General features: G+C 29.9%; 2 protein-coding genes and 1 non-coding gene across 3 annotated transcripts; 1 reads left to right on the forward strand and 2 right to left on the reverse strand.

The window, feature by feature from the left end:
- Positions 1–13647: 13647 nt before the first annotated feature.
- On the reverse strand, positions 13648–13720 carry TRNAR-CCU. The gene has a single exon. It is a non-coding gene; the product is annotated as a tRNA-Arg (tRNA).
- Positions 13721–17659: 3939 nt separating this feature from the next.
- On the reverse strand, positions 17660–19696 carry LOC117921308. The gene has a single exon (XM_034839167.1). The coding sequence runs from the start codon at positions 18945–18947 to the stop codon at positions 18003–18005; it is 945 nt and encodes a 314-aa protein (XP_034695058.1). The 5' UTR covers positions 18948–19696; the 3' UTR covers positions 17660–18002.
- A 3733-nt stretch (positions 19697–23429) lies between these two features.
- LOC117921170 (KH domain-containing protein At2g38610) lies at positions 23430–31177 on the forward strand. The gene is made up of 7 exons (XM_034838980.1): positions 23430–23849; positions 24009–24097; positions 25225–25376; positions 29063–29179; positions 29332–29448; positions 29740–29883; positions 30629–31177. Exons 1-7 carry the CDS (start codon positions 23770–23772, stop codon positions 30773–30775), a joined length of 846 nt encoding a protein of 281 aa, XP_034694871.1. The 5' UTR covers positions 23430–23769; the 3' UTR covers positions 30776–31177.
- Positions 31178–72089: the final 40912 nt, after the last annotated feature.

Below are 72089 nucleotides of genomic sequence, written 5' to 3' on the forward strand. Positions count from 1 at the left end.
CTAAGTTTGTTTCACTGGTGGGGATGCCTTTGACAGCGCCAAAGCGGTTAACAATCTTTATAGTTGAGGGGGAAAGATGGTCAAGGGCATATGCTGTAGCTAGTACTTCATTGGTTCCTGCTCTTATTGCATTTTTGTGGAATTTCTAAGACGATGTGGGTTCTCAAGGCATTAATGTCGTATATCTTGTTGGTGTTACAGTTGGTTGTAGACTTAGCATTCTTGCATATCATTAAACTGAATCTGATCAGCCATCTTAGAGGTTCTTAATTCTGTGGGTTTTCTGAGAGGATTTATAATGAGTATCATCTGGTTCTACACAATTGCAAGTGTGCTTGTAGCTCTGTTGGTGCAATTTGGTGTTATTTTTGGGGTTAATCCATCTCTCCTTGGATTAACTATATTGGCACGGGGCAACTCAATGGGTGATTTGGTGTTAAATGTTGACTGGCATCTTTGTGACTACCACTGAGAACAAAGGCATCATCATGGTTCACCACATGAAGCAGATGAAGAACCATGCAATTGTTTGTAACCTTGGCCACTGTTGACGACGCTGGGACAAATTGGGTTCCGTAATGATTGGTCTCGGCATTGTGGATGCTCTTACCCATGATGAATCCGACCCAAAACTCTCCAAACCAGAAAGCAGAATGGTTCTTTTTTGAACTCACAGATCCATAGTAGAATCTCGTCGGAAAGTTTGCTGCTTCTTATGGTGAGTTTTAAGCACACGTAACCGGGATTAGAAGTTTCGGTCACCGGAGGAGGTTTGGGTTGGAAATATGAAGATTTTGCGACTTATAAGGAAGATGAGGATGCAGTGGCTGTAGCCAATGTTCTCAAGAAATCTGCTTCGGCATTGGAAGTCTTAGAGATGGCTGGGAATGATATAACAGCTGAAGCAGCTCCTGCTTTAGTTGCTTGTATAGCAGTAAGGCAGCTTATTCCAAAGCTGAACTTGACTGAGAATGAACTGAGCCACTCTTGGTGCTGGTTCTTGCACGCTCTGGATGCTGATGATGGTCCCGACAGGTTTGGCATTGGCAGCAGCAGCAGCGGCGGCGGCAGCGGTGGCATCTACAGAAATCAGAACTCCCATGATCTCAGTTATGTCCAACGATGATGCACAGCCACATGCAGATCCCGATACGATTAAGAAGATGATTGGAAACTTTGGGGGTCATCGTTTTATGCTGCTAATGCAAATGGACATGGCTTCGGCCTTGAGTCTCTTTCCTGGCTCCCCTTCAGCCGTTTCTGCCATGTCACCTTCACCATTTACGCCACCAATGCCCCCTGCAAGGGTTGCTACTTCACGCTCATCAATGGCTTGGCCGCAACGAAGCATCCCTACTTTGCATCTCCCAGGCAGCAAATCTCCAAACAAGTCGCCTTAGATCATCTTTGAGTGCAAGAGACATGCTGTTTGAGGAGTTCAATGTGCTGCAGGTTTTTGATGTGCAGCAGCAGCAGCTCCTAAACGATTCGTCTCATTTCACACAACCAAATCTCAGTTCTGCATCTGGAAATCTCTCTGTTCGATCAAAGGCCCTAACCCTTTCTAATCTTGATGAGCTTTTCTCCGCTGAGATGTCATCTCCCCGGTATGCTGATCACGTTGCTGCTTCAACCATGTTCTCCCCATCGCATAAATCAGTGGTTCTAAATCAATCCCAGCACCAACAGGGCATGTTGCCTCCTATAAAGTCAAATGTATCCTCTCCAAAGAATGTTGATCATCCTCTCCTGCAAGCCTCCTTGATGTTTCTTCTCCTGGAAGGATGTCACCTTAAGGCATTGAGCCTCTCTCCCCATTGAGCTCTCGTTTTTCCTCCTTGGCTCATAGTAAGAGCAACAGCCACAACAACTATTGCAGCAGCCAAGCAAACTGGAAGATTACCCGGAACGTTTGCTGATGGTGATGAAAGAATAGGGGAAACCTTTCTTGAAGCCGTTTCCAACAACGTGGTTGCAGCTGAAGCTCCTGTTGACTCGGCCATTAATGGTGATACAAGTAATTATATGATCACAGAAAATGATATGATTCAGGGACTAAGGGCAGTGGGCAAAAGTGTTAAGTACTTGGTCGAAACCCCAGCAGCTGAAGCTGAGACCCTTAGTGCTGCATTGGCAGGCGCAAAGAACTCCACTTTGATCATGCCGGGATCAGCTATGTTGAGCAGCATTCTGCATGAAGTCTGGTTGCATCATAGAGCTGTTGTGGTAGCTGCAGAAGCTGGCAGCATTTCGGATTGTATGGTTAGACAGCTTTCAAGTGATCAGTGAGGGCGTAGTGCTTGATACATCCTTGGGGGACCCACTATTGCATGGACTGCATGGCCACCCTTGGGCCACGCGTTTTTCTTTATTTTTACTTCAGCATCTTGGATTTTAAAAGAATTTCCCGACTTCCAGTTTTAAAATATTTTTTCCGTTCCTAGATTTCCAAATAATTTCAAACTTTATATCTCTCATCCTTAGTATTTTTCTTAGTTTCTAAAAATCATTTTTTTTCAATAAAAATTTTGCTGCCATATTTCTTTCAGGCAAGCACTTTTCAATAACTTTCATGATTTTAAAAATGCTTTGAAATAAACATGAATTTATTCCTGTAATTCCAATTAATGGAAATTCATGGGATTAATTCATACAAAAATAAATTGGGCTTTGGTGGGGGGCCCAACATCAAATGAATTTTCTTTAAAATAAAAGTGAATTTTGAGTGAAGTGTCATGCGTGCCTTTGATGATTTTGCACTCGATTTAGTGACATGTGAGCTATGTTATGCTATTTATTGTGCGCTAACCTTTTTTCCTTGATAGCGCATGATGATTCGTTGCCCAGGTACGCGCTCACTCTCACTCTGATTAATTCATAATGCATTTTTCGACTCTCATACGTGCATGATAGATTCGAGTATTCATTGATTATTTTATCATTGTCATGTTAGCTTCATTTTATTAGTAGAGACCCGACTTTAGGGGCTTAGAGGGGTGCTACGGTCTTTACCGTACCTTCCTGATAAGTAACCTGACCCCCGAACCCGATCCGGTTTTTCACAGACCACCTTTTCCAAAATAAGGAGTCACACTTAGGGTTTTTCTTTCTTATTTTGTTTACCCTTTAAAAATAAAACAAAAATAAGTGGCGACTCCAAGTCATTTTCTTAATCAATAAAAAATCAATTTTCAAATAAAATAAAAATCGAGCTCGCCATTGAGTGGGAAACGCATGAGCATGAAATGCGGGGTCCACACTTGTATTAAATGATTTTCAAACTTGTGTTAAAAGGTTTTAAGTTGAAAAAGGTTGAGTGTTGAGCCAAAAAAATGGCTCAACCGGTTCAGGGAGGCAAAAAAGTTTCTCTCTCTCCCAGTGACCTTCTCTTCCCGATCAAGGTTGAACCTCAACCGGTTGAGGTCCGGTCGAGGTACAGTTGAGGTCCAGTTGAGGCCCGATTGAGACCCAACGGTCACTTTTCCTAACGGCTAGTCAACCGGTCGACCCCTAACTCGACCGGTCGAACCCCCAACGGCTAGTTTGGCTTTTTTCTTCTATAAAAAGGCTTCAATCTTCATTGTTTCATGAGTTTAACCTTCCCAAATCATTTTTGAATATATTTGAGCCTTGAAAGAGTGTTTTTGAGTGCATCATTGTTTCATAACTTGCATATCTTTAGTGCACCATTCAATCCTAATTTTTTTTGTATCTTTGAGCCTAAAGTTCTATTACTATGATTTTTGTGAGATCAATCTTTGTATATCTTTGAGAGGAGTTTTCTTAAGTGAGGGGTATAACTTGAGAGGTTGTTCAAGAGTGGGATAACTCTTGAAAAGTGTAAAGGGTGTTTGGAGCCAAAAGTCCAAGAGGGTGAATTGGAACCATAATCCAAATTGTAAAGAGATTGGAAGCTTGGTTAAAGCTTCAAGATAGTGGAACCCTCACTCGATTAGGAGGTTGAGGAGAGTGGACATAGGCAAGGAAGTGCCGAACCATTATAAACTTTCGTGTTTGCACTCTCTCTTCCCTAACTCTTTTAAATTATATACAATTGTGTTTATTTTGTTTATTATATATTTGCATATAATTGTCTCTTATTTTTACATAGTTTAAATTTGTGAAAAAGATATCATCACCCTATTTACACCCTCCCCCTTTTACGGTGATTACCATAGTTTGGATTAGCCTCAAATTCCTAACATATTCAATAATCATATCTTATATAATAATTAGATCGAATTACGTTTTATTTGAATCAATGATTAACCTTTTTAGCATGACTTGTTTATGATTCAATTAATATATTTATTTTAAATGAATTGAAATGTTATGGAAATTGACCTTAATAACTTTTTTCTTAAATAGGTAATACAAATTAACATGAATTTAACTTAAACATAATTATACCCGATCCAAAATAAGAAAAAAACATGTGGGATTTGAGTCACAAAAGGTGAATCATATCAATTATTGGCAACGGGTAAGTGATTGAGTTATTTTCATCCCTTATACTTTTTGACCAAAAAAAAAAAGGACAAGTAAAAATCCGAGAAGAATAATATTATTTAATTATATTTATTTTGGTATAATTAAAGAATTAGAAAATAATTTTTTTTTAAATTAAACAGCCCGACGTGTATATTAGTGGGATTGGAACGTTGACATGCCTACCCATGAGTAATTAAGCAATATTATTCTATTGTAGTAAGCTAAAAGCTCTTTTTTATTATTAAATAAATAAATAACCTCAAATAGTGCTTCTTTATCCATTTAGATAATTTTATTAGAATAGATTTTAATAAAAAAAAATTAATATATTGAACACTTTGAAAGAGAAATTTTAAATATTAAAAAATATTGTTTTTTTTTCTTTTCTAAAAACTGCTTCTTATTATTAGAAAGTTATTTAGTGCTTATGAAAATTTTATAATACTAATATTATCACTTCAGAATTTTTGCATTTGCTTCAACTTAATCGTAATTAGAAGAAGGAATTAGAATTGAAATTAGAATTTATTTTTTATTCTTACTCTTTATTTCAACATTTCAAACAAGGTCAATTACAACAAAACAAAATTATGTTAGGAGAGTTAAATAAATAATTTAATTCATAAAATTAAATTAAATTTTTGTAATTATAAGATATCTTTAGTTGTTAAACAATAATTTCATTAGTTAATATGATGATTTTCTTTTCTTTTCTTTTTTTGTTAAAAATATTATAATAAAGGAATGTAAAGGTAGAAATGTTGAAATTTTTATGTGTGGACTTACATAATCAATGTGATAATGTCATAAATCAATGTTGCTTTAATTTTTACATTGTGGTCCATAATGGGGTTGGACACATTATTACTTGATTTTTTATAGACTCACCCTAATTCACTTGACTGACTTATTAAGTCAAGTGGTCCAAATTGTGTATGCGTGATATATGATATATATATATATATATATATATATATATATATATATATATATATATATATATATATATATATATATATGAATTATTATTCTTATTATTATTATTATTATTATATAAGGGAAAGAGGCAGGCTCTTGTTTTATTTTGTCCTGTGTTTTCTCTTGGGGTTGAGAAGAGCACGTACTGCACAAACGAACTCTTTAGAGCACACATACAGATTGTTTTAGGTGTTGAAAGGAAAGAGCCAATTGAACCCAGGTTTTCACTCCATCACGAACTAATCGTAGTCTTGGACATCAGTGCAACACAAAATGGCTTTCCATAAGATTAATTAAGGTCAGTTTTTCATCAATTCCCAATTTTACTGCATGCTTTAATGTCTACATGAGATCCTGTGTGGTTTAATTTTTCAATAATTGGTATCAGAGCCACCATGGATGACATTTAAGCTGTGTTTTTTTTATTATTATTATTTAGGGTTTCCGTTTTTTTATTTGGAAGCCAATTTTGGGGTTTTTTTTCAATTGGTGTTAATCCTTTGTTTTGAAGCCAAATTGATGTTGGAGACTTGTAGAAAACACTGTTTGGAGCAAAACCCATCATTTTTTTTTTTTTTTTTTTTTTTGGAGCTCATTTGATGGGATTTCGAAAATTAGGGTTTCTTATGGTTCTACATTTTATGCGTTTTTGTGTTTTTTTTTTGGGGCTTAGATTGAAAGATTAATGTTTAAGAATGGAAAATTGATTGTTTTTCGTCAGAAAACACAATTTTTGGTCGAAATTTTTTTTTTCTTCTCCAAGAAGAACCGGGATTGTTTAGCCCAAATCAGGTATGTTCATCACATGGAGAAGACGATGACATCATCATGACATCATTAAATTTCATTTTATTTTTTTGTCTTGGTATTATTGGAATGATAATGCATATGTTGGAATTATTATACATTTGTTAAGTTTGGTTTTGTTGGGACAATTATTATTATTGTTCTTTTGGGTATATTTTTTTTTATATATATACCAATAGTGTTGTCCTAGGCTATTTTGTTAAATATTTCAATTTATTGTGACATTAAAGAACACTTGTGTGATTGCCTATCGCAATTCCAAGTGTGTCAAGTTGTACAAATTGAGATATTTTGAATTTATCATGACAATAGTGAACATATATGTGGTTGTCTATCATGATCCTATATGTGTCAAATTGTCTTTGTTGAAATATTTTATCTCCCACTTTTGGTTATTTTATTATTGTGATTACTAAGGTCCATATGGGTATTGTAATTGTCCTATCGATAATTATAATACTTGGTAGGATGTTTAGATTGGTGAAGAAAATTAATTATATATTATGAATCGTACTAATTTTCTTTGCCCTTTCGGTAATAAAATTAGTGCATCTTGGTCGTGATATTTAATTAGTTGTCCTTATCGCTGTGGAATTTTCAAAATTCCAAGCTATTGGTAAATTTGGAAACTAGCAAATGACATGATTTTGTGGTAACATGCATTTTGTTTAATTTTTCTATTTTCCAACTACTAGCAATCCTGAAATTACTCTACAATTGTTTTCCATCAAGCTTCTCATTGAAAATAATTTTGAGGAATGGTACGAGTCATTTAATGTGCATATGACTCTGCACAATTTGGACTTGGCTTTGAGAGTTGATGAGCCAAGTAAGCCCACTGATATGAGCTCTGCAGATGAAAGATCCTTTTATGAGAAATTGGAGCACTCCAATAAGAGTTGTTTGATGGTGATGAAATACACTATGGATAAATCTATCAAAGAATGTGTGCCAAAGACGGAAAGGGCCAAAGACTTTTTGGAATATGTGAAGGTCAATTATACCAAGATTGATAAGGTAGAAATGACAACTTACTTGAAGCTTCTCACAACCAACATGTATGATGGAGTAGGTGGGGTTAGAGATCACATCATCAAGCTAAAGCACTACTTCAACAAGGCAAATGAGATGAAAGTGGAGTTGAGTGAGAAATTCCTAAAATGGTTGATACTTGAGTCTCTTCCTATTTCCTTTGATGTAGTGAAGTTGACTTATAATGCCTTGAAGGAAGAATGGACTTTGGAAGAGTTGATGTCCATTGTGGTGCAACATGAAGTCTCACTGAAGAAAAATGAGACTCATTATCTTGTTCTTGTTACTGACCAAGGGAGCAATATGAAGAAAAAACATCCACACAAGAATTCTGGAGGCTTTAAGCAATTCAAGAGGAAAGGGAATTCGAGTCAAGGAGCCTCTAGTGCATCTGCTTCATCTATGCTACAAATAATGAGAAATTCAATGGGAAGTGTAACTTTTGCCACAAGATTGGGCACAAGCAGGTTGATTGCTTCAAGTTTAAAAATTGGCTATAGAAGAAGAAGAAAGGAGATGACAAACAAAAGGAGGTCGTCAAAGCATGAAGAATTTGTGTATATGGGTGATGGAAGCAAAGTGAAAGTAGATTTTTTTTGCATGATAAAGCTAAGATTGGCCTAGAGAGATTGGTTAGAGATGGTGTGCTTTCTAATCTTGATTTCTCAGACTTCGAGACTTGTGTTGTTTGCTTAAAAGGGAAGATGAAAGCTAAGACTAGAAATGAGAAGATTGATAGGTGTGGAAGTACTTTAAACTTGATCCACACAGATATATGTGATCCTTTGACACCAACTGCTTTAGGGGGTTATAAATATTTCATCACTTTTATTGATGATTTCTCTAGATATGGTCATGTTGAACTAATCCATGAGAAATCTGACTTCTTAAATGTGTTTAAGGCCTTTAAGGCTAAGGTGGAGTTGCAATTGGGAAAACCCATTAAAGATGTGAAGTCTGATAGAGGTGGTGAGTATTATGGGAGATATGATAAGACTGGACGGAATGCGGCATTGATGCTAGATATACAATGCCAGACACTCCTCAACATAATGGGGTTGCAGAAAGGAGGAATCGCACATTGCTGGATATGGTGAGGTGCATGTTGTCTAATTCCTCCTTACCAAAATTTATGTGGGGTGAAGCCTTAAGGACTGCGGCATATATGTTGAATCAAGTGTCCAGTAAGTCTGTGCCTAAGACACCTTATGAGCTATGGTCAGGGAAGAAACCAAGTCTTCATCATTTCCATGTTTGGGGATGTAAGGTTGAGGTTAGGACATATAAACCATAATCAAAGAAACTTGATCTTAAAACCATCAGTGGTTTCTTCATTGGTTATTGCATTGGATCAAGGGGTTCGAGATTTTATTGTCCATCTCATACCACCAAGATCATTGAGTTAGACAAGGCTGTATACTTTGAAGATTAAGTTAATGTTGATTCCATTTTTGTGCCTCATGAGATACCTTTTGGAAAAGAGCATGTTGTAATTCCTTTTCCTACATCTCATGTTCCAAATGTGGATGTTCCTATTGTCCAACAGTCAGTCACTGATCAAGGAGAGCATGGTGATCAAGTGGAACCTGGCATTCCTGTTGATGATATGGTTGTTGATGGGATTCCTTTGAGAAGATCACAGTGGGTTCATAGGTCGGCTATTTCAGATGACTACATGATTTATTTGCAGGAGTATGAGTATGATGGTTATGATGTGAGAAAACAAAGGTTATGCTTAGTTAAGAAAAACACCCAAAATATGGGGTGGGAGGGTGGGGTGAATTGGGTTTTTAAAAACTTTTCAATCACAACAAATTCAAACACAATGTAAGCAAAGTAAAGAGATAGAGTTTAGAGAATTCAAACTCGGGTTTATAGTGGTTTGACACTTCCTTGCCTACGTCCACTCTTCTCAACCTCCTAACCGAGTGAAGGTTCCACTAACTTGAAGCTTCAACCAAGCTTCCAATCTTCTTACACTTGGATTTCGGCTTTAATGAGTCTTACACAACCTTTTCAAGATTTAAACTTCTTGAAGGCTTTAACACTCAGATTTTTACAAGATATAATCCCTCAACCTATCTTAAGGATAGCTCAAATACAAGACAAAGTTAGGATGACACACAAGAGTGCACTAAAGGATATGCAAGTGGTGATTTAATGCACTATGAAAGAAATAAAAGCTTTTTGATCAAGAACAGGTAGGTAGGCTATTGAATGCAAGTGTTCTCTTGTCAATAAATGAAGTGGAGCTCTCAATTTATAGGTTTCTAAGCTCGGGAGTCAAAAACAGCAAAAGGTAACCTTGTCCGGTCAAGCTAGGGGTCGACCGGTTCACTAACCTTTGGAACATTTAATGCATGACAGGTTACTGTTACCTCAACCGGACCTCGACCAGTCCTCGACCAGGAATAGAATCACCTCGACCAGGAAGAGAAGGCTACTGGGAGAGAGAGAAAGTTTTTGTGCATCCTCGACCGGTCCTCGACCGGACGAGCACAACCGGTCGACCGGTTCCTCAACCGGTTGAGCCAGTTGGCCATAGCTTCTACCAGTTAAGCCTTTTTTACCACAAAAACCTTTTTTTTTTTATTCCTTTCTTTTCTAACACTTAGGCAAGGTCTTTAGGTAAATTATTAAGCCAATTATAAAACATTTTACCTAAGGTACATTAGTTAAAAACTTGAGTTTTAATGAAATCGAAGTTTTAAAGAATAAACCGAGTTTTCTAAGATGCATGAAACGTGTGAAAATCCTAAGTGCACTCATGCATTCATCTTACACTATGATCACAAGTCTTCCAAGCGTCTCAATCTTGTATCCATTTGGTCATTTGATGAATTTTCGAGTTTATACTTGAAATTCTTAATCATTAAACCAATTAGTCACTTAACCATGATTTGTTATCATCAAAACCCGATTAGGAGAACCCTTAGGCTAACATGATGTTTCTGATCCAGTCACTTATCAAGAAGCAATTCATTGTCCTCAATTCACTTCTTGGAAAGAAGCTATGGATGATGAAATGAATTCTATGTATATAAATAGTATTTGGGATTTGGTCGAATTGCCACATGGTTGTAAACTAGTTGGGTGCAAGTGGGTCTTTAAGACCAAACGTGATTCTAGCGGGCGAATAGAGAGATATAAAGCTAGACTTGTGGTTAAAGGTTATAGTAAAAAAAAAAAAAATTGATTTTATAGAAACCTTCTCACCTATGTTGACCAATGACTCTTTTAAAGTGATTATGGTCATAGTAGCTCATTTTGATTTGGAGCTACATCAGATGGATGTCAAGACAACTTTCTTGAATGGTGATCTGGATGAGGACGTGTATATGGAGCAGCCTACTGGTTTTACAAAAGTTGGAAAGGAAGACTTAGTTTGCAAGTTCAATAAGTCAATTTATGGTATTAAACAAACTTCGAGGCAATGGTATCTGAAGTTTGATAGGATTATCACCCAAAATGGTTTTAAAGAGAATACAGTTGACAAATGCATATATTTGAGGGTCAGTGGGAGTAGTTACATATTTCTTGTTTTATATGTTGATGATATACTACTCGCATCAAATGGCTGACTTGTTGATTGAGACAAAACACATGTTGTCAACCCATTTTGACATGAAGGATCTTGGTGAGGCTTCTTATGTTTTGGGCATAAAGATTCTTCGTGATAGGGCTAATGGGGTGCTTAAATTGTCTCAAAGAACCTATATTGAGAAGATAATGAAGAGGTTCAATATGCATAACTGTAGTTCTACTAGAGTACCAATTGTGAATGGTGATAAGTTTTCAAAGGCTTAGTGTCCTCAAAATGATGATGAGAGAGAGGAAATGAGAACCATTCCTTATTCATCTTTGGTTGGCAGCCTTATGTATGCTTAAGTATGTGCACGCCCTAATATTGCTTTTGTTGTGGGCATGTTGGGAAGGTACTTGAGCAATCCTTGGAGTCAACATTAGAAAGCTGCTAAAAAGGTCCTTAGGTATTTGCAAGGAACTAAGGACTTAATGTTGACATATCGGCGCACCAACATACTTGATGTAGTTGGGTTTTGTGATGCTGATTTTGCTGGCTGCATAGATGATAAGAAATCCACTACGGGCTATATTTTTATGATGGCAGGAGGAGCTGTATCTTGGAAAAGTGTCAAGCAGACATTTACAACATCCTCAACTATGGAGGCAGAGTATGTGGCATGTTATGAGGCTTGTTGTCATGCTATATGGATGCAGAATTTTATTTCAACTTTGGGAGTTGTTGACTCCATTTCTAGACCATTGAAATTATTTTGTGATAATTCCGCAGCTGTTACTTTCTCTAAGAACACTAGGAGTATTTCTCGCTCCAAACATATTGATGTAAAGTTCTATTTTGTTAAGAAGAAAGTGACAGAGTATCTTATTGATATTGAGCACATGTCCACAAATGGTATGTTGGTGGATCCACTAACAAAAGGCTTACCCATAGTTGTGTTTCAGGAACATGTATCTCAAATGGGGTTGTTGGAAGCCTAGGTTGCATTAAGTTAGTGTGAGCCACTTTTGGTATTGTAATATTATGCTACTGTTGGAAGGATTGCTATTATTGTATATTTCCTTGTGAAGCAAGCAATGAAGCATGTATGATTGCTTTTTTTATTATTTGTTTTTGATGAGATTCTATGAGACATTGATTTATAATTATGTATATGTTGTGATGTTTGATTATGTAGTCCAAGTGTGAGAATTGTTGGAATTTTTATGTGTGGACTTACGTAATCAATGTGATAATACCATAAATCAATGTTGCTTTAATTTTTGCATTGTGGTCCATAATAGGGCTGGACACATTATTGCTTGATTTTTTATGGGCTCACCCTAATTCACTTGATTGACTCATTAAGTCAAGTGGTCCAAATTGTGTATGTGTGATATGTGGTATATATATGAATTATTATATATATAAGGGAAAAAGGCAGACTATTGTTCTATTATGTTCTGTTTTCTCTTGAGGCTGAGAAGAGCACGTACTGCACGAACGAACTCTTTAGAACACACATACAGATTGTTTTGGGTGTTGAAAGGGAAGAACCAATTGAACCCGGGTTTTCACTCCATCACAAATTGATTGTAGTCTTGGACATCAGTGTAGCATAAAATGGCTTTCCATGGGATTAATCAATGTCAGTTTTGTTAGTTTTTTTTCCTATAATGTGTGGCCATATATAATTATATTTATATGAATATTATTTAAGGGTATCAATTGGTAGGTAGGTGAATCAATTGATTGGGCATCCAAGAGTCTTATGTATGGAAGACTCAAATTACAAATGGAGAGTTAGAAACTTTAACTCATATGAATGTGGTGTTACAATTTTTGTAACCCCATCTTTATGAAATTTATTTGTACATTATATTTATGAGTAATGGAGGAAAATGGAAATGTATAATATGCAATTATATGGATGCATTCAAGTTCATAAGCCACCATTACCCATTAATTTGTACATAATGGGTGTAAATAATGAGTATAATTCCCATATAGTCTTTGATGGGAAGACTAAGAGATGTACAACTTATTATAAATTGAGGTCCCAAACCACACTCTCATTCTTATGTCTTTTTCTTTCTTGTTGTTTATTTTTTAACAACATACACCACACAAGTGATCCATCCACTATATGAGAGTAGTGAGTTGAAGACCTTGACAATACAATTCACAAGATGACTCAATCTCACTTCATGGATCAAGGTAAGAATATGATCATTATTTTAGTACTTTCATTTATTTGTTTTATGTATCCAAAATTGTTTTCAAAAATAATTATTTCCGCATAAAGTTTATAAAAGTTTGGTTAACAAGTTTTTCATCAATTCTCAATTTTACTGCATGCTTTAATGTCTACATGAGATCTTGTATGGTTTAATTTTTCAACAAGAAATAGAAGAAAACTAACATAAAGGAATTGTAATAGTCATTGTGCAATTTGAAATAGAATGATGAATATAGAAAAAAAAAATTGAGAGGAAAAAATTATTTAGGATTGAGTTAATTTTTCTAACACGTTAAATAAGAGTTTATTTTACAGTGATTTTATAAAATATTTTTAGTATAAAGATTGTTTTTTTAAAAAATAAATAAATAAGTATTTGATAAAATTTAGGAAATATTTTTAAAAATCTTAAAAATCATTTGTAACTTAATAAAATAACTTATTTAATATTTTGGGTATAACATATATACACATTGTTTCAAAAAAAAATGGTTAGGGACTAAATAGTGAAATAGGAAAAAAATGTTTAGGGGCTAAATAGTGAAGTAGGTAAATTTTTTAGGGAAAAAAACCCTTCTTTCGCGCCAGGTAGGGGTCGAACCTACGACTTTCTGCTTAGGAAACAGACGCTCTATCCACTGAGCTACAGGCGCTTCGATGTCGTAATAATTTTTTTTTGTAGATAATATTAATTTTAACCTTTTATTTTAGACTCTTAAATTTTTTTGCAATAAAATTTAATTACACCATTGGAAAATAATAAATAAATCTCATTTTTTTTTCTCATACAAAGATTAAATAATTTAAATTATATTTAATATTATTTTATATTTTCACCAAAATTCAAATTAGAAAATCAATTCTTTTAATTTTTTATTTTTCTTAATATTTTTTTAAATCAATCATAACTTAAGCATGTCATAAAAATGAAAATAACAATGAATAATAAAATCACATTAAAAATGGGTTTCGTTAGAATGAAAATGAATTTTTTTAACTCTCCTTTTTACTTCTAAAAATAGCAGAAATATAAAAATCGACAATAAATGAAATGAATTTCTTATTTTTATTTTTTATTCTAAAATTCCAAATCTTGTTCAAAAAAGTCCACAATCACTCCAAACTTATAAATATAAAGTTATTTTTAAAAACAAAAAACAGAATGTTATTTTTAATTAGCTTTGCAACATGTGTCGTAGTTTTAACTTTATTTTCTAGAAGTAAAAAAATAATGTCTTACAAATTAATACATGAGAAATTGACCATATAAATTCATAATTATAAAATCTAATTAAATAGAAAAAATTATGTAATTTAAAAAAAAAAATTTATTTCTGATGTGTTATGTTTTAATTAAAATTATATTTCTTCTATATGGTTTTTTTTTTGTAATTTATTTATTTTCAATATATTTGATTGCTATCTCCAAAAACTTGAAAAAGAAACCATTTTTCAAACATAAATTTAATTATAATATGTAGTAAAGGATAATAAAATTAAAGCGTAGTTTTTTTAAAAATATTTAATAAATAGGTCTGAATTTTTATTCAATTTAAATTATGATAAATTATTAATGACAATTTTTTTTTTAATAAATTGAGTTTTCATATAAGAAAACTGTAAATTACAATCCTAGCTTGGAAATACAAATCAATTCAAAGAAACTCCTAATCAACAAGTTAACAACTTAATAAAAATAATAGAGAAAATCAAATACGAAAATAAGTAATATGAAACATGTAAAAAAAAAAATACGAAAGAAAATTAAATAGAATTAAAATTAATTAAAAATTAATATAATTTAAATTTATTTAATTTTAATATAAAAATAAATAAATAAAATAAGTCTAAAAAAATATAAAAATAATTTATTATTTTTAATTCTTTTTTTTTCTTTACTTTTCATCTCTATTTTCTTTGAAAACCAAAGACCATTGAACGTAGGTTGAATTAACCAATATGTAATTTCATAATAAAGGTATTGGTTCCGTGTAGTGTGAGAAAAGTATCTAAAAAAAGAAAATTTAGAATGTGTTTGACAATGATTTTGATAAATGTTTCTAATTTTTATGATCAAAGAATAAATATTTTCAAATGTTAGAAAAACTAAAAATATTTCTAAGAATTATTGCCAAACGCACTCTTAAATTTGTTTGAAATCTATTTTTTGAAAATAAGAGATTGTTTGGTCATGTGATTTAAAAAATGGTTTTCTGTTTTTGAAAACAAAAAACTGTTTTTAAAAAATTCTAATATTGTTTGACCATTGTCCTCTATTTACAATTTTTTAAATAGAAAACAATTTTTAGAGAATTAATGAATGTTATTTTCATCAATTTTTTAAAACAAAAAGAAAATATGAGTTTATTTGATTATATTTTCTTAAACTATTAAGTTGAAGAATAAAAACAACTTTTTAAAATATTTCCAAAAACATGCCCATATGAACCCTAATTTTTTAAAAACATACTCTACAAACCTATCTTTTAAGAATTTATTCTAAAACGTACTATTTTTCAAAAACGAAAATTTAGGTGTTTTTGGTTATTATTTTTGTAAAATATTTTATGTAATAATTAAATATATGAAAAATATTTTGAAAACTTTTACCTTCTACATAATAAACATGTAACCGTCGTACACTTATAAAAAATAAGTCGAGAAATTTGTTTTTATATCTGAATTTGAAGCAGAAATTTGTTATGGGTGGCAATCATTCACATGAAAACTTGAGGACTTATTAGCCAAAGGATATGCATGAGCTTAATAATAGAGTCAAAACTATTTAGAAGGCAAGCAACCACCCACCTCTATTGTCTTTATCTCTTATGTGGCCTGCTTCCATTAATTAATTAATTAATTATATTCTTCTTTAATTTTAAAATTAATTAAAATAATTATTTGATGTGACATTACTCAACCCAACTATAAAAGATTAAGAGATCAGGTCAATAATATGGTTGTTGCCACCTTTTATTTTTATTTTTTTTTCAAAAGGCTAGGGGCGGTGGGTGCTTTCTTACAAATTGATAATAATAATAATAATAAATAAATAAATAAATAAATAAAAATTGGAGCATTTGAGTAAAATGTAAAATATTTTGTCATAATAATATTTCGCAAATATTTTTAATTTTGAAAAATACAATAATTAATTATTACTACTACTGCATTTATCTAAAAGCAATCCCTTCTATTCCCATATTTATAAATAAAAAAATTTGAAATTTTTGATAAAAAAAAATAAAAAATAAAAAAGGAATGTTGACACCTACTACACCCACATGCATAAAGTTGATTATTGGAATCGAAAAGGAAAGGAAAGAAGAGAGGCCAAAAATTGGGTGTGAGGCTCCATCACGAAAATGACCCAAAACCCTAACTTTTTTGTAATTTTTTTTTTTTTTTAAGAATCCATACTATTTATTAATATCCTAATACTAATTTAATAGGAAATTATGGAATAATTTCTAAAAAAAAGGCTACTTGGCTTGGATCCACATACTTTGATTTTTCAGGGCTGTGGTACAAGGACACCACTTCAACATCACAACAAAAGGAAAATGATGTTTGTTTGTCTTTTAGACCATCCTCTTCACAGGATTCCTTCTACCAAACTGGGGACATTAATAAAGTGGAAACCCTAGATCAAGGTCGTGAATTAACAGAAAGCTATGAAGATTTTGAAAGATAAATTGTAATCAAATCTCTTTAAAAAGATATTTTGTCTCATAGTAGCCAACTCGAGTTTCCTAACGGAACTTTTGTTACTAGGTTAGTCGTACAATTCACATGTTTCTAGCAATTCACGTAGCATCATCAAGCGATACAAGTCTCGAATAAGAATCTACAACATGCTAAATTGCCCTTGTTGATGATCCTTGACTATGATAGCCTCTAGGGTTTTCTAAAACGGTAAAACTTCCGTTACTAAGTTAGTTGTACAATTCACTCACATGGGCGATTCGTATAGTATCATCAAATGATACAAGTCTCGAATAAGAACCTACAATAGCACGCTAAATTGCCCTTGTTGATGATCCTTTCACTCTAATAGCATCAAGGGTTTCTAAAATTGCAAACCCTTGTCAATAAGCGGAAACCCTAGATTGATCTATCTCATGAGTTAACAAAAGTTATGGAGATTTTGGAAGGCAACTGTAATTTGCAATATCCAAAGAATAAAACCATCTTCATAAGCTATGGCTGAATCAAAGACCTACATGTTTTGGACATTATTGGTACGATTGTATAGGGTCTGCAGCTGATCCTGGACGGTTGTGTGTATTTGGAAGTGAATACCAAAAAGCTGCTTCCAAGCGAAGACAACAGGTACAATGAGCAGCCCCTTTTTCAGGAACAGTGGCTCAAGCTCAAAGCCTCAAACACATTGTCAGGTATCAAAGCTAGATGTGAACAAAATGACACGTATTTGTGTGTTAGGTGTATGTGAACCTGGACAAATGGGCCTGCAGGCAAGTGGATCCAAGCAAAGCATAAAGGCGTTCACACATTGAATATCTCAACCAAGCTGCAATTATCTTAGGGTTTAAGCTAGCAAGCAAGTAAAGATGGATGAGAGCAGCAATCCAGAATGGAGAACTTGAGTAGAACTTTTTATTCATTGTCAATGGGACAGCTAAAGAACTCAATCACATATGGAATCACTTCAAGACTACATGCAAACCAGAATGAATCATGAAACTATGGACGGGATTTGTGAGTGACAACAGATTATTATTTACACAATAATCCTATATTACCCACACTAGAACCACTAGCTAAAACCCTAACAAGAACAAACAGAACAAGGGCAGGCAGCAGAGAGCACGACAAAAAAAGGTGTGAGATAGGAAAAATTATCTGAATTGCATGAATTGAACCTGAAAATGAATGGTGGTGGGACTTGTACAAATGGGTGGAGGGAGGAGGAGGTCATGGCATGTATTCATTCTCAATGATGGGTTGCGTTCGGGTCACCATTGCAGCTGGCGCTTTGGTGTTCCCAACAGAGGTCATCCGCAAGGCTTCCCCCACCTCTGCCGCCTTCTCCATCTGCTGCATTTTCTTCCTACGCTTGTACTTCCGCAGCCACAATACCAAGAACGCCAACAAAACCAACAATGCCAATCCACCAACCACAGAACCAACAATTATCCAGACCTTTGAAGTTCCCCCCTTTTCTCCACCACTCGGTCTAGGAACAACACTTGGTGACGGGGAAGGTGCTGGTGCATTGGACTCAACCACAATACCAAAATGACCCTGCTGTGCCGTCGAACATATGTTTCCCGACACTGCATTGCTAAAATTAGGGAAACCATCCAAATCAAACCAAACACACTTTGCAACTGAACCAGCAGGCACTGATGACACACCCTGGAACTTGATTGATATCGGTTTGTCAGATGCATTGATATGCAATTCTGACAAATTCGTGGCTGATAAATTCGAAGCATCATACGGAAGAAGACCTAATACAGGAGCCAAATAGGCATAGCCAGGTAACGGATAATACACCGAAGACAAGTTGCCTAAGTTTTGGTACACAAAAATTAGCCTCTCCACATAGGGGGTAACAACAACTCCTTTGGGAATCTCAAACTCTTTGTACATCGTAACACCTCTACTTCTCAAACTACCACTCCTCAACCTCAATGCAGAAATGCCAATTCCGGTTAAATTCAGGGGAACAGCACCATCGTATGGGATCCCGGTTTTAGGCTTGTTAAGAGCCTTAAAAGCCTGGTATGCGTAGTCTTGGAGGAGGGCATCCAAGGCCCGTGCAGAGCCAGTAGACTGAGCTCCGACATCTGACAACCATGGCAACCAGAAGAAAGCCACAAGCATCAAGAGACTTGGAGAAATCCCCAGCCCCATCGATGCTTTTCTTAAAACTGAGATTCAGCACAATGTCACTCAATCAAACCACGGAATTATGCAGCAAAATTCAGATCCAACACACAAACAATAGGTAAAAAAAGACCCGGAAAATTAAGCAGTAGAGTCAGTGTGAAGCTTCACTGCGCATTGAAAAAGATACTTATCTCACAGTTTAAAGCAGCTTTGAAGCTGGTAACCGTTGTACACACCTTTGGAATCCTTCAAAAAGAATAAAGACCCGCGAATAGGAATCTTTCCAGCATTCTCAGTCCTTCATCAAACAAATCATAAACCTAATCCCAAAACCCTAAACCCACAAAAACCCAGGTCCTAGATTCTGATTCTGCTCTTCTGGGATGTGGGTTTACGATGCAGAGTAATAATGCTACCTGATCCAGACAACAAACCTCAGATTCCAACTCAAACACCTGAGAACCCTCCCAATCTGAGAAATCCCATGTGACAAAACCCTCAAAATCCTGCTACATATTATCAATGGAAGAAGCTCAAAGCCCTAGAAGATTGAAGCTCAAGAGGCCTGCATTTTCCGGGAAAATGAAAGAATCCGAATGGAAAAGTGGGAGAGGGTGCATATGGGGTTAGATTTGGGGTGGAGATTGGTGGATTGTAGAGATAAGACTCTGAAAATGGGCACCAAAGAGGAAGGTGGGGAGACAATGAGAGAGAGAGAGTGAGAGAGGAGCAAATCCTCACACTTGATATGTGCCAGAGAAAGAAAGAGAGAGAAAAAACAAAAGAAAAGAAAAGAAAAAGAAAGAGAGATTTACAGATGTGCAAAACACTTGATTAACCCCCATTCACATGCACATATTTCTTAGATTTTTCTCTTCTATCCCTTAGCTTCCTATCTATAGACACCACAGTCCCCACTCCTGCTTTCTTCCTCCCTGCCCCTTTTGAAAATGTATAAAGAATTTATTTCTTTCTCACCTAACACTTGCTAGGGTTTATTCACTTTTAAGTTTATTTTTCTATTTTTCCTCCCCCATTTTCTTTTAATCTTCGAATTGAACTTTCTTTAATATTTTTCTAGAATTAAACATAACTGGAGAGACCGTGACTCAATTTCTAAAAATGATTTGTCCTAAAGTATATCTCATTTTTTTTCCATCTTATAAAGTCTTATCCTTTATATTTAAATTTCATTATTTTATAAATAAAAAAAATTATATTTTAATCTCATTTAGTCTGTATTTTTATTTAATCATTCATATTAAGAGCCTGAAATTTAAATTTGAATGATATTAAATTCATATCTTAGAATTTGTCTTCATTCAACTCTCATTTTTTCTCTTTTTTTTTTTTTCCATTATATATGGGATGGAGAACTTGAATGAAATCGTCTCGTTCATAACTAAAACGAGCGTAATATGAATTAAGAAACAATCAAATCAAACTCAACCTAATATTTAATTGAAGGTATTCAATTCAAGTCCAACTCAACTTAATCAAGTGTCAATTTAATCGACTGTCGATCAGGTTTCATTATTTAAATCAATCAAAATATTTTTTTAAAACTTTATTTATTTATTTATTTATGGTAATATTTAAATAGTAAATAAGAAAAATAAAATAAAATAACAAAAAAATATAAAAATAAAATTATATATCCTTTTAAAATAGTGAAAACATATGATATAGTTATAATTTAATCTATAAATAAAATAAATATTATTATATAAGATAATAAATATCATAAATATTATGAAAATATTAAATTTGAGTTAGAATTGAAAAAACTTAATCAAAACTTAACTCAAATATTGAAAATATTTATCTAAACTCATCCAAATATCATTTGGATTAGTCGAAGCACACATAGTCTACATCCAAAATTTAAATTTTAAGTTTGATATGGCATGGTGGTACCCAAAATTTCCCCTTAATTATGGATTGGCTGTTTTGGAAAATACATAATTTAGTATATTTAAATTTAAATCTTATTAAATTATAGTAGTTTTTGAGGTATTTGAATTAAAAATGGTATTATTATTATTATTATTTTGAAAAAAAGAAAGTATATAACAAATAAAAAAACGCTGCCTAGCTAAAAATGATCATATAATAAAATAGGTTTGATTTCTTTCTATTTTTGGGATATTCTTTTTTTATTTATTTATGTTTTTTTATACTTTATTTTTTTTCTGTCTTAATCTCGTAATTTCATGTTCCAATTATGTAACCGACTTTTCCTTTAATTAAGCAATGAGTATTGATTTGGAAGATTTAAATATATTTATTTATTTATTTCATTTTCAGGATCTTTGAGATTGATTTTGATTTTCCTTTTTTAAGTGTGGAATCTTTTAAAATCAAATAAAATATTGGGATGCCCTAAAAGATAATGAGTAGGACTAATACAACATAATTATTTTACAGAATAAATATAAATTCAAAGAATTAAATTAGGGAAAAAATTTGTGGGTATATATATATATCTCCAAAACTTATGTTTCAATTAATATTTTTTATTTTTATTAATAATATAAATAATATTAATAATTAAAATATTTAAAATTTATAAATAAATAAATAATATTATATTTTCAAACCAAAAATTAATTTATTAATTGAAATATTTTGCTCCATAGAATGACTAAGATAACAAATAATTTATAACTCATAAAATATGTATATTTTACCTATGAGATTATTAAATTTCATGTATCAGCGAATGAATTCTCATCTCAAATCTTATTTTATTCCTTTTGTATTTTTTTTCTCATAAAGCTTATAAAATTTTTGGTACTTATGAAAAGAATAAAAAGTTTGGTAATTAAAGTACAAAAGTTAGAATTTTGTTGAATTCGGTCCACACAAATCTTTCTTATTATAGAAGAGTAAAATCTAAACATCATAATAAAATATTCTCACATTATTATAGAAGTTTCAATACATTATTTGGGTATATCAAGTCAAAGTATGCACAAGAGACTTATTATACAAGACTAAAATCTTAATATGATAATGACGAGTATATTTTTAAACTTGTTAAAATGTAATAATGCATTTTCACATTCGAGAAAGGGGTATTTACGGTTATTCATACGATGGTAATCAAATGTTATAAAATGTATAACCTACTCTTATTATAAATTAATTGATTTTTAGATGGGATAGTCAAAGTCCTATTCAATAAATGGTATGAGAGCCAAGGTGGTAAATTTACTCTCCGAGCGTTCTAGTATGGAAGGGCTCTCAGGATGCTCTATTTTATAATGATATTTTCAAAAATTATATAATATTAATTATTCACTAATGGGGTTATTGAAAAAAAAAAAATGAAGACATGTGAAAAATTAAAAGAATTATGACAATTTGTGAAAGATTTATAGACAGGGAATTATAAAAATGAGATTGATATATTAGATTGGTATGTTTAATTCAATATCCAATATGATCCAAACATTAGGTCGAACTCGAGCATGGGTTGACCATATTAGGGTTAGGTTTAAGACTTATCTTTAATCTTTATATTTGTATGTTGAACAAAATATCAAACTCGACCCAATCACTAGGTCTATTATATAATTATGCCTTTATGCTCAACATAGCTTATCTAGGCCTTGTATTCAACTTATTTACACCTTTCTATTTTACAAAAATAGATATTTAAGATGAAAGCCGACATTGACTTTATAGACCTAATATGGTAAACCTTAGTTGTAGTCCGTCCTTAACAAATAACAAACATAGAATGATGTTATATTTTTATTACTATACTATTCATTATATCATCGTATAAAAGATATCCTAAAAAATTAACATAAGATATTTAATGTGGTGAAATCACACCTAGTATAAAACAATTTCGATTGAATTCAAACTCGATCAAAACAAAATTCGAATATTCTTTTTATTTTACACTCGTAAATGTCTAATATTTTAAAAAATGTTTAAAATTAGAGAAAAAAATATTGTTAAAATGAATAAAAAATATAATTTAATTTGGTGGTATATGATGTTACTTTTGACAAGAATGAAGGTATTACATATAACCTCAATCTTAGTTGATTTGATAGAGTCAACAAAATAGATTGATAATCCTAACTTACAAACACATCAAACAAAAGTTTCTCACTTAAAAAAAGATTATATTGGTTCATGAATGCAAAATTGCTCTCTATGGTCTTTCAATCTTGCTAATCCAAATTCGTATAATCTTGATTGAGCTCTACATTAATAATTAATAACCATAATAAGAGAAATAAAACAAAAAAATGAATCCAAAAATGGAAGTTAATGGCCTAAGACTTGGGAAGGAAAAGGGATGAATGGGAAGAAATTCACCGGGTCAATAAAAACGACGTCGTTTTACCAATTCCAAATCCAGCTAACCCTTCGTTGGCAACATCATTTTCTCTGGCACTGGCCTCTAGCCATTGATGGGGTCCTCAAAAAATTCACACCTGATTCCGCGCATGCAGTGCACGTGTCAAGTGCTGGTATAGAAAAGTCTCAAGTTCACAGACAATACCTCTCTGTAAATCTCTCTCAGTAGTACCTCGGCCACTGTGAAAATTTTGGCCTTGGTACCCAAAAGATCCACTCCCCTTTCTCAATTTCTTATCAATTTTTTTGGGTTCTGTTTTATGGTTGAAAATTCAGAAAAAGTATTAAAAATTGGACAAATATACAAAAAAAAAAAAAAAGAAAGCCCTGCAATTCCAGGGTTTGTTTCTGTATTTGAATCCCCTTTTGGGGTGTTGTTTGGCGTGGGTGTTTTCTGTGTCTTTTTTTTTCTTTTCTTTTTCTTTGCTTTCTTCTTTCTCAGAAAGGAAAGGAAAGGGAAAAAGCTATGTCAGGTCTGTACAATCACAACTTCTCACCTGCAAGAGCGGTTTCTCCGCAGATTAGAAGCACCCCGGATGTGGACAGGTAGGGTTTTATGGGCTGTTGCCATCAGAGGAGGGGGGAATGGGCTTTTGGTGGTGTGTCCGGATGTTCTCTGCACTTGATCGATGTGGGTTTTTGGTTTAATTTCTGAGTTTTTGATGTTTCATTTCTGGGGTTTTTGTTCTGTGTTTGTGTTTGTAGTCAGTACTTGTCTGAGCTTTTGGCTGAGCATCAGAAGCTTGGGCCCTTCATGCAAGTCCTTCCGATATGCAGCAGGCTGCTGAATCAAGGTTTGTTTGTTGAGATTTCACTGGATTTTGGATCTGGGTTTTGTGGGTTTTGTTGATTCCGGCATTATTACTGCATTACTGGGTATATGTGCATGAATGTGTTTGTTTCATTGTTTAAGAGAACAGGTTAGATCCATTTTTTTGGTTGTTTACTTTCACCCACTTGGATTCTACTGATTTTAACAGTGATTTATCTGATTTTGATCTCTAAATGAAAGTGTGAACAATGGGACTAATCTCCGTGATCAGCATAATTCTCAAAAGAAGAAAAAAGGTGGCTTTTCTTGAATTGCCCATTTTTCCTAAACAAGTTGAATAAATAAGAAAGGATTCATTTAATTTCCTTGAATGAGAAAATGGCTTAGTTTCAATTAATATTGAAACACAATGGGTTTAGACGATTCCCATGTGCTGTTTTATGCAATGACTGACAGATGAAAACTTTAATTTCATTTCAAAAGCATGCTGTGCAAAATTTTTGACTGTTTAGTTCACAATTTATAAGTGGGTTAGTGCAGCATGTGACATTGACAAGAATTTCCGAACCATCCAATTTAAATGACTTATAATTTTTTTTTTTTCTTTTTGTGCTTATACTAGTCCAGTGGTGGAAGGTTGATGCTTCTAAGGAGCAAATTTGAGTTCATGGAAGAATTTGTTGGAAAATCGAGTTTGAACTAAATTTATTTAGCTTCTTATATAATTTATTTGGTGAAGATAGTGGAAGTAAAGTTAAAAAGATTTAAGAGTTTATATGTGGACTGATGTTGACAGGTCATGGAGTTTTGGTGTCTGCAACTTTGATCAGGGTAGTGGGGACAGGACTAGTTTAGAATCAAGAATAGATTTATAAGTATAATGTTGATTAATGTAGGCAATAAAGTGCCCTCTAGTCTGGAATTTGAGATTGCGATTAATTCGATTAATATAAGAGGCAATGGTAATCTTGAAATTAAAAAAATGGGATGCTGAAACCTCAAACATCTAGAAAGCTGTTACTGTTAGGTCCTTTGCTTATCATAGGTTTGGGTGAACTTCTACTAAATCAGTCTTGATGATCCTTGTTTGCAATGTCATTGTTTACTAATTTCTGTTTCTCATATTGAAATGCTCTTTTGTTTGTGCAGAAATTATAAGGGTTTCTGGCATGATCTCCAACCAAGGTTTTGGTGACTTTGACAGACTGCAGCATCGGAGCCCCAGTCCCATGGCTTCTTCAAATCTTATGTCAAATGTTGCTGGGACTGGATTAGGTGGCTGGAATGGCCTTCCTCAGGAGGTAATTGTGTTTCCTGATTTTTAATTTTGCATCTCAATTCTGATTGATTCTTAATATTCTGTTCTTCTTGGACTGGAAAATATATAGTTTCCTTCATATTTTCTGGTTCAAATACTTACCTAATCTTGTAATGTGTTAAGTTTTCCTTGACTATGATCTGGGATAAATGAGGTGAACATGGTTTGAGGTTCTTTCATAAAATGACTTATGAACCTGAACTATTTAATCCTACTAACTATTAAACATTGAGGTCATTCATTTGGCGTTTACGTGGCTCGCCTAACCTTAGTGGTTGACAACTTTTGTAATCTTGTCTGTGGTGAGCATAAAGGCTATACGACATTACGGTTCATTGACAAACTTGTGCAACTGTTGGTTTTATTGGGAATCTAATTTGGAGTTTACTACAACATCCCATTAACTGCCCTCACCGACGGCCTTGTGAGCATCACTAGGAGTTAGTCACCCCTGAGCGTTATGTATTGACTTACTTTAATTTTAGCCAATTGGTTCTGTTGTGCAAAAATAATGAGCTGATTATTTTCTTATCCTTATCTTTTTTTCATCCTTTGGTGTTCATTGGGTGCTCCCTAGGTTATTTAAAGATAATTTTAGCTAGTTGGAAAGGTGGGTTCGTTCATAAGGGAAAGTGGAAAGTGCCCAATATCACACTAATGTGTTTATTTAGGTGTTATGGTAGGGGTATGTTTGGTATGAAGTGGTCATAATTGCAACTGAAGAATATCTTTATGAACTCTCTATGTGTGGTATGGTAGATTTGTAGGGATGGGAGACTATTCTTTGAAAATTTTTATAAATGTGTTAGGATAGGATGTACATAAGGTGTGAGGAGTCTGCCTATGATAACACTTAACACACACACACACACACACACACACCCAAACACTCACTCACTCACTGAGGGAAAAAAAAAAGCCCGCCCCACCACCAAAAACAGAAGGTGTGAGGATTCTTACTTGTTTACCTTTATTTTTGTCTTTTCCATGTGTTGGCTACTCAACACATACTTCCCTTGTACCTGGTTGAACCCCTTTTCTGTTTGTTGCCTCTTAATTTGAACTTCTGTTTATCTATCAGAAAAAATATATAAAGAAAAACTGCTTAGAATCCAAGTCCAGTTGGAAAATGAAGTTGTTTAACTTTGGTCCCCTCTATCATCCTTTGATCAAATACTGAGTGCTTGTCATACTGTTATTGGCTTTAAAGTTGTATGTTCTAGGTAGATCTTGATATTATATGAAACAGGTTGGATCCATTATCATCCTTCTGAAACAGAAGTAAGCTAATGGGTCAAGCATCTTGCTGATATGACATTAGCTTCTTGAGTACTTGTTGATCAATCTCTACTTGCAGTTGGCTGGAACCCTTTTCAACTCAGTTGATTCCTCTTGCACAAACCTATTGTTTGAGATGCATTTTTTTTGGCATTGATGGTAGTAGACAGCTCACCTGGAGTAATTACTTTCTTTATTTTTGGGCTTTCTTTCCAATTGTTACTTAGGCTCCACTTTAATTTTATTTTTTTGATAAGTGAAGGGGAAAAAAAAGGTGGAGCCTAAGTAACAATTGCTGAGGTGCTGTGCAAAATCTGTCTAGGAATATGCTTAGTACCTAAACTGTGAAGATATCTCCTCAGTACATATGTTCTGTCAAGGGATGATAAAGTGTGTTTGTCTCAGAAAAGATTATTTGCCTCTATGTGCTAAGTAATTGCTGCTTCTATATGCATTAATATTGTATTCAATGCACCTAATTGCTTTTATTAACTCTTTTGTAACATGTTTATCTTTCCTTTTCCTTTCTTTTCTTCCTCTTTCTACCTGGATGCCCTGTTCATACTTCTTTTGGGAAATATATGAGCTATTATGTTAATTTAACATATGGTAATAAGCTCGGATGTCTTATCTTTATATGCTCTATTGGTAAAAGAAGGCAGTGGGATAAGGATTGGGACCTGGCAAATGTCTAATTCCGTCGATATAATTTGACATGTAAATAGAGTTGTACAATGTTGTAATAATCCATATGATTCAATGTGAATACAATCACCATGAATGGAGTTAAAAGTTTGATAAAGATCTTCTGGGGTGGCTTCGTGGTTTTACTGTAACAACAAAGTAAAAGAAACAACTGAAACTGTTGATTCAGTTGAGAGTGCTTCTTGCGCTTGGTGTAGCAATTAGAACAGTAAAGGTTTGAAGTGTTCAGGATATAAAAAAGTTTTCAGACGATGCTAATTGTAATAAATGTACCTATTAGAAAAGTAGAGAAGATTTGATGTGTTGAAAAGGAAAAAGCCTAATCTAATCTAGTAGCTGCTTTAATTTTTCATATGTTTCTAGGTAAGAAAAATTTTACAATTATACTTTACTATTTACCTTATTTCTTTATTGATACTTCAGTAGGTTGGTTCAACATTCTGAGGCTTCAAGTTTTTTTATTTATACACTTTTATTTTACCTATTAAAAAAAAAAAAAAAAAACAGAAGGTTTCAAGTAGTTTGACCGAAAGTTAAACTGGGACTTGTATGTTCCAAAAGTGTTTTGCTTGCAGCTGTTTTTTCCCCCTTGCATGTCATCTATAATTAAGTTTCTTTCAAACTCAATCCAAGTTTCTTATTAAATCAGAGAAGGCCATGAACATTTTTAATCCATTTAAAAAGAAATAGAGAAGTTTGAATCAAGTGCTCCATAGAAATGGAAAAGTACCCAAAAGGGGGAAAAAGGAAAAAAAAAAGAAAAAACACTAGAGAAAGTTGCTCCAAAATCAGTTTTGGTATATATGATATCTGCTATCCTGCTTGGTTCAGATTCATTCCTCTGTGAGTTTCTTTCTTGTCTTTTATTGCACATGAAAACTGATGGTATTCCAAATATATTACTCATATGGTAACTTGATGGAAGGAATTAGCCTTAGTTTAAAAGGGAAATAGGAAATCTTGGCATCTTACTCAAACCCAGTATCCATCAAGACTAGTAAAGTGCTTTATTTTGAAATTTCCAGATGCTTAAAATATGAAACGATATTGTAATACTCAAATACCCCCTTGTTGAAAATTCCCACCAGTGATTAATGCACGAATGCAAATTCACAAGATATATGCATGCTTGATGTTTAGGTGTGAATGAGTTTTCAAGCATACCCTGAATGGTGTGAAGGTGGAGGAGTTAAAACACATGGAATGGTGCTTTGGTTAGTGAGCAACCTGAGTTTTTCCATGTCATGCAAGCACACAGAGGTCCGAGCTTTTTTTTATTTTGATTCTTTTTAGTTGCAACAAATTCACAACCAGGAAGTACAAATTTGGATAATATAAACTGTCTGATTTATAATGACCTGAGAAGGGTTATTGCAGGTTGCCATGTGGTTTGATATGCTTGGCTAGGGCTTATTGCAGGTTGTCAAGCTGTTGTTGGTTTTCTAGTGTTTCTGAGCAAATGTTTAGATGTCCCATGTCTGTTGCTTGTTTGAATAGTACTACTGATCCTGGCAGTCTATGACTGTTCTTATTCAAATAACTACTACAAAATTGTTTATCGTCTGGTCTATTTATCTGAAATCCTCATGCACTTTTTTTTTCATTTCTTCTTTGGCTTTTTGATATGTGATATTATTAAATTTTTGGGCATCATCTAAGCTAATATAACCCTTCTTTGCATAACAGAGATTAAGTGGGCCACATGGAATGACTATGGACTGGCAAGGGGCACCGGCAAGCCCCAGTTCATATACTGTGAAGAGAATTTTGCGTTTGGAAATTCCAGTAGATACTTATCCAAATGTAAGAGCTACATTAACATCTGATGTGATGTGTTAATTATGATCAATTGATTGTGTCCTGATACTTTATTAAAACAGATATTTTTATAAGCAAAAGAATGAAGGATATAAGGATATTATTATTTGAACTGACCACTTCTCTATGGATGTTAGTTCAATTTTGTTGGGCGACTTCTGGGCCCCAGAGGCAATTCACTGAAACGGGTTGAAGCTACTACAGGATGCCGTGTGTACATTAGAGGGAAAGGGTCAATAAAGGACCCGGAGAAGGTACTCAATATCTGAGCCTAATTTCTGAGATCCTGTTTGTTTTATTCAACATTGCAGCTATGGGCTGGTGAAATGGCAAATGTCTTGGTTTGCCAAGAAAAAACGTGCAGGTTTTAATGTCATGAGAGTGGCCACTTCTGGCAAAAATGCCAGAGGTTAGAACCGTATCTAACTCATCTGTCCCAAGCCCTTCTTTTCAGCATCAAGACTGGGTCTTAAAAGATAAAAGCTTCACATTTGAGATTTGTTGTATTTGTTTGATTAATGTTTTCCATGGTTTTCAATCTCAAGGAAGACAAGCTGAGGGGAAGACCAGGCTATGAGCACCTGAATGATCCACTCCACATCTTGATCGAGGCTGATTTGCCTGCTAATATTGTTGATATGAGGCTGAGACAGGCACAGGAAATCATTGAAGAACTCCTCAAACCAGTGGTATTTACCTCCTGCCCAATTCTTCTTGTTTTCCATCTCAAAATTCTATATAATCACTTGATTTTTGACTGCGTATTTACTTGTTTCTATTGTTCCCATGACACAATATTTTTCAAAAAAGAGAACTGATAAAAACTGAGGCTTAATTTTTTTGGTAGATGATGAGGATGCTATATCCATAAGGTGGTAACACTGCAAATGAACTAGAACATTGTTAAGCTACAGAGGAGTCAGCTCCTCCTCTTGATGACGACTCTTATCTTAGGGGTGTGTTTGGGAGCAACCTTGTGAAAGAATTACCTTATAGTTAAGGATTTATGTTATTCCCTTGTATAAACCTCAGATTGTTTATGAGGTTCATTATTTTCAAGTAATTTTACTGTTGTAGTAATAACTCAATGGAAGTAGGTTCCATCTGCTTTTTGGGAGAAGTTAAGAAAGGTCAGGTTTAGAGGCTGACAGAAAAGCATTCAGTTGAGTTCTAAACTATGCCAGTGGAAATAACTTTTTGAGGTTGCTCCAAATCACACCATTGGAGGTCTAACTCGAAAATGAAGTTTGGTCAAATGGTGAGCTGACCAGAGATATATTTTCATTGGGTTCACTGGTTGAACCTGAACATGCATCTTTTGAATAGAACTTCAATCTATTCTCCATACTTGTATTTACCAGATGGCACAATTTCTCTATTGTAGTTTCTTTCTTTTTTATTCTCTAAACTGAATAATAAATCTCCCATATGCAGGATGAGTCACAAGATTTTATTAAGAGGCAGCAGTTACGTGAACTAGCTCTGCTTAATTCAAATTTCAGAGAAGAGAGTCCTGGGCCAAGTGGTAGTGTCTCCCCCTTCAATACCAGCGGAATGAAACGTGCAAAAACAGGACGTTAAGAATTCCATGTCCGAACTGGTTTTGACCCTGCTCCAGAATTTCATAACCGAGTATACCCACCCTATTTACATCTCACTTCAGCACAGGGACAAAGAATAGGCTAACGGTTCTGGCTGGGTGAGGTTTCTGGTGGGCTTTCTTTTTTATTATCGTCTTGCTTTTTTGGACAACAGAAAAACAAAAAAAATGAAACAGAAAAAAAAAAAAAACAAAAAAACCAGAACATGTCTTCTATAGTTGGCTTTTGGGTTTAGCTTTGGTGATATCAGTTATTATGTAAACCTAATACATTCATTGAATTTATTCATGTGTTAGTAACTCTGGATAGTGTGGAATATATATTAATTACCCCATTAGAAAAAATGAAAAAAAAAATACAAAGTGTGGTATATTTATTTATATATCTATGAGTGTATGTACACATGAAAGATGCTGTGTTATTTATAGTTATAATTCGCCCTGCCCTCTTATAGCCCAACTCTGAATTGCATTGTTTGCCCAATGCTGATAATTTTCATATTTTTCGGGTCCCCTTGAAAGAAGGGTTTCTTGTTCATATGCCACATGCTATGAGGTTGTGAAGCTACACTCTAGTCTTGGTAGATCATGTCTCCTATCCTTTTTTCTGCAAACACAATCAATTATGTGTTCTCTTGAATGGCTATGGATCTCACCAGCTGGTTTTTTACCTAGTTATTGTAGCTTGACTGCTGAAATATGCCAGCAAAGCTTACTCTGGGTTTCAGCCTTTTGAGGAGATTTCTTGGGAGAGCTTGACATTGGCATTAAGATTCAAGTGAAGTTTGCCATGGCTGGAGCCTTTTTAGTATGATAATCTATCATTTTGCTGCTTACTTGTATACGATGTAATGCCATTTGTGACCATTTGTGGTGAGTCGTTTTTTTAGCTAGTCATGAGGCTTGGGTCAAGTGGCAGAGGGTTGATGTGGGATGAGGTCCTCAGGCCTAGCTCAGGTGGCAAGGGGTCAAGAGGAGGATGGGTGGGGATGAAGTTCGAATTCACCTTTGAGGTTGAGCCCAAACACCGAAACCCTTAGGTGGTAATGAGGTTTGAGTTCACCTTAGATGCCTAGCAGTGGTGACAGGGGATTGAGCTCTAGCTCAAGTGGCCAAGGGCAAAGATATGTAGTCAATCTGGATAAGATATATAACCTTTACCCTAACCTTAAGGGTGGAACCTTTACTATAGAATTAGGGTGATGAAACATGTTAGTTTTCTTGTTTTTTGAGCAATTCGCATTAATTCACATTAATTCTATATCATTGGGATTTGAAATGAAACAAGGAATATTTGCTTGCAATATGTAAGAACTTTCATAAATCTTTTTATTACATTGAATTGATTGGATAGGACAAAATAAATATATCATAGGGTATCATTTTCATTAGGATATGAATTAATATGAGACTGAATTACTCAATCTAACTCATTGGGTTCTAAAACTAATTAGTCATAATAGGTTTCAATTATTTAATAGTCAAATCTAGAAAAGCCCAAAAGAAATAATAGTAAGGTCTTGTACAATTTTGCACTTTTACCATAAAACACTTGTACACACAAATGATTAATTCTTAAACTTTGTGTTAATAAAGAATATAAACATGAGCGGAGACCATTAAGATCATTCCATAAGAATTAAATTTTGAAGTTAATTCAACATTTTATTAAAGAAAATCAGTTGCATTCCATTACCTTATGAAATTAAGTTGAGATGAAAATTGATTAAATCTAATTTAATCAATTTCTCGAGTCCGTGATCTACTATCCATTATAAGTAGACTCCTCATGAATTAGTGTTTTTAATCTAACGGGGTAAAAACTATTAACCCTCAAGATTACCTCTATAACCCTTCAGTCTATTTTGTGAATTAATTGACACATTCTTGTCCTAAAAGGGCATATGTTAACTTTTACTTGAAGAAGTACTATTGCCACAATTACATGATTCAAGTCTTTAAGATCCTATGAATTGAGTTCTTTAGTTTATTGTGTCAATCCTATGGGATATTATGATATATGTCTTAAGAATATTTGTTGCACTTGCCTTAATGAATGGTGACTCAATTTATAGTGAATATATGATCACATTAAAGTTTCACTAATAGGTCAAAGTCCTTGAAGAGCTCAACTCTAGTTTAATATTTTCTTAAGGTTGAGAGCCTATGCAATATAGTAGGTTGGTGAAGTTATGACTAGTGCACTCATAAAAGGAAACCCATCTTGATAACTAGAACAAGCCATCTCTCCAAGTAAGTAATCTTAGATAGATTGCCTAATTTAGTGAATTGGTTGTGAATAATTTATCATCTTGTAAAAACCTATAGTTTAGATTTTTTATGAAACTCATAATACACTAAGTTATATACAATGTAAGTAATACAAGTGTGAATGTTTAGATGAGTAATAATGCAATTAATGATAGATAAGTGGAAACTAAAATTATAATAATAAAAACTTATTTTGTTACATTATACCATGCTTTTAAGAATTCTATCTTTACACTTTTTAAAGACTTTTCAAATGAAATTGTTACTACAAGGATTTGTTTGAAACTAAAGAGATTGTATCATAAGAGGTTGTATATGAAGAAAAGATTGTATCAACTTCACATGGATGAAGGTAAGACAATTACAAATCATCTAGATATTTTAAACAAGATTATTCTTGATCTCAAGAGTGTGGATGTAAATATTCAAGATGAGGACTTGTTGTTTTACTACTTTGTTCACTTCCCAATTCCTATATGGATCTTATTGTGACAATAATGTTTGAAAGAGATGTGATAACACTACAAGTGGAAACTTGTCTTAACTCTAAAGAATTGAAGAAATAACTCAATAGATTCTAAGAGAGGAAATGTTTAAGAGGGTTCTGTTGCTCATGAAAGACCCCCTAAAAGGAGAATCTAAGGGCAAGGGCAACTTACCTTCCAAGTCAAAATTTTAAAAAAAGTTATGTTTTTCAAATGTAAGGCCATTTTAGCAAAGTTTGTAAAAGAGCAAGAAGATTAAAGGGAAGGAAAATGACTCTAGTGATGTAGTAGTTGCATCGGATGGATATGAAAGTTTGATGTTTTATCTAACGTTTCTACACTTTCTTTAAAATTGTAGGGCAATTTCTTTAGAATTTTGTCTTTGTTTACTAAATAAACTTTATAATGATAAATTTGGTATTTAAATTTGTCTTTTGGATTTCAAAATGAGATGTCTAATGAAAAAGAAGAAAATGGTTGTTGAATCGGCTATGTTACTTATCATCCTTCAAACACTACTCACTTTTCATCCATCTTCTCTATATGAAATTTCAACTGTTTGAGAACCTACATAATTAGGTTTATGAGAATGATACAAGGTGTGTGACATAATTAAGAATGGATAGATTTACATTTCAAAAAAAAAAAAAATGTCATGTTCTCACTACTAAATGGCAACTAGGAGGGACATGGAATGTCTTGATAGAGAAGATGGTTGAAATGTTCTAATGTACTTTAACTCAACATGGTAACAATCATGTCATAAGCTTCAATTTTAAAAGGTTGGAGCAAACTATTAATAAATATTTTCATGAGCATTTGAAAACAATGATTCGATGCTAAATCTATTTGGGGAACACATGATCCAACATCTAAAAACTCAATGGATTCAAGATGGAAGTGGTTTAAGGTATTTAAAATTTCATAGGCTTCATTATTTATTTACTAATGTTTTTCAACTTTGCTATATAGAATTGCTTATGTGCTATAGATGGAACACAAAGTTCTTTGTTTGTAAGCATGTAAGGCAAATCACAAGACCAAAGCCTTGCAAGTTCTTCCATGAACAATTTATGGTTTTAGGGGCTCCTTTGGATTCAGGGAAAAACCCAATGGCCATCACTAACCTTGACTCATAACTAGTAACACCATGAGATCTCTCCCATGAACAACACATAACCCCATGTCCATTTTTGATACACAACCCATTGATCCACCACCACCTCTCCATCTCACAACATACCTTCATCTCATGTGGAGAAGCCCTTCTCGTAACCAAGGATTTAAATGTCGGAAATTACAAAAATATCAATGGTTAGATTTTACAAAAATATTAAAAATATCAAACGAAATTCAGACAAAAATATCAATAAGATGAACATCAATCGAAACATATACAAATATTGAAAAAAACTAAAAAAAAAAGATAAAATAAATTAATTTCTTAATACTTAATTTTGTGTATAGATACATCATAGTGTTATTTTAATAAAACATATACAAGTATAAAAAATAAGGGCAAGTAGTGCAGATGACAAACGCTAGAGATCATGATAAATTGTTGAAATTTCGATGAAACTTTTGGCTAGATCATTAGCTTATCAATACCCTTGAAATATGAATTTTTGTGTGGAAATATTGGAAAAATTTTCAGAAGCTTTAATCATATCTCGTAACCCAAAATGCTGAAATTTAAACCCTAATCATATGACTCACAGCCCGCAGTTGATATCTAAACACTTACAACCATCAATGCCCATAAACTCCCTTTTGTTTGTTGTATATTCTACCTTTTTATTCTATTTCATTTCTTTATTATTTGTTTTCTTCATGTTTTCTATTTCTTAAATAAAAAAACGATAACTACTTGTATACAAGATACAAGAATTCTCATAAACTTACATTAAAAAAATAATAATTTAAAAAATGTTTAAAAAATTGAAATATTGAAAAAAATTTTATCACCCAAATTTAAAAAAATGATTTTCAAAGAGCTAATTATTCAAAATCAAGTTACATATATTTACCTAGTTGTTTTTCCCTAAAAACTTACTCTCTAGTATCTACAACTTGATTCACGTCTGCGACGCAACAACCTATTGTTACTCCCTAGTAAATCCTCCAGTCACCTCGAAGAAATGATGGTCTTCAATCCAAGATTCAAAGAATCAATTTTTGAATGAGAGATCGGGAATGGTGTGATACTTTAAGCTTTCTTAAAGAGATCATTTCTTAATGAATGAAAGGTCTCCAATATCCAAGATCTCTTACCTTCAAGGGGTTAATGGGGAGGTATTTATAAGCAAAACCCTAAATAGTCTCAATTTTGAAAGGTTTCTCAATTGAAATTGTGTGAAAATCTAGGCAAAAATTGCATGACCGCTCGAGCCAACTCATAGACCGCTTGAGAGCCTCTGACACTTAAGCAACATGGCCCACTTGAGCGGTCCTGCTCAATTTAAAATTATTTAAGTTTAAATCAAAACTAATCCTCTTAATATCTCAACAAAGCCTAATTTGTCACAAGTCAAACATTTTTAGACGTACCGTACCTACTTCTCGATTGGACGAACAACAACCTTTGATATTCAATGGATATCAAGTCACTATCTAAAAAGACTTTTTTAACTAAACATAAGAAAGAACAAAATTGCCAACAACTATACAAGACTTAAAGTGTGTTTGACAGTGATTTTAGAAAGTGTTTCTAATATTTCTAATACTTAAAAAATAAAAATTTTCAAGTATTAGAAATAGTATAAACACTTTTTAAAATCACTGTCAAACGCATTCTTATTGTCATAACAATAACAATAAAAATCTTAAGGTAGTAAAATTCCTTGTTAGGTATGTTTTGATCCATACAAAAGGCATAGTGATTAGAAAGGTGCTAGGCCTATAGTTGTATAGAAAAAAGTTATTTGAATTAAAAGAAAAAATACCATTTGATAAATTTTGACTAAAATAAAACAATAAGAAATAAAATAAATTTTCCGGAAACATATATCTCGTCCTATTATTTTAGAAAAACTATCCCTAAAGAATTTTTCTTCCCATTTCTTTGCCAAATATATGTTTTTCCCATTGAACAACTTTGTGATTAAAATTGCTTCTATTCCCATTAAGAATAAACATAAAAACAAAATAAGGTATTTCTACTTGAAGTGCTTTTAGTAGAAGTATTTTTTGTGGAAATGTTTTAAAAGTGCTTTATAGAATTACTACAAAATGGACTCTAAATATACCGAGGATTATCAACATGTTAATTTTGTCAAAACTTATAAATAAAGTAAATGAATTGTATAGAATAATTGCATAAGACAAATCCTAATCAACACATGAGAGGAATTTATTCTTTTGTTTTCTACAAGACTTTTTAGAATTTATTCATTCCATTTAATCCTAAAATACTAATAATAATTGTTGGGATAGTGAGTTCTTGTAATATGTTAATAATTTTATTCCATTTCATTCTGACATAAGAACCTTTTTAGATAGTGGCTTATTCTCAATTAAAGATTCGAGGTTATTGTTTGTTCAACTGGATTGTCATAGATAAGTCTAAAAAGGTTTGATAAAGATAAGTTAGTTTTTTTAATAAGATAGGGTTGGATCGAAAGTTTTAAAATTGAGCTAAAACGTCTTAATTAATTTTTGACAACTTTGAGATTTTATTTTTTAAGAAAATTATTTTCTTAATTAATTTTTAGAAAGTTGTTTTTTTTTTTTCAAGAAAATTCTTTTCTTAATTAATTTTTAGAAAGTTGGGATATTTTATTTTTTAAGAAAATTCTTTTCTTAATTAATTTTTAGAAAGTTAATATTTTATTTTTAAAGAAAATTTCATTTCCAACCTCTAAGCTTTTAGACCTATATATAAACCCTCTCTTAACCCATTTAAGGTTGGATGCTGAGAGAGATTAAAGCCCAACTTGTCCTAACATTCTCAAACTCTCAACAAGAATTCATTGTTTTCAATTATGGATTGTTGGAAGGACTTGCATCTCCTTAGAGGTTGAGAGGAATCCACTGGAGCATTGAAGGTATTGTATCGCGGACGTGGATTAAGGTATAGGTGTTGAAAAGAAAGTCTTTAAGGTAAAGCAGTCGGGTAAATTTGTATGCTTTGATATCATATAATGGGTTGTAGATTATAAGCCTTAAACCCTATGGTTTTTTTATTTTTATTTTTTTTATATCTCCACAACAAGTTTGAGGGGTTTCCACATAAAAATCTTTACGTTCCTTTCATGTCTGTGATTACTTTGAATATCCCTAATATCTCCATATTCTAATTTGGGTCAATTAATTCAATGTTTATATTATAATATTTAAAAACACCCATTCACACTTCTTTCCTCTTCTCTTAGTGTTACCCTATTTGACATATGTTTTTTTAACAACAACAACAACAACAATAATAATAATAATAATAATAATAATAATAATAATAAATCAATATTTCTAACATGACAACACTATTCTTTATTCTCGATTTAAAAAGTTATACCAGTAGTAGATATATGAAATTCTAGTTTCATTTCAAACTAATTCAAACACCACTCAAAAAGATTTTTCCTTTCATTTAAAAGGAATTTCAATTCCATTTAAAATTAGAATAAGCTAAATGTGAAGATCCAATCCATATCTGTTATATCCTTAGATCTCAGTTTATACACTAATAATCTTATTTAAAATAAAAGATTGATGCATGTTCATCATTTATATTCCAATGATGTAGTCTAACCATTCAAATCACATTCTATCTCAAAACAATATTAGACTTATACACTTGAAATTTAGTTTACAAGATTGAAATTCAAAAAATGACATCAAATGAATAACTAAACAAAATATACCAAAGAAAAATGTTATACCCATAAAGTGGTAGCACTACAAATTAAATTTGATTATTGTCTTGCTTTTTTCAACAACAAAAAAATAAAAAATAAAAACCATGTCTTCTATAACTGGCTTTTGGATTGGCTATAACAATATCAATCATTTTGTATAACCCTAATATATTCATTGAATTTACCCATGTGTTAGTTACTTTGGGTAATGTGGAATATATATTAATTTCCCCATGATAAAAAAATACAAGCGATGTATATCTGTGTGTGTACACATGCATGATGTAGTGTTATTTATATTTCATCATTCACCCTTATAACCAAAATTTAGATTCTATCTATTTATATAGTATTACATACTCTTGAGAGATCATGTCTTGTATACGTCTTACGTGACAAAGGACTAAGCTCCAATTTAGTTAAGGGCAAATAAGGTGGTTAACCTTCATATAGAACCATTTTGAGGGACAAACCTTTGAGTTGAGGTCGTGGCTGAACTCAAAATCACTTATTCTAGGTCATGGAAAAATACAATTTTGTTTTTGATCATTAGTTGTTGCATTTGAAAAGAAACAAGAAATATGTGATTGAAAACTTTGAGATGTATTTCAACTTTTCATCAAACGTGTCTTATTACAAGAGTAGAATTGAAACATCTTCACATTCACCCACAAATGACCTACTTATAGATTTCGCCTAACACAATTATGATATACTAGTTTACTTTGCTTATTAATCAAAGCTTCCTGGGGTTTAAATTTTTTAAACGCACTGAGGGCCAAACCGAGGAGTCTGTTGCATTTTAAACCTATGCTTATGATAATGCGGCAACAGTCATCATCCGGCTGCACGGACGGATTAAATATATAATGATAGACTTGTAAGCCACAACCAGGGCTCAAATTCCACAAGCAATGAAGCACCCTGATATAGAAACCAGGAGAGGGCTCAGGGGGTATGATTTCACCGTACCATGGAACATCCTTACTATTTGTATTCCTTGGATCCATGGCCATGACATTGCAAGTGAGGAGAAAAACCACCAATGTTGGAATCAAACATGCTACTCTCGCCATCGCTTAGTTATTTCACCTCAATATAATCTTCCTTGAGTTATTTGAGAATAAATCTATGGAATGTAGGTATATATATACATAGAAAGAGAGAGAGGGGGGAAGAAAGGTGAATTAATATCCTTATATGTTATGTTTTGTATTTATTCATGAAAATGGAAGTTTTATTTTTTTATTAATGTACATAATAATTGAGGAATGTTACAACAATTAACGGACTATATTTGCATTATATTTGAGGCATAAGTTATCTTGACATGTATTGAATATATTATGATAAGATAATTAGTAATTTTTCTGTTGTAATTAGTAAATTTGTTTGTAAGAATTTATTTATTTTTTATTTATATAATTAATTAATTTTGATTTGGAGTTGTCATTTATTTTATTTTATAAATGGGGAAAATGATAATGTATAATGGAATAAAAATATTACAAAAAAAATAAGACTAACTTTTTAATTTTTGAATTCAAAAAGATTAAAATATATTTTATTTAACATGGAGACTTGACCATTAAAAATTACATTTGTGACCTTTTATTTAATAAGAAAACTTTTACTTTATAAAATCAAAATATCACATAAGCAAAAGATTTAATTCTATAAAAATAAAATACGAAATAAGCTTATAAATTATCAATAAAAAAAATTATCTATAAATTTTTCTACGAACTTGAAATTATAACTTCTCTTTTTATCAGTTATTTTAAGAAATCAACTCCTCTAAAATATTCTCACTTTAATTTTCATCTCACATGCTAGTTTACTTTTTTAAGGCTATGTTTGGTTCTTAGAAAATAATAAGGAAATAAAAAAAAAAAAATGTCAAGAAAAATGTTCTTATATTTGGTTTCATTATAGAAAATATAAAGGAAAATCAAATATAACTAAAATTAATTTAAAATTTATATCTTTTAAAATTATTTAATCTTGCTATAATAAAATGAAATAAGTAAAATGAGTTTGAAAAAACATATAAAAATAATTTATTAAATTTAAACTTTTTTTCATTTTCCTTCACTTTATTTTTCTTTTTACTTCTTCTATATGTATTTTTTTACTTCGCATTTTCCCTCAGAGATTTTTTAGGAACCAAACATAACCTAAGAATTCTTATCTATTTTTTAAATTGATCTTTTATATCAAATCACTTAGGGTCTGTTTGGTTGCTGTTTTTAAAAACTGTTTTGGAAAACAGTTTTTAAAAATAGTTTTTTGTGTTTTCAGAAAAAAAAAAAATTGCGTTTGGGAACTGAATTATGGAAAACAGTTTTTGTTTTTTTTTTTAAAAAAAAAAACGTGTTTTATTGAGTTAATAAAAAAGTTTTTTAGAATAAGTAAAACAAAAAACATGTTTGAAAGTTATTTTTTAATTAATAAAGTGTTTTCTTCTATTAACTTGATATTATAAATATATAAATAATTTTCATATGCATAATTCATTTAAATTTAAAAAAAAAATTCATTTTGAAATTTTTGCATTAACTATAATTTTCTTAAACAAATGATGACTTTGTAACTATGTATAAGTATACTAATTTCACTAATTTGAGGAAGAAGAAAGGGTCTGCAAGTGGGGGTGGGGTGTGGTGGTTAAGTGGAGCTCACCTTTGTGGAAACACATAAAACAACTAGGAAAACACAAAAAAAAAGAAGAAGAGAAAATACGAAAAACAATCTATTATATGAATAGTGAAAAACAATGAAAACATTTTTTTTTGTTCTCAAAAAAATGGTTTTTGAGAACACAGAAAATACAAAAAACAAAAACATACCTCTTTCCCCAAACAAGTTTTTTATGTTTTTTGTTTTCAAGAATAGAAAATAGTTTCTAAAAACAGGAACTAAACAAACCCTTAATTTTTACTACTTTATGTTTTTATTTTTTTAGAGGTTTAAGTCATATATTTTTTTAACTTATTCTCCTAGTGAAATAAAACGGAACTTTCCTCCTAAGAAACCTCCAAAAGAATTAAACAACCATGTAAATTCTATACACTTTAAAAAATAATATAGGTTTAAGAAAAACCTTAAAAAATAATTAGAAATGAATACACAAAATAAAATATAGAACACAAACCCTAGTCCATTTTAAAATGAGAGATATTCTATCATTATTAAAAAAAGAAAAATAGTATCCTAATATAAAATAAAAAGTATTTTATTTATTTTTTCTTTTTTTGAAAATGTAACAATTGTGCCTCGTTTTTTTTTTTAAAAAAATATTTTTATTTTATTACACCTTATCCCAATTTTTTCAAATAAATAACTCAAAAATATAGATGACTAAATGGATGAAGTGAGTGGATGAATGGACAACTTAGGTTTAGTGGTAATCCTACTCTATAAAAAATTTATTGGCAAATACTTCTATTGAAAAATTGTTAAAGTAAATGGATAAACAATTATACAAATAAATAAATAAATGAGTTATAGATAAATAAATAAGCAAAGTAATAAATGGGTAGATATAGATTATTTCTCATAGAAAGAAAAAAAGATATTTTATTAATATGGTTTATAAATAAACGATTATATAAAGAGATTCACCCTATTTACATATTCCCTTTAAAATATTGATCTTATTAACATGACAATTTAAAATTTTTTATTATATTTATAATATCCTTTTTATTTTCTTTTCGCACGTACTTTTTTGTTTTTTTTTTTCTTCTCTCAATTTTTTTTCTTCTGAACAAGTCCTAAGCCAAAATCATTTTTCTATATCTTGTTTGTTAACAAGAATACATTTTTTTTTTAAATCTCACATGAATATATTTTAGGCCTTAGGATTGATATAAATTTTGACAACCATATGTTGTAAAGATAGTTAAGAAAATATCTAAAAATATTTTTAAAGTGTTTTAGACGTAAAAATCTTTGAAAAAAATGGAAGAGAAATGAGAAAAAAAAAAAAAACAAAAAGGAATTTCCTAATGTCTATGTCTGTAAGATCCAAATGATTCTTACAACTTTAAAATATGTTTATAAAGTTAAAAGGAACCCAAACATGTACATAATTGTGGACCCCATATTTCTACTTATGCCTTTCCACTCGATGACGAATTCGCTTTTATTTGAAAATAAATTTATTATTTAGAAAATGACTTGAAGTCACCACTTATTTTTGTTTTATTTTTAAAGAGTAAACAAAATAACAAAAAAAACCTAAGTGTGACTCCTTATTTTGGAAAAGACGGTCTTTGAAAAACCAAATTGGGCTCGGGGGTCATGTTACTTATTGGAAAGGTACGGTAAAGACCGTAGCACCCCTCTAAATCCCTAAAGACGGATCTCTACTGACGAAATGAAGCAAGTATGACAATTGATTGATTAAATAGGGATACCCGAAATGATATTACACTAAAAGCCAAATATGGAGAATGATTAGAGTGAGAGCGGGTGTGTACCTTGGCAGCAAATGACCATGCGCTATTAGGAAATGGGGTTAATGCGTAATAATGAGAATAAAATATGTCACATGCATCACTAAACAAGATAAGAAATCACCAAAAGCAAACAATGCACTTCACTCAAATTTATATTTATTTTAAATAAAACTTCTTTGATGTTGAGTCCCACCAAAGCCCAATTTATTTTTGTATGAATCAATCCCGTAAATTTCATCACTTGGAATTACAAAATTAAATTTATGTTTATTTAAAACATTTAAAAAAAAATCAAAGGAAATACGAAAGTTACTTGACGGAAAGAAAATGGTAACCAAATTTTATTGAAAATGGGATTTTTAGGGCCTAAAAATTTTAAGGATGAAAATTTGAGGAGCGGATTTATTTAAAAACTGGATTTTTAAAAATCAGATTTTGAAGGTGAAGGAAAGAAGCACGTGGGCTAGGAAAATGGGCTCAAGAAGGTGGCTATGCATGGTTCGGTAGGAGTGGGGCCTAGGGGTGTCACCAGTACTGCACTTTCACTTGTTTCAGTCTTATCTTCTGCACATACCACAATTTCCCCTGTTCTGATACATTCGTCAATCCCACCCCCTCACGTAGCTGTATCCCACACAAACATGTTCACAATCACCCATGTCTAATGGAATTCGCCTCTTTTCACCACCTCTTAATTCTCCAAGTCTTATAATCTGGCCATCATCCCCAATCCTCAGTTGGATATCTCTGATCACACCTCCCAACAGTCTTGCTAGGAACTCTTCAAATTCATGCATCACAAATCCATTTGAAGCGCCTAACCAAAATCCTACATGGAACTAGTGGATTGGAATGGGCACTTGCATGTTCATGGCGTGGAAAAATCTGGTTGGACTGTCAGACAGGTGTAGGATACATGACTGAGGGTTTTTGTGGGCACAATCTTCAAGTATCTTAATACCCTTTTAAAGCCCTTCAATTGGATCAACTTGCCCCATATAGAAAAGCTGATCAATGACTTGAATAGCAGTTCGTTTCCCATAGGATGTCATGCGCCTAAGAGGGAACACGCGAGCTGCAACAGACGAGTAGGTGACAAGATTGGTTAGCCGATATCCTCACCAAAGCTGTCTCAAGTCAAGTATTCTCAAAATTTTTAGACAAGTTGGGCATGTGTGACATCTATGCACCAACTTGAGGGGGAGTGTTGAGATATTAGGAATGCTTTCCTTATATCATTCTTTTCTTATATCATTTAGTGTTGAGATATTAGGAAAGTTGAGATATTATGAATATTGAAATATTAGAAATATTAAGATATTAGGAATATTGAGATATTAGGAAAGCTGAGATATTAGGATATTAGTTGTGATTTCCTTATATTATTCTTTCCTTGTATCATCCTTTCCCATTCTTAGAATGGTGATTACCCTCTATATATACTCTGAACATGAACGAAATAAAGTATGAATGAAAAACTATCATTCATCAATTTGAAGATCTCTTTCTCCTCTCAACTTAAGCTATTTACTTCCCCAAGCTCTCATTTCTGCTCAGCAACCACCCGACTCCTCTCACAAAGAAAACCCAACTGATTCCCCCACGCTCTCCTAGCTATCTTGCTTCCCAAGCTCTCATCCTACCTCTCTGTCACCCGCCCCCCAGAAAATATCTCACCTGTTCTAACCAAAACGCTCCTCCAAATCTTCCCAAAACCGTTTTCTGAATATTCCTCCTAACACCTGTCGATTTCCCATTGCATTCAACTCACTACTATGATTTTTTAACAGCCTCTCTTGAGGCGACACGTGGGCTACTAAGAGGCCTCCACCTGGCAAAATAAAACGGCACAAAAAAACCCCAAAATGGGGGTCTACAATAACACTATCGAATGTGGAATATCATATAGTGCAATAGATAAATTGTCAAAAGTATCATTTTTTTTGTATTTATTTTTCAAATAACCATTTTTTAATAATATTTTTTAAAAATAACATTGTTAAAAATAAAATAAATCCTTAGATTCCAAATTCCCATACTAGGTGTTGTTGGAGTCATTAACAAACCTCTTGCATTGTTGATGAAGAACCAATGTGTTAATAATACATCTTATGATGTTATCAATGCTTATTAATGTACTTGTTTATATTAGTTAGGTTGTTGTCAGTATTGTTGAAACTTTCTTTAGTTAATACTTCTCCAATTTCATTTTTCCTACCTTGGATCAAAATGTTGGTCATGTTGGAAGGTGAATTGAAGTTTTAGCCGACTTTGAATTTTCTAGCTGACACTAGTAAAATTCATGTGGCTTATGTTTGGTTCTTAAAAACTACTTTGAAAAGAAAAAAAAAAATAAAAGGAAAATAATTTTTTCATGTTTGATTTTAGTATAAAATATATGAAATTAAGTCAAATATAATTAAAATTATTAAAAAATTTATATATTTTTAAATTATTCAATCTTTATATAGAAGAATTAAATAAGTTAAAAGAGTTTGAAATAGTATATAAAAATAATTTATTAACTTTAAATTTATTTTTTATTTTTCTTTACTTTTTTTCATTTTATTTTTCTTCTCTATTTTCTTTCTCTCACATTTCCATCAAACTTTCCAAGAATCGAACATAGTCATAGATATAAAAGCATTGTTATAAAAAAATAGTGAATCGTCAAACTATTATAATACTACTCATAATGAATCATCAAGATAATTATTGTATTGAAAACATAAAACTATGTGAGAAAATAAAGGTTAATCTTTAAAAGAGAAAAACACCCAAGAGGGGGGTGAATTGGGATTAAAAAAAATCTTTTTAAACACAACAAATTTAAGCATAAGAGGAACAAATAAAAAGAAATAAAGTTAGAGAATTCAAACTCAGATTTTATAGTGGTTTGACACTTCCTTGTTTACCTCCACTCTTCTCAAGTTCTTAACCGAGCACTAACTTGAAGCTTCAACTAAGCTTCTAATCACCTTTACACTTGGATTTCGGCTCCAATGGGGTCTTACACAATCTCTTCAAGTTTCAACTCACTTAAAGACTTTAATACTCAATTGGCAAGTATGAATCTCTCAACCTACCTCAACAAAGGCTCAAATACAACTCAAGGCTAGGATGAATCACAAAGGTGCACTAAAGATATGCAAATGGAGATTTAGTGCACAAAGAAAAGAATGAGAGCTTTTAAGGCAAGAACAAGTGGGTAGACAAATAAATGCAGGTATTATCTTGCTCATAAATGAAGTGGAGCTCTCTATTTATAGGTTTCTAACATCGGGAGCCAAGAAAACCAAAAAACAGTCTTAACCGGTTGAACTAGGGGTCACTCGGTTCACTAGCCGTTGGAGTATTTAATACTTGGTAGGTGACCGTTACTCTTGACCGGACCTCTATCGGGAAGAAAAATCCCTCGATCGAGAAGGAAAGGCTACTAGAAGAGAGAGAGAGAGTTTTTTGCACTTCTCGATCAGACCTCGATTGGGAAGAGAGAATCGGTTGATTGATACCTTGGCCAATTGGCCAGTGCCTCGACTGGTTCACTGTTTTTTGCTCAAAAACCTATCTTTTTTAGTTCTTTTCTCTTCTAACACTTAAGTAAGGTCTTTAGGTAAATTAATATGCCAATTTTGAAGTGATTTGCTTAAAGTTCATTTGATAAAATTCGGGTTTTGATGGAAATGTAACTTTAAAGAATAAATCGAGTTTTTCAAAGATACATCAAATGATATGTAAATCCTAAGTGCATTCATACTTTCATCTTACACATGTTTCCCATAATTAAAGGTCTTGATCTTGCATCTATTAAGTCATTAGATGAATTTTCAAATTAACACCTGAAATTCTTTATCATTCAAACTAATTAGTAATTTAATCATGGTTTGTTATCATCAAAATATAATTAGGAGAACCCTTGAGCAAATACTATGCAAATATCTTATACATATATGTATAAATTTATAAATAATATTTTTTTAATGGGTTGATATGAAATCCAAATAAATTAAATGAAGATCAACATACCTTTTAAATTGGGTTGCCACATGTATGTACCCATCTTAATTAAAAACAAAAAAAATACTTTATACAACGTATATTACCCCCTTTATTTCAATTTTTTTAAAAAAATATTATTATTATTATTATTATTATTATTATTATTTTACCCATTAATTTATAAATTGATTAAAAAAAATTCAATTTATAAACATAACAATATTTTTTTATCCATTATATTTAATAAATATACTTCTATAAAGGTAATTGCTATTTTTATTTACAAATATTATTCTATTTTCAAAAACTATAATTAACTTGATTCCTATTAAGGTAAAATACACCTAAGATTTTTTTTAAAAAAGAATAAAATAATTACCTACCACCAAACACCAACGTCTAAGTATGGAAAGAAGACTGTTGAATATCGAAGTCAATGTAATTAGTTAAAAAAAAAAAAAAAAAGGAAAAAGAAAAAGTCCAAAAAATTCCCGTCCATAGAAAACCCGCACTACAAGTATTCTCCAACTGAAACCGTCAGCGCATTAAAGAGGCTTTATCATCTTTATATATTTATTATTTATTATTTTATTTATCTATTTATTTATTACCTAAACATTCATTTATTATTCCTGAATAGGGTATTTTCGTCATTTCCATCTTAATAAGACCCCTTACCTTAAATAGTTATTCTCCTACCTATGTTTTAAAATAAATATATTATCAAATTAATTATAATATTATTATAATAACAAATTTTGCTTTAAAGTTTATTTTATTATTATTAAATAAATTGAAGGTTATTTTGATTTAAAAATAATTAATAACAAATGAATTTTGCAGTTTTTTAAATAAAATGATTTAGTGTTCGATTGGATATATTTTTTATTTTTAAAATAAAGAAAAAAATTATAATCTAAAATAGAACATTTTATATAAAAATTAGATGTTTATTTTATATTTTTAAAAATTTTAAAATTTAATAATAGTTTGATATTTTTTATAAACATTTTTTAAAATTATTATTTTTTAAATCTAAGTTATTAATTTTTATTTTTATTTTAAAAAATTGTAAATAACCAAGGAATAAACACAAATATGATAAATCTTTATCTATAATATTTCATATTTAATTACCTTTTTACATTTGTATCATAGGTGAAAACAATTAAAATATGTTTTGAAAATGTCTTATTTTTAAAATAGTTGTTCAAAAGAATTTCAATTTCTTTCAAAATATTTTATTTTTATATGAAAGTTTTAATGAAAAATACAGTTTAATTAATATGTATTATTAACAATTTAAAATAATTTTTTTGGCTTATTGCAATTATTGATACTATTAATTAGGCAACCGAAGGTGGTTTTTCTGGTCTTGATTTGAAGCAACCGTGCGGCCATTTTTATTTTTATTTTCCTTTTTCTTATCATCTTTCCTTTTAAAATTAGGCTTTATTACTTCGAATCTAAGTCCCTATATATTAGGGTTTCTTTGAGCTGAGTTGATCCTTGCAGCGGTTTTGGGTTAATCTTATTGTTGGTAAGCTCGTTTTTTCTATTTTTTTTAATGGGATCATAGTTGATTCACAAATCTTGGTTCCTGTGAAAATTGATGGAAAAGATATGAAAAGGTAAGAAAATAAAATTTTTCTTCCTATTTCTTTGCCAAATATATGTTTTTCCCATTAAACAACTTTGTGATTAAAATTGTGTTTGTTTCCATTAAGAATAAACATTGAAACAAAAGAAGAGTGTGTTTGACAGTATTTTTACTCGAAGTGCTTTTAATAAAAATATTTTTTATGGAAGTGTTTTAAAAATGTTTTATAGAATTAAAACTAAATAGACTCTAAATATACCCAACATTATCAACATGTTAATTTTGTTAAAACTTATAAATAATGATGATATTATTTATAATTCTAAAATGAATAAATTAATAATATCTTAATAAAAAAGAGAACGCCACTTACAAATGACTCCCAAATATTCAATACTTTATCATCAATTATTCATTATTTCTCCAAAACTAATATTGCTTTATTTTTATTTATTTTTAATCTAACTCATTTAAATAAACAAAGGTATCTCAAAATTGATTTTTTTCATTTAAATTAAAATGAATTGAGTGACATCTAATTACACGCAAAAATTATAATTACCAATGATATTATTTTCTATGTAGAAAATATTGATTTATTTTAAGTAATAAAAATTTTAAAATAATGTAAAATGATACCAATATAAAAAAAATAAAAAAAATGTTAGCTTAGGATTGTTTACCTACCAACTATTTTTGAACCAAAATACCTAAACACCAAAACAAGAATCACACATTGGCTAACAGAGAGTAAGTTCAAACAAGGATTAGGAACAAGAGAAACACAAAATATAGTCATGTCAAGGGTAGAAATGGAACCAACATCATTTAAAGTCACTTAAAATAAATAAATAAATAAAAATCATTGTCAAGGCACTATAAAGAGAGAGAGCAGGGGTTGAAGCAATGAGATTGTAACATGTTCAAAATAATCATTTAGTGGCATGAGAAATTGATTCAATTATAAGTTATCTTAATACTTCTCAAATAATTTAAATCATTCTCACACTCTTATTGAGGTTTAGAAAAGGCAAGTTAGTCCCAAAGAAAGACTAGTTGCCAATAAAAGCTATTAACAAACTAATCTAGTGCAAGTTTCACGTGATGCAAACGCATAATGGGTAGATAACAAGTTTCAAGCTTTCTTTGTTATCTCAAAGAGACCAAATAACATTAATAGAAGCAATGATTGCATCAGTGACACATTTAATAATCTTAAGGTGAAATTCAAACTCTTTCGAGGACTTAGACATACCTTGAATGGGTACTTTGATATATAAGTAACATAAAACTCTTGTCTTCATCCTTTCAATAAATTGTTTGTCGTTTGAGCCTAGTATGTATAATTGGAACCACTAAAAGTAATAGAGATGGGTTAAGAAACATTTTATTATGTTTAGGACAGTGTAGATTGAAATGTCATAAACACAAATGAGATCTAGAAGTCAAAAGAAATATTTGAGAGAACCCAATAAAGATTCTATTTCCATAATACCATGTCAAAGAAAAAAAATATAAGGAAGGAAATGAGAAGAATGCATTTTTTTAATTGTAAAATCATTACACAAATAAGAGAGTAAAGATAAATAAAGAATATATCAGACAACTCAAATGACCATGGTCGGTGTAACACAAATCAACAAGCCAATATTTATGGGATTGCTAAGCTATTCTAACAAAGTGATTAAGGTGACTTTGACAAGTAGTCTACTAAATGATGGATACAATGCAAAAAGAAAACAATACAATACATGTATAGCAATTGATCATGTTGGATTACAAGTAAACAAAATAAAAAAAAGAAGTAAATGAATTGTATAGAATAATTTCATAAGACAAATCCTAATCAACACATGAGAGGATTTTATTCTTTTGTTTTCTACAAGACTTTTTAGAATTTGTTCATTCCATTTTAATCCTAAAATAATAATAATAATTGTTGGGAAAGTGAGTTTTTGTAATATGTTAATAATTATGTTTCGTTTCATTTTGACATAAGAACTTTTTTAGATAGTGGCTTACTCTCGATTAAAGATTTGAGGTTGTTGTTCGTTCAACTGGATTGTTATAGGTAAATTTTAAAAGGTTTGATAAAGACAAGTTAGTTTTTTTTTTAATAAGATAGGGTTGGATTGAAAGTTTTAAAATTGAGCTAAAACGTCTTAATTAATTATTGACAACTTTAAGATTTTATTTTTTTAAGAAAATTATTTTCTTAATTAATTTTTAGAAAGTTGGGATATTTTAGTTTTTAAGAAAATTATTTTCTTAATTAATTTTTAGAAAGTTAATATTTTATTTTTTAAGAAAATTTCATTTATAACCTCTAAGCTTTTAGACCTATATATAAATCCTCTCTTAACCCATTTCAGAGAGATTAAAGCCCAACTTGTCCTAACATTCTCAAACTCTCAACAAGAATTCGTTGTTTTCAATTATGGGTTGTTGGAAAGACTTGCATCCCTTAAAGGTTGAGAGGAATCCACTCGAGCATTGGAGGTATTGCATCACGGGCGTGGATTAAGGTATAAGTGTTGAAAAGAAAGTCTTTAAGGTAAAGCAATCAAGTAAATTTGTATACTTTGATATCATATAATGGGTTGTAGATTATAAGTCTTAAACCCTATGTTTTTTTTTTTTTTTTATCTCCGTAACAAGTATGAGGGTTTTCCACAGAAAAATCTTTATGTTCCTTTCATGTATGTGATTACTTTGAGTATCCCTAATATCTTTAGATTTTAATTTGTGTTAATTAATTCAATGTTTATATTGTAATATTTAAAAACACCCATTCACCCTTCTTTCCTCTCCTCTTAGTGTTACCCTATTGGACATATGTGTTTTCAATAATAATAATAATAATAATAATAATAATAATAATAAATGAAACCATAATAGCCAAAAGATCATGGAAGCTTACAAAAATGATAAAAATTAAAATTTCTAATTTGAGTACCATTGAAATCGATATTTCTAACATGACAACACTATTCTTTATTCTCGATTTAAAAAGTTATACCAGTAGTAGATATATGAAATTCTAGTTTCATTTCAAACTAATTCAAACACCACTCAAAAAGATTTTTCCTTTTATTTAAAAGGAATTTGAATTCCATTTAAATTTAGAATAAGCTAAATGTGAAGATCCAATCCATATCTGTTATATCCTTAGATCTCAGTTTATACACTAATAATCTTATTTAAAACAAAAGATTGATGCATGTTCATCATTTAGATTCCAATGATGTAGTCTAACCATTCAATTCACATTTTATCTCAAAACAATATTAGACTTATATACTTGAAATTTAGTTTACAAGATTGAAATACAAAAAATGACATCAAATGAATAACTAAACAAAATATACCAAAGAAAGTTGTTATACCCATAAAGTGGTAGCACTACAAATTAAATTTTATTATTGTCTTGCTTTTTTCAACAACAAAAAAATAAAAAATAAAAACCATGTCTTCTATAGTTGGCTTTTGGACTGGCTATCACAATATCAATCACTTTGTATAAGCCTAATATATTCATTGAATTTACCCATGTGTTAGTTACTTTGGGTAATGTGGAATATATATTAATTACCCAATATGAAAAAAAATACAAGCGATGTATATTTATTTATATATCTATGTGTGTACACATGCATGATGCAGTGTTATTTATATTTCATCATTCACCCTTATAACCTAAATTTAGATTCTATCTATTTGTATAGTATTACATACTCTTGAGAGATCATGTCTTGTATACATCTTACGTGATAAAGGACTAAGCTCCAATTTAGTTAAGGGCAAATAAGGTGGTTAACCTTCATATCATTTTGAGGGACAAACCTTTGAGTTGAGGTCGTGGCTGAACTCAAAATCACTTATTTTAGGTCATGGAAAAATAGGATTTTTGTTTTTGGTCAATTTACATTATTCTTTAGTAGTTGCATTTGAAAAGAAACAAGAAATATGTGATTGAAAACTTTGAGATGCATTTCAACTTTTCATCAAACGTGGCTTATTACAAGAGTAGAATCGAAACATGTTCACATTCACCCACAAATGACCTACTTATAGATTTCGCCTAACACAATTATGATATACTAGTTTACTTTGCTTATTAATCAAAGCTTCCTGGGGTTTAAATTTTTTAAACGCACTAAGGGCCAAACCGAGGAGTCTGTTGCATTTTAAACCTATGCTTATGATAATGCGGCAACAGTCGTCATCCGGCTGCACGGACGGATTAAATATATAATGATAGACTTGTAAGCCACAACCAGGGCTCAAATTCCACATGCAATGAAGCACCCTGATATAGAAACCAGGAGAGGGCTCAGGGGGTATGATTTCACCGTACCATGGAACATCCTTACTATTTGTATTCCTTGGATCCATGGCCATGACATTGCAAGTGAGGAGAAAAGCCACCAATGTTGGAATCAAACATGCTACTCTTGCCATCGCTTAGTTATTTCAACTCAATATAATCTTCCTTTAGTTATTTGAGAATAAATCTATGGAATGTAGGTATATATATACATAGAAAGAGAGAGAGGGGGAGGAAAGGTGAATTAATATCCTTACATGTTATGCTTTGTATTTATTCATGAAAATGGAAGTTTTATTTATTTTTATTAATGTACATAATAATTGAGGAATGTTACAACAATTAACGGAATATATTTGCATTATATTTGAGGCATAAGTTATCTTGAGAAGTATTGAATATATTATGATGAGGTAATTAGTAATTTTTCTGTTGTAATTAGTAAATTTGTTTGTAAGAATTTATTATTTATTTATTTATATAATTAATTAATTTTGATTTAGAGTTGTCATTTATTTTATTTTATAAATGGGGAAAATCAGGATAATGTATAATGGAATAAAAATATTACAAAAAAATAAGACTAACTTTTTAATTTTTTAATTCAATAAGATTAAAATATATTTTATTTAACATGGAGACTGACAATTAAAAATTACATTTGTGACCTTTTATTTAATAAGAAAACTTTTACTTTATAAAATTAAAATATCACATAAGCAAAAGATTTAATTCTATAAAAATAAAATACGACATAAGCATATAAATTATCAATAATTAATTAATAAAAATATAATTTTTTAATCATGAATTAAACCACTCATATTATCTATTAATAAAAATATACATTTTTAATCATTAATTAAATTACATTTGGGAAAGTGAGTTCTTGTAATATGTTAATAATTCTATTCCGTTTCATTTTGACATAAGAACCTTTTTAGATAGTGACTTACTCTCAATTAAATATTGACATTGTTGTTTGTTCAACTGGATTGTTATAGGTAAATTTAGAAAGGTTTGATAAAGACAAGTTAGTTTTTTTTAATAAGATAGGGTTGGATTGAAAGTTTTAAAATTGAGCTAAAACGTCTTAATTAATTTTTGACAACTTTGAGATTTTATTTTATTTTTTAAAATTCTTTTCTTAATTAATTTTTAGAAAGTTGATATTTCATTTTTCAAGAAAATTCTTTTCTTAATTAATTTTTAGAAAGTTGGGATATTTTATTTTCTAAGAAAATTTCATTTCCAACCTCTAAGATTTTAGACCTATATATAAACCCTCTCTTAACCCTTTTCAGTTTGGATGCTCAGAGAGATTAAAGCCCAACTTGTCCTAACATTCTCAAACTCTCAACAAGAATTCGTTGTTTGTAATTATGGGTTGTTGGAAGGACTTGCATCTCTTAGAGGTTGAGAGGAATCCAGTGAAGCATTGGAGGAATTGTATTGTGGACGTGGATTAAGGTATAGGTGTTGAAAAGAAAGTCTTTAAGGTAAAACAATCGGGTAAATTTGTATACTTTGATATCATATAATGGGTTGTAGATTATATGTCTTAAACCTTATGGTTTTTTTTTTATCTCCACAACAAGTATGAGGGTTTTCCACGTAAAAATCTTTACGTTCCTTTCATGTCTATGATTACTTTTAATATCCCTAATATCTCCATATTTTAAATTGGGTTAATTAATTCAATGTTTATATTGTAATATTTAAAAACACCCATTCACCCTTCTTTCCTCTCCTCTTAGTGTTACCCTATTGGACATATGTTTTTTCAATAATATTAATAATAAATGAAAACATAATAGCCAAAAGATCATGGAAGCTTACAAAAATGATAAAAATTAAAATTTCTAATTTGAGTACCATTGAAATTGATATTTCTAACATGACAACACTATACTTTATTCTCGATTTACAAAGTTATACCAGTAGTAGATATATGAAATTCTAGTTTCTTTTCAAACTAATTTAAACACCACTCAAAAAGATTTTTCCTTTTATTTAAAAGGAATTTGAATTCCATTTAAAATTAGAATAAACTAATTGTGAAGATCCAATTCATATCTGTTATATCCTTAGATCTCAGTTTATACACTAATAATCTTATTTAAAATAAAATATTGATGCATGTTCATCATTTAGATTCCAATGATGTCGTCTAACCATTCAAATCACATTTAATCTCAAAATAAAATTAGACTTATACACTTGAAATTTAGTTTACAAGATTGAAATACAAAAAATGACATCAAATGAATAACTAAACAAAATATACCAAAGAAAGTTGTTATACCCATAAAGTGGTAGCACTACAAATTAAATTTTATTATTGTCTTGCTTTTTTCAACAACAAAAAAATAAAAAATAAAAACCATTTCCTCTATAGTTGGCTTTTGGATTGGCTATAACAATATCAATCACTTTGTATAAGCCTAATATATTCATTGAATTTACCCATGTGTTAGTTACTTTGGGTAATGTGGAATATATATTAATTACCCCATATGAAAAAAAATACAAGCGAGACAAAGGACTAAGCTCCAATTTAGTTAAGGGCAAATAAGGTGGTTAACCTTCATATCATTTTGAGGGACAAACCTTTGAGTTGAGGTCGTGGTTGAACTCAAAATCACTTATTTTAGGTCATGGAAAAATAGGATTTTTGTTTTTGGTCAATTTACATTATTCTTTAGTAGTTGCATTTGAAAAGAAACAAGAAATATGTGATTGAAAACTTTGAGATGCATTTCAACTTTTCATCAAACGTGGCTTATTACAAGAGTAGAATCGAAACATGTTCACATTCACCCACAAATGACCTACTTATAGATTTCGCCTAACACAATTATGATATACTAATTTACTTTGCTTATTAATCAAAGCTTCCTGGGGTTTAAATTTTTTAAACGCACTAAGGGCCAAACCGAGGAGTCTGTTGCATTTTAAACCTATGCTTATGATAATGCGGCAACAGTCGTCATCCGGCTGCACGGACGGATTAAATATATAATGATAGACTTGTAAGCCACAACCAGGGCTCAAATTCCACATGCAATGAAGCACCCTGATATAGAAACTAGGAGAGGGCTCAGGGGGTATGATTTCACCGTACCATGGAACATCCTTACTATTTGTATTCCTTGGATCCATGGCCATGACATTGCAAGTGAGGAGAAAAGCCACCAATGTTGGAATTAAACATGCTACTCTTGCCATTCCTCAATTATTTCAACTCAATATAATATTCCTTGAGTTATTTGAGAACAAATCTATAGAATGTAGGTATATATATACATAGAAAGAGAGAGAGGGGGGAGGAAAGGTGAATTAATATCCTTATATGTTATGCTTTGTATTTATTCATGAAAATGGAAGTTTTATTTTTTATTAATGTACATTATAATTGAGGGATGTTACAACAATTAACGGACTATATTTGCATTATATTTGAGGCATAAGTTACCTTGACAAGTATTGAATATATTATGATAAGGTAATTAGTAATTTTTCTTCCCAAGTTATTTGGATTTTTTTTTATTCGGATTTTTTTATTTTTTTCAAAAACATTATTTGTTATTTTTAGAAAATGTTTTAAATTTATTTGTAAAAATTTATTATTTATTTATTTATATAATTAATTAATTTTGATTTAGAGTTGTCATTTATTTTATTTTATAAATGGGGAAAATCAGGATAATGTATAATGGAATAAAAATATTTCAAAAAAATAAGACTAACTTTTTAATTTTTGAATTCAAAAAGATTAAAATATATTTTATTTAACATGGAGACTGACCATTAAAAATGACATTTGTGACCTTTTATTTAATAAGAAAACTTTTACTTTATAAAATCAAAATATCACATAAGCAAAAGATTGAATTCTATAAAAATAAAATACGGCATAAGCATATAAATTATCAATAAATTAATTAATAAAAAAAATTATCTATAAATTTTTCTACGAAATTATAACTTCTCTTTTTATCAACTGTCTTAAGAAATCAACCCCTCTAAAATATTCTTACTTTAATTTTCACCTCAGATGCTAGTTTACTTTTTTAAGGCTATGTTTGGTTCTTGGAAAATAATAAGGAAAGAAAAAAAAATGTCAAGAAAAATGTTCTTATATTTGGTTTAATTATAGAAAATATAAAGGAAAATCAAATATAATTAAAATTAATTTAAAATTTATATCTTTTTAAATGATTTAATCTTGTTATAATAAAGAGAAATAAGTAAAATGAGTTTGAAAAAACATATAAAAATAATTTATTAAATTTAAACCTTTTTTCATTTTCTTTCACTTTATTTTTCTCTTTACTTCTTCTATATGTTTTTTTTACTTTGCATTTTCCCTCAGATTTTTCAGGAACCAAACATAACCTAAAAATTCTTATTTATTGTTTAAGTTGATCTTTTAAATCAAATCACTTAGGGTCTGTTTGATTGCTGTTTTTGAAAACTGTTCTGGAAAATAGTTTTTAAGAACAGTTTTTTGTATTTTCAGAAAAAAAAAAAAAAAAAATTCTTTTAGGAACTGAATTCTGGAAAACAGTTTTTGCTATAAAAAAACATGTTTTATTGAGTTAATAAAAAAGTTTTTTAGAATAAGTAAAACAAAAAACATGTTTTAAAGTTATTTTTTAATTAATAAAGTGTTTTCTTATATTAACTTGATATTATAAATATATAAATAATTTTCATATGCATAATTCATTTAAATTAAAAAAAAATTCTTTCATTTTGAAATTTTTGTACTAGTTATAATTTTCTTAAACAAATGATGATTTTGTAACTATGTGTAAGTATATTAATTTCAATAATTTAAAGAAGAAGAAAGAGTTTGCAGGTGGGGGTGGGTGTGGTGGTTAGGTGAAGCTCACCTTTGTGGAAACACAAAAAACAACTAGGAAAACACAAAAAGAAGAAAGAGAAATCTTTCCCCAAACAAGTTTTTTGTGTTTTTTATTTTCAAGAATAGAAAACAATTTCTGAAAACAGGAACCAAACAAACCCTTAATTTTTACTACTTTATGTTTTTATTTTTTTTAGAGGTTTAAGTCATGTATTTTTTTTAACTTATTCTCTTCCCTTTTTATTTTTTTTTTATTTTTTTTTTATTTTTTAGTTTTTTTCACTAGCGAAATAAAACGGAACTTTCCTCCTAAGAAACCTCCAAAAGAATTAAACAAACCATGTAAATTCTATACACTTAAAAAAAATAATATAGGTTTAAGAAAAACCTTAAAAAATAATTAGAAATGAATACACAAAATAAAATATAGAACACAAACCCTAGTCCATTTTACAATGAGAGATATTCTATCATTATTTTAAAAAATAATAATTAGTATACTAATATAAAATAATTTTTTTTTCTTTTTTTGAAAATATAACAATTGTGCCTCATTTTTTTTTTAAATATTTTTATTTTATTACAGCTTATCCCAATTTTTTCAAATAAATAACTCAAAAATATGGATGACTAAATGGATGAAGTTAGTGGATGAATGGGCAACCTAGGTTTAGTGATAATCCTACTCTATACAAAATTTATTGGCAACTACTTCTATTGAAAAATTGTTAAAGTAAATAAATAAGTAAATGGATAAATAGTTATACAAATAAATAAATAAATGAGTTATAGATAAATAAATAAGCAAAGTAATAAATGGATAGATATAGATTACTTCTCATAGAAAGAAAAAAAGATATTTTATTAACATGGTTTATAAATAAATGAGTATATATATATAGAGAGAGAGAGAGATTCACCTTATTTACATATTCCTTTTAAAACATTAATCTTATTAACATGACAATTTAAATTTTTTTAATATATTTATAATATCCTCTTTATTTTCTTTTCGCACATGCTTTTTTGTTTTTTTTTTTCTTCTCTCATTTTTTTTTCTTCTGAACGAGTCCTAAGCCAAAATCATTTTTCCATATCTTGTTTGTTAACAAGAATACACATTTTTTTTTTTAATCTCACATGAATATATTTTAGGGTTTAGGATTGATATAAATTTTGACAACTATATGTTGTAAAGATAGTTAAGAAAATGTCTAAAAATAATTTTGAAGTGTTTCAAAAGTAAAAAACTTAGAAAAAAATGGAAGAGAAATGAGAAAAAAAAAAACAAAAAACAATTTCCTTATGTCCATGTCTGTAAGACCCAAATGATTCTTACAACTTTAAAACATGTTTATAAAATTAAAAGGAACCAAACATGTACATACCGTTGTTGAATGTGGAATATCATATAGTGCAAAAGATAAATGGTCAAAAGTATCATTTTTTTTTTTGTATTTATTTTTTAAATAACCATTTTTTAATAATATTTTTAGGTCATTTTCAGTATTGGTCAAAATGATGGTCATGTTGGAAGGTGAATTGAAGTTTTAGTTGACTTTGAATTTTCTAGCTGACACTAGTAAAACTCATGTGGGTTATGTTTGGTTCTTGAAAACTACTTTGAAAAGAAAAAAATCGAAGAAAAATAATTTTCTCATGTTTGATTTTATTATAAAATACATGAAATTAAGTCAAATATAATTAAAATTATTAAGAAATTTATATATTTTAAAATTATTTAATTTTTATATAAAAGAATTAAATAAATTAAAAGAGTTTGAAATAGTATATAAAAATAGTTTATTCACCTTAAATTTATTTTTTTATTTTTCTTTACCATTTTTCATTTTATTTTTCTTCTCTATTTTCTTTCTTTCGCATTTCCATCCAACTTTCCAAGAATCGAACATAGTCATAGATATAAAAGCATTGTTATAAAAAAAATAGTGAATCATCAAAATATCATAATACTACTCATAATGAATCATCAAGATAATTAGTGTATTGAAACCATAAAACTGCGTGAGAAAATAAAGGTTAATCTTTAAAAGAGAAAAACACCCAAGATGAGGGGTGAATTGAGATTAAAAAAAATCTTTTTAAATACAACAAATTTAAGTATAAGAGGAATAAATAAAAAGAGATAAAGTTAGAGAATTCAAACTCAGATTTTATAGTGGTTCGACACTTCCTTACCACATCCACTCTCCTCAAGCTCCTAACCGAATGAGAGTTCTACTAACTTGAAACTTCAACCAAACTTCTAATCACCTTTACACTTGGATTCTGGTTCCAATGGGCTCTTACACAATCTCTTTAAGTTTCAACTCACTTAAAGACTTTAATACTCAATTAGCAAGTATGAATCTCTTAACCTAGCTCAACAAAGACTCAATACAACTCAAGGTTAGGATGAATCATAAAGGTGCACTAATGATATGCAAATGGAGATTTAATGCATAAAGAAAAGAATGAAAGCTTTTAAGGTAAAAATAACTGGGTAGACAACTAAATGCAGGTGTTCTCTTGCTCATAAATGAAGTGGAACTCTCTATTTATAGGTTTCTAACATCGGGAGCCAAGAAAACCAAAAAGCAGCCTCAACCGGTCGAGTTGGGGGTCGACCGGTTTACTAACCGTTGGAGCATTTAATGCTTGACAGGTGACTGTTATCCTCAATCGAACCTCGATTTGACCTCGACCAGGAAGGCAGATCCCTCGACCGAAAAGGAAAGACTATTGGAAGATAGAGTGTTTTTTCCACTTCTCGACCGGACCTTGATCGGGAAGAGGGAATCGGTCGACCGATACCCTGACCGGTTGAGCCGGTTGGCTAGTGCCTCGAGCAGTTCACCATTTTTTGCTTAAAAACCTATCATTTTATGTTCTTTTCTCTTCTAACACTTAGGCAAGGTCTTTAGGTAAATTAATATGCCAATTTTGAAGTGATTTGCCTAAAGTTCATTTGATAAACTCGTGTTTTGATGGAAATGTAACTTTTAAGAATAAACCGATTTTTTCAAATATGCATGAAATGATATGTAAATCCTAAGTGCACCCATGCATTTATCTTACATATGTTTCTTATGATTAAAGGTCTTCCAAAAGTCTTGATCTTGCATTCATTAGATCATTTGATAAATTTTCAAATTAATACTTGAAATTTTTAATAATTCAAACTAATTAGTAACTTAACCATTGTTTGTTATTATCAAAACATGATTAGGAGAACCCTTGGACTAACATTATGCAAATATCTTCTATAATCGGTACAAATATTTTATACATATATGTATAAATTTATAAATAATATTTTTTTAATGGGTTGATATGAAATCCAAATAAATTAAATGAAGATCAACATACCTTTTAAATTGGGTTGCCACATGTATTTACCCATCTTAATTAAAAACAAAAAAAAAATACTTTATACAATGTATATTACCCCCTTTATTTCAATTTTTTTAAAAAATATTATTATTATTATTATTTTACCCATTAATTTATAAATTGATTAAAAAAATTCAATTTATAAACATAACAATATTTTTTTATCCATTATATTTAATAAATATACTTCTATAAAGGTAATTGCTATTTTTATTTACAAATATTATTCTATTTTCAAAAATTACAATTAACTTGATTCCTATTAAGGTAAAATACACCTAAGATTAAAAAAAAAAATGAATAAAATAATCACCTACCACCAAACACCAACGTCTAAGTATGGAAAGAAGACTTTTGAATATCGAAGTCAACGTAATTATTGAAAAAAAAAGTCCAAAAAATTCCCGTCCATAGAAAACCCGCACTACAAGCATTCTCCAACTGAAACCGTCAGCAGTCAGCACATTAAAGCGGCTTTATCATCTTTATACATTTATTATTTATTATTTTATTTATCTATTTATTTATTTATTACCTACACATTCATTTATTATTCCTGAATAGGGTATTTTCGTCATTTCAATCTTAATAAGACCCCTTACCTTAAATAGTTGTTCTCCTACCTATGTTTTAAAATAAATATATTATCAAATTAATTATAATATTATTATAATAACAAAATTTGCTTTAAATTTTATTTTAATATTATTAAATAAATTTTTAATAAAATAAAATGAAGGTTATTTTGATTTAAAAATAATTAATAACAAGTTTTTTAAATAAAATAATTTAGTGTCCGTTTGGATACTTTTTTATTTTTAAAATAAAGAAAAAAAATTATAATATAAAATAGAATAATTTATATAAAAAAATTAGATGTTTATTTTATATTTTTAAAAAATCACTTTCAAAAATTTTAAAATTTAATAATAGTTTGATATTTTTTATAAACATTTTTTAAAATCATTATTTTTTTAATCTAAGTTATTAATTTTTATTTTTATTTTAAAAGATTATAAATAACCAAGGAATAAATAAAAATATGATAAATCTTTATCTATATTTCATATTTAATTACCTTTTTACATTTGTATCATCAGGTGAAAACAATTAATATGTTTCGGAAACGTCTTATTTTTAAAATAATTGGTCAGAAGAATTCCGATTTCTTTCAAAATATTTTATTTTTATATTAAAGTTTTAATGAAAAATACAGTTTAATTAATATGTATTATTAACAATTTAAAATAATTTTTTTGGCTTATTGCAATTATTGTTACTATTAATTAGGCAACCGAATGTGGTTTTTTTGGTCTTGATTTGAAACAACGTGCGGATATTTTTATTTTTATTTTTATTTTTATTTATTTTGCGGACATTTTTATTTTTATTTTCCTTTTTCTTATCATCTTTTCTTTTAAAATTAGGGTTTATTCCTTCGAATCTAAAGTGGTGGTTGTTTTTTGGCTAAATAAAAAAACCAAAATATTTATCTTTTTCTATTCAGAAAAAAGTAACTCATTGACATCAACCAACATAATTAAACTAAACTTATTAATAATAAGTTTACTTTAATTATGTTGATTAATATCAATAAAGCACTTTTAGCTTAATAGAAAAAGCCAAATAATTTGACTTTTTCTATTCAGCCAAAAAACAAACACCACCTAAGTCTCTATATATTAGGGTTTATTCCTTTGAATCTAAGTCTCTATATATTAGGGTTTCTTTGAGCTGAGTTGATCCTTGCAGCGGTTTTGGGTTAATCTTATTGTTGGTAAGCTCGTTTTTTCTATTTTTTTTTTAATGGGATCATAGTTGATTCACAAATCTTGGTTCCTGTTTGGTTGTTTAGAAAATTGTTGGAAAAGATATGAAAAGGTAAGAAAATAAAAATTTTCTTCCTATTTCTTTGCCAAATATATGTTTTTCCCATTGAATAACTTTGTATTAAAATTGCTTTTGTTCCCATTAAGAATAAACATTAAAACAAAATAAGAGTATGTTTCACAATATTTCTACTTGAAATGTTTTTAGTAAAAGTATTTTTTATAAAAGTATTTTAAAAATGGTTTATAGAATTATTACAAAATGAACTCTAAATATACCCAGCATTATCAACATGTTAATTTTGTTAAAACTTATAAATAATAATGAGATTATTTATAATTCTGTACTGAATAAATTAATAATATCTTAATAAAAAAGAGAACACCACTTCCAAATGACCCCAAAATATTCAATACTTTATCATCAATTATTCATTATTTCTCCAAAACTAATATTGCTTTATTTTTTTTAATCTAACTCATTTAAATAAACAAAGCTATCTCAAAATTGATTTTTTTTTCATTTAAATTAAAATGAATTGAGTGACATCTAATTACATGCAAAAATTATTATTACCAATGATATTATTTCTATGTAGAAAATATTGATTTATTTTAAGTAATAAAAATTTTAAAATAATGCAAAATGGTACCAATATAAAATTTTTTAAAAGAATGTTAGCTAGGATTGTTTACCTACCAACTATTTTTGAACCAAAATACCTAAACACCAAAACAAGAATCACACATTGGCTAAAGAGAGTAAGTTCAAACAAGGATTAGGAACAAGAGAAGCACAAAATATAGTCATGTCAGGGTAGAAATTAGGGATGGCAATGGGACGGGTTTTTTCGGTTACGCGCCCCGCCTCGCCCCTAATGAGATGAAGTTCAATTTTAATAAACGAGTTTAGGACAGGTTTGAAATTTTTTTTAAAAACCCGACACGGGTTCGGGTATTACCCCATCCCACCCCGATTATATATAAAATTAATTTTAAAATTTAATTTAATTTAAATTTTAAAATTAATTTAATTTAACTTTTTATTTTACTAGTTTTAATATATAGATAATAAAAAATATTTTAATAAAATAAGTTATAATAAATATAATAATTTAATTATTTATAAAATACATTTATTTTAATGTAATTAAAATTTTAAAAGTAATTTTTAAAAAAAATTAAATTAAAAAAAAAAAAGTTAAACGGGGCGGGGTGGGGCGGGTATGTGAATTTATCGTACCCATTCCGCCCCGCCCTGCCCCATTTAATTTTTTAAATGGGACGGGGATGAGAATTGTTTTGAATAAACGGGGTGGGGTTGGGATGGGGGTGACCCGTCTCGAACCCGCCCCGTTGCCATTCCTATTAGAAATGGAACCAACATCATTTAAAGTCACTTAACAAAAAAAAAAAACATCATCAAGGCACTATAAAGAGAGAGAGCAGGGGTTGAAGCAATGAGATTGTAACATGTTCTACATAATCATTTAGTGGCATGAGAAATTGATTCACGTGATGCTATTATTGAGGTTTAGATAAGGCATGAGAAATTGAGAAATTGTTGTAACATGTTCAACATAACATGTTCAAATAATTTAAATCATTCTCACACTCTTATTGAGGTTTAGATAAGGCAAGTTAGTCCCAAAGAAAGACTGGTTGCCAATAAAAGCTATTAACAAACTAATCTAGTGCAAGTTTCACGTGATGCTAAGTGGTAAGAAGTTGGCATTCTTGCGCCAATCCAAACGCATAATGGGTAGATAACAAGTTTCAAGCTTTCTTTGTTATCTCAAAGAGACCAAATAACATTAATAGAAGAAATGATTGCATCAGTGACACATTTAATAATCTTAAGGTGAGATTCAAACTCTTTTGAAGACTTAGACATACCTTGAATGGGTATTTTGATATATAGGTAACATAAAACTCTTGTCTTCATCCTTTCAATAAATTGTTCGTCATTAGAGCCTAGTAATTATAACTGGACCACTAAAAGTAATAGAGATGGGTTAGGAAACATTTTATTATGTTTAGGACAGTGTAGATTGAAATGTCATAAACACAAATGAGATCTAGAAGTCAAAAGAAATATTTGAGAGACCCCAATAAAGATTTTATTTCCATAATACCATGTCAAAGAAAAAAAATATAAGGAAGGAAATGAGAAGAATGTATTTTTTTAATTATAAAATCATTACACAAATAAGAGAGTAAAGATAAATAAAGAATATATCAGACAACTCAAATGACCATGGTCGGTTTAACACAAATCAACAAGCCAATATTCATGGGATTGCTAAGCTATTCTAACAAAGTGATTAAGGTGACTTTGACAATTAGTCTACTAAATGATGGATACAATGCAAAAAGAAAACAATACAATACATGTATAGCAATTGATCATGTTGGATTACAAGTAAACAAAATAAAAAAAGAAGTAAATGAATTGTATAGAATAATTGCATAAGACAAATCCTAATCAACACATGAGAGGAATGTATTCTTTTGTTTTCTACAAGACTTTTTAGAATTTATTCATTCCATTTTAATCCTAAAATAATAATAATAATTGTTGGGAAAGTGAGTTTTTGTAATATGTTAATAATTATGTTCCGTTTCATTCTGACATAAGAACCTTTTTAGATAGTGGCTTACTCTCAATTAAATATTCGAGGTTGTTATTCGTTCAACTAGATTGTTATAGGTAAATTTTAAAAGGTTTGATAAAGACAAGTTAGTTTTTTTTTTTAATAAGATAGGGTTGGATCGAAAGTTTTAAAATTGAGTTAAAACGTCTTAATTAATTTTTGACAACTTTAAGATTTTATTTTTTTAAGAAAATTCTTTTCTTAATTAATTTTTAGAAAGTTGGGATATTTTATTTTTTAAGAAAATTATTTTCTTAATTAATTTTTAGAAAGTTAATATTTTATTTTTTTTTAAGAAAATTTCATTTCTAACCTCTAAGCTTTTAGACCTATGTATAAACCCTCTCTTAACCCATTTCAGAGAGATTAAAGCCAACTTGTCCTAACATTCTAAAACTCTCAACAAGAATTCGTTGTTTTCAATTATGGGATGTTGGAAAGACTTGCATCCCTTAGAGGTTGAGAGGAATCCACTGGAGCATTGGAGGTATTGTATCACGGGCGTGGATTAAGGTATAGGTGTTGAAAAGAAAGTCTTTAAGGTAAAGCAATCGAGTAAATTTGTATACTTTGATATCATATAATGGGTTGTAGATTATAAGTCTTAAACTTTATGGTTTTTTATCTCCGTAACAAGTATGAGGGTTTTCCACATAAAAATCTTTACGTTCCTTTCATGTCTGTGATTACTTTGAGTATCCCTAATATCTTTAGATTTTAATTTGGGTTAATTTCAATGTTTATATTGTAATATTTAAAAACACCCATTCACCCTTCTTTCCTCTCCTCTTAGTGTTACCCTATTGGACATATGTGTTTTCAATAATAATAATAATAATAATAATAATAATAATAAATGAAACCATAATAGCCAAAAGATCATGGAAGCTTACAAAAATGATAAAAATTAAAATTTCTAATTTGAGTACCATTGAAATCGATATTTCTAACATGACAACACTATTCTTTATTCTTGATTTAAAAAGTTAAACTAGTAGTAGATATATGAAATTCTAGTTTCATTTCAAACTAATTCAAACACCACTCAAAAAGATATTTCCTTTTATTTAAAGGGAATTTGAATTCCATTTAAAATTAGAATAAACTAAATGTGAAGATCCATCCTTAGATCTCAGTTTATACACTAATAATCTTATTTAAAACAAAAGATTGATGCATGTTCATCATTTAGATTCCAATGATGTAGTCTAACCATTCAATTCACATTTTATCTCAAAACAATATTAGACTTATACACTTGAAATTTAGTTTACAAGATTGAAATACAAAAAATGACATAAAATGAATAACTAAACAAAATATACCAAAGAAAGTTGTTATACCCATAAAGTGGTAGCACTATAAATTAAATTTTATTATTGTCTTACTTTTTTCAACAACAAAAAAATAAAAAATAAAAACCATGTCTTCTATAGCTGGCTTTTGAATTGGCTATAACAATATTAATCATTTTGTATAACCCTAATATATTCATTGAATTTACCCATGTGTTAGTTACTTTGGGTACATGGAATATATATTAATTACCCCATAAGAAAAAAAAATACAAGTGAGGTATATTTATTCATATATCTGTGTGTACACATGCATGATGTAGTGTTTTTTATATTTCATCATTCACCCTTATAACCTAAATTTAGATTCTATCTATTTGTATAGTATTACATACTCTTGAGAGATCATGTCTTGTATACGTCTTACGTGACAAAGGACTAAACTCCAATTTAGTTAAGGGCAAATAAGGTGGTTAACCTTCATATAGAACCATTTTGAGGGACAAACCTTTGAGTTGAGGTCGTGACTGAACTCAAAATCACTTATTCTAGGTCATGGAAAAATACGATTTTTGTTTTTGATCAATTTACACTATTCTTTAGTAGTTGCATTTGAAAAGAAACAAGAAATATGTGATTGAAAACTTTGAGATGCATTTCAACTTTTCATCAAACGTGTCTTATTACAAGAGTAGAATCGAAACATGTTCACATTTACCCACAAATGACCTACTTATAGATTTCGCCTAACACAGTTATGATATACTAGTTTACTTTGCTTATTAATCAAAGCTTCCTGGGGTTTAAATTTTTTAAATGCACTGAGGGCCAAACCGAGGAGTCTGTTGCATTTTAAACCTATGCTTATGATAATGCGGCAACAGTCGTCATCCGGCTGCACGGACGGATTAAATATATAATGATAGACTTGTAAGCCACAGCCAGGGCTCAAATTCCACATGCAATGAAGCACCCTGATATAAAAACCAGGAGAGGGCTCAGGGGGTATGATTTCACCGTACCATGGAACATCCTTACTATTTGTATTCCTTGGATCCATGGCCATGACATTGCAAGTAAGGAGAAAAGCCACCAATGTTGGAATCAAACATGCTACTCTCGCCATCTCTTAGTTATTTCAACTCAATATAATCTTCCTTGAATTATTTGAGAATAAATCTATGGAATGTAGGTATGTATATACATAGAAAGAGAGAGGGGGGAGGGAAGGTGAATTAATATCCTTATATGTTATGTTTTGTATTTATTCATGAAAATGGAAGTTTTATTTTTTATTAATGTACATAATAATTGAGGAATGTTACAACAATTAACGGACTATATTTGCATTATATTTGAGGCATAAGTTATCTTGACAAGTATTAAATATATTATGATAAGGTAATTAGTAATTTTTCTTTTGTAATTGGTAAATTTGTTTGTAAGAATTTATTTTTTATTTATTTATATAATTAATTAATTTTGATTTGGAGTTGTTATTTATTTTATTTTATAAATGAGGAAAATCAGGATAATGTATAATGGAATAAAAATATCACAAAAAAATAAGACTAACTTTTTAATTTTTTCTACGGCATAAGCATATAAATTATCAATAATTAATTAATAAAAAAAAATTATCTATAACTTTTTCTACAAACCCTGAAATTATAACTTCTCTTTTTATCGGTTATCTTAAGAAATCAACTCCTCTAAAATATTCTCACTTTAATTTTCATCTCACATGCTAGTTTACTTTTTAAGGCTATGTTTGGTTCTTGAAAATAATTAGGAAATAAAAAAAATGTCAAAAAAAAAGTTCTTATATTTGGTTTAATAATAGAAAATATATAGGAAAATCAAATATAATTAAAATTAATTTAAAATTTATATCTTTTTAAATTATTTAATCTTGCTATAATAAAGAGAAATAAGTAAAATGAGTTTGAAAAAACATATAAAAATAATTTATTAAATTTAAACTTTTTTCATTTTCCTTCACTTTATTTTTCTTTTTACTTCTTCTATATATATTTTTTTACTTCACATTTTCCCTCAGAGATTTTTCAGGAGCCAAACATAAGATAAGAATTCTTATCTATTTTTTAAATTGATCTTTTATATCAAATCACTTAGGTCTGTTTTGTTGTTGTTTTTGAAAACTGTTCTGGAAAACAGTTTTTAAGAACAATTTTTTGTGTTTTCAGGAAAAAAAAAATTGTATTTAGGAACTGAATTCTAGAAAATAGTTTTTGTTCTAAAAAAAACATGTTTTATTGAGTTAATAAAAAAAAAATTTAGAATAAGTAAAACAAAAAACATATTTGAAAGTTATTTTGTAATTAATAAAGTGTTTTCTTCTATTAACTTGATATTATAAATATATAAATAATTTTGATATGCACAATTCATTTAAATTAAAAAAAAATATTTCATTTTGAAATTTTTGCACCAGCTATAATTTTCTTAAACAAAGGACGACTTTGTAACTATGTGTAAGTATATTAATTTCAATAATTTAAGGAAGAAGAAAGGGTTTGCAAGTGAGGGTGGGGTGTGGTGGTTATGTGGAGCTCACCTTTGTGGAAACACATTTAACAACTAGGAAAACACAAAAAAAAAAAAAAAAAAAAAACACGAAAAATAATCTATTCTATGAATAGTTAAAAAACAATGAAAACACCTTTTTATTGTTCTCAGAAAAATGGTTTTTGAGAACACGGAAAACACAAAAAACAAAAACACACCTCTTTTCCCAAACAAGTTTTTTGTGTTTTTTGTTTTCAAGAATAGAAAATAGTTTTTGAAAACAGGAACCAAACAAACCCTTAATTTTTACTATTTTATGTTTTTATTTTTTTAGAGGTTTAAGTCATATATTTTTTTAACTTATTCTCTTTCCTTTTTATTTTTATTTTTTTAATTTTTTTTTTTAGTTTTTTTCACTAGCGAAATAAAACTGAACTTTCCTCTTAAGAAACCTCCAAAAGAATTAAAAAATCGTGTAAATTCTATACACTTAAAAAAATAATATAGGTTTAAGAAAAACCTTAAAAAATAATTAGAAATGAATACACAAAATAAAATATAGAACACAAACCCTAGTCCATTTTAAAATGAGAGATATTCTATCATTATTTTTTTAAAAAATAATTAGTTTCCTAATATAAAATAAAAACTATTTTAATTTTTTTTCTTTTTTTGAAAATGTAAAAATTGCGCCTCATTTTTTTTTAAATATTTTTATTTTATTACACCTTATCCCAATTTTTTCAAATAAATAACTCAAAAATATGGATGACTAAATGGATGAAGTGAGTGGATGAATGGACAACCTAGGTATTGTGGTAATCCTACTCTATACAAAATTTATTGGCAAATACTTCTATTGAAAAATTGTTAAAGTAAATAAATAAGTAAATGGATAAAAAATTATACAAATAAATAAGCAAGTAATAAATGGGTAGATATAGATTACTTCTCATAGAAAGAAAAAAAAGATATTTTATTAATATGGTTTATAAATAAATGAGTATATATATAGAGAGAGATTCACCTTATTTATATATTCCTTTTAAAACATTAATCTTATTAACATGACAATTTATTTATTTTTTAATATATTTATAATATCCTCTTTATTTTCTTTTCGCACTAACTTTTTTGTTTTTTTTTCTTCTCTCAATTTTTTTTCTTCTGAAGAGTCCTAAGCCAAAATCATTTTTCTATATCTTGTTTGTTAACAAGAATACATTTTTTTTTTTTAATCTCACATGAATATATTTTAGGGCTTAGGATTGATATAAATTTTGACAACCATATGTTGTAAAGATAGTTAAGAAAATGTCTAAAAATAATTTTGAAGTGTTTAAGAAGTAAAAAACTTTGAAAAAAAATGGAAAAAAAGTGAGAAAAAAAATGGAAAAAAATTGAGAAAAAAAAAACAAAAAATAAATTCCTAATGTCCATGTCTGTAAGACCCAAATGATTCTTATAACTTTAAAACATGTTTATAAAATTAAAAGGAATCCAAACATGTACATACTACTATTGAATGTGGAATATCATATAATGTAAAAGATAAATGGTCAAAAATATCATTTTTTTTGTATTTATTTTTCAAATAACCATTTTTTAATAATATTTTTAGGTCGTTATCAGTATTGTTGAAACTTTCTTTAGTTCATACTTCTTCAATTTCATTTTTCTTACCTTTGGTCAAAATGTTGGTCATGTTGGAAGGTGAATCGAAGTTTTAGTTGACTTTGAATTTTCTAACTGACACTAGTAAAATTCATGTGGGTTATGTTTGGTTCTTGAAAACTACTTTGAAAAGAAAAAAATGGAAGGAAAATAATTTTCTCATGTTTGATTTTATTATAAAATACATGAAATTAAGTTAAATATAATTAAAATTATTAAGAAATTTATGTATTTTTAAATTATTTAATTTTTATATAGAAGAATTAAATAAATTAAAAGAGTTTGAAATAGTATATAAAAATAATTTATTCACTTTAAATTTATTTTTTTATTTTTCTTCTCTATTTTCTTTCTTTCACATTTCCATTAAACTTTCCAAGAATCGAACATAGTCATAGATATAAAAGCATTGTTAGAAAAAATAGTGAATCATCAAAATATCATAATACTACTCATAATGAATCATCAAGATAATTAGTGTATTGAAACCATAAAACTATGTGAGAAAATAAAGGCTAATATTTAAAAGAGAAAAACACCCAAGATGAGGGGTGAATTGAGATTAAAAAAAATCTTTTTAAACACAACAAATTTAAGCACAAGAGAAGTAAATAAAAAGAGATAAAGTTAGAGAATTCAAATTCAAATTTTATAGTGGTTCGACATTTCCTTACCTACATCCACTTTCCTCAAGCTCCTAACCGAGTGAGAGTTCCACTAACTTGAAGCTTCAATCAAACTTTTAATCACCTTTACACTTGGATACCGGCTCCAATGGACTCTTACACAATCTTTTTAAGTTTCAACTCACTTGAAGACTTTAATACTCAATTAGCAAGTAAGAATCTCTCAACCTAGCTCAACAAAGACTTAAATGCTACTCAAGGCTAGGATGAATCATAAAGGTGCATTAATGATATGCAAATGGAGATTTAATGCACAAAGAAAAGAATGAGAGCTTTTAAGGTAAGAACAAGTGGGTAGACAACTAAATGCAGGTGTTCTCTTGCTCATAAATGAAGTGAAACTCTCTATTTATAGGTTTCTAACATC

Source organism: Vitis riparia, chromosome 8 (assembly GCF_004353265.1).
Source record: "Vitis riparia cultivar Riparia Gloire de Montpellier isolate 1030 chromosome 8, EGFV_Vit.rip_1.0, whole genome shotgun sequence".
In the NCBI taxonomy this organism is placed as follows: Eukaryota; Viridiplantae; Streptophyta; class Magnoliopsida; order Vitales; family Vitaceae; genus Vitis; species Vitis riparia.

Coding starts and splice junctions, on each gene's coding strand:
- LOC117921308 (XM_034839167.1), bottom strand. CDS start 18,947: ATGGGGCTGGGGATTTCTCCAAGTCTCTTGATGCTTGTGGCTTTCTTC.
- LOC117921170 (XM_034838980.1), top strand. CDS start 23,770: ATGTCAGGTCTGTACAATCACAACTTCTCACCTGCAAGAGCGGTTTCT. Junction 25,377..29,062: donor GGAATGGCCTTCCTCAGGAG/GTAATTGTGTTT, acceptor TTTGCATAACAG/AGATTAAGTGGGCCACATGG. Junction 29,884..30,628: donor AAGAACTCCTCAAACCAGTG/GTATTTACCTCC, acceptor TCCCATATGCAG/GATGAGTCACAAGATTTTAT.